The 72,089-nt window shown below is 46.4% G+C and overlaps 2 protein-coding genes, 1 long non-coding RNA gene and 1 pseudogene across 3 annotated transcripts; 2 read left to right on the top strand and 2 right to left on the bottom strand.

Moving 5' to 3' along the window:
- Positions 1-594: 594 nt before the first annotated feature.
- LOC141041168 (uncharacterized) lies at positions 595-4,737 on the bottom strand. The gene has a single exon (XM_073507284.1). The coding sequence runs from the start codon at positions 4,735-4,737 to the stop codon at positions 595-597; it is 4,143 nt and encodes a 1,380-aa protein (XP_073363385.1).
- Positions 4,738-8,973: 4,236 nt separating this feature from the next.
- Positions 8,974-9,911, top strand: LOC123497226 (uncharacterized). Its single transcript, XM_045233565.1, has 2 exons — positions 8,974-9,229; positions 9,322-9,911. The coding sequence occupies exons 1-2, from the start codon at positions 8,974-8,976 to the stop codon at positions 9,909-9,911; spliced, it is 846 nt and encodes a 281-aa protein (XP_045089500.1).
- Positions 9,912-26,297: 16,386 nt separating this feature from the next.
- Positions 26,298-49,013, bottom strand: LOC109747662 (cycloartenol synthase-like; annotated as a pseudogene).
- Positions 49,014-50,119: 1,106 nt separating this feature from the next.
- Positions 50,120-54,690, top strand: LOC120973632 (uncharacterized). The gene is made up of 2 exons (XR_012203166.1): positions 50,120-51,652; positions 52,184-54,690. It is a non-coding gene; the product is annotated as an uncharacterized lncRNA (long non-coding RNA).
- The last annotated feature ends 17,399 nt before the right edge of the window (positions 54,691-72,089 follow it).

The raw sequence follows: 72,089 nt of genomic DNA, 5'->3' as shown, positions 1-72,089 counted from the left end.
GATGATGGTAATATTGCCAATGAAGGGGTTGATGGTAATATCGCCGATGGAGGTGATGATGTCTTGGAGAAGATAAAGTACAAAGATATGATTGAAGATTTTATTTCAAGAAATACTAAACGGATGCTCCTTTTTGGTAGGACATGAGGTCCGTTCATTGCTTTGCAATCCCTTTACCTTCTAGCAATAGTGTTGAAATATGCCTAAATAAGGTAGAAATAAAGCAGACTTGAAATTATATAATAAAGTGATAGTATTCTTTACACATATTAATTATTCCTTTATGTGAATTGTCAAAATTTTGGGCCACGTTTTGGTTTTCGCCCGGGGCCCCGAATTTTTGGAGACGGCCCTGGGTTTTACCTTTTAAGGAGGGCCCGAACCTGGGTAAACATGGTGCCCTTCCTCTCATGTTATCATCGTTCCTAGATCCACAACTTGGAACCCCCTATCCGAGATCTGCCGGTTTTGGTACCGACAATGTTGTTTTACGTGTTGACTCTTCCTACAAATGCAAGTTAAAATACAACCAATTGCTCACGATGGGAATGTGCCAACATTATCTTTTTTTAGGGCAAAGCATAGCTTTATTACTTAACGATGCCGAGGTAAATCACCCGAGGCACATACAGCCACATGGGCTGGAACATCAGACTCAAACTCCACATAGTGGTTCGCTGGGTACATACGGCCAACAATGGCCAGTTCATGTGCAACTGAGTTTGCACTCCGGCGACACACCGCAACGACAAATCTAGAGAACCACATCTTCAGTTGAAACTTGGTGTCCTCAATGATGGCTGCATACGGCGATGAGTCAACCCTCCGGAGATCCAGTGCCTCGGCCAACAGCTGTGAGTCTGTTTCAAATTCAGGTTGAACTACTCCTAGGTCCACGGCGAGTGCAACAGCATTTGACATAGCAATCACTTCAGCTACAAAAGGATCCCCAGCATTCTCCTGTCTGCCCGCTCGAGCAGCGACTAGAACACCTTCAGAGGTGCGAGCGACAACACCCCAACTCACATAGTTTTCACCGGGGATGAACGACCCATCCAGATTGAATTTAAGTACTCCTTCGGCTGGTGGTTTCCACTTCTCAGCAGAAACAGTTTTAGTCTTCGGAAGGTAGGCTTGCATATATTCCAGGACGGAGCTACGTGCTCGGCGAGCCACAACAGCAGGTGCTAGCGGATTCTCTCCCTTCCTAAGCTTATTTCTGTTGCTCCACCACATCCACCAGAAGGTGAACACATGCATACGTTTTCCTTCCTCCAGACCCCAAAGATACTCTAGCATAGCATGCTCGTTCGTGATGCGTTCTAGGTCCATTCTCTGTTGCTCCAGAGCTAACTCTCTCCAAACCTCCTTTACCTTTATACATTTGACAAACAGATGAGCACCATCTTCATCAGATTTGCCACAGAAGAAGCATTTTGTACTTCCCACCTTGAGTCCCCTCCGTTGCATATTAGTCAATAGCGCAAGTGAGTTGTGCTTAATTCTCCAGACAAACATTTGAACATTCCTGGGACACGACAACTTCCAAATCCTCTTCCATGAATTGTCATCACATCTGTTTAGATTGCCTACCGCATGAGAACTTGTGCCCACACCGCCAGTCGTGCTTACTTTCTGCAGCTCAACATGCAGTTTATACGCACTTTTCACCGTGTGTTCTCCCTTGGGCTCGAACTGCCAAGCGATAAAATCCTGAATTCCATCCCTTAGAGGCATCTGCAGGATATGACGCACATCATCTGGCCAAAAGGTATCCCTCACTAGCCTTTCATCCCACTGTCCGGTTGCCGGATCAATAAGCTCATGCACGTATTGGAGAATATTATTCCCGCGAGGGGTTATCACTGTCCGCGACCAAGGCCTTGGAATCCAAGGGTCCGTCCAGATTTTGACAGAAGCTCCATCTCCAATGCGCCAAATATATCCCTCCCTAACAAGATCCAGCCCCTTCAACATGCTCCGCCAGGCATAGGAAAAACCATCCTTAGCTTCTGCTTCCAGCAAGTGGCAGTGAGGAAAGTATCGAGCCTTGAGAACTCGACCACACAGGGTGTTTGGGTTTTGTATTAGCCTCCAAGCTTGCCGCGACAACATGGCCATATTGAAGCTGTACATGTCTCGGAAGCCAAGTCCCCCTTTGGCTTTTGGTTTGATTAATTTCTCCCAGCTAAGCCAGTGAACTGTATTCTCCTTATCTTGTTGACTCCACCAGTAGGTTCCGATAAGTGAACTTAGTTCCTGACAGAAAGTTTTGGTAAGATCAAAACAAGACATGGCAAAGGTGGGTATCGCTTGGGCTACTGTCGTCACTAATGTTTCCTTGCCAACTTTAGCAATGAGTTTCTCTTTCCATCCATACACACGCCCAGCCATAGCTCCTTTGAGATATCCAAAGGCTTTCTTTCTGGATTTACCCACGTGCACCGGAAGGCCCAGGTACTTATCATTCCATGATTCGCTATGGATCTGGAGAGCAGCTTTCACTCCATTTCTTGCATCCACCGAAGTGTTTGGACTAAACATGACCGCAGATTTTTCCAAGTTGATGCACTGACCCGAGCAATTCTCATATAGGTTCAAGATCTCTCTTAACGCTGTGGCCTCCTCTTGGTTTGCTTTCAGCAGCATAACTGAGTCGTCTGCAAACAGCAGATGTGAGATAGCCGGTGCATTCTGACAGATCTTCACCCCACTGATAATTCCATTCCTCTCCGCATGATGCAACAATGCTGACAAACCTTCCGCGCAGATAACAAAGAGATACGGGGACAGAGGGTCACCCTGCCGCAAGCCTCGTGAAGGGGTAAATTGGTCGGTTAGTTCCCCGTTAACCCTGACTTGATATCTAACTGAAGTAACACACTTCATGATGAGTGCGATCCATGCTGTACCAAACCCAAGCCTCTCAAGCATGGCCTGCAAGAAACTCCATTCGACGCGGTCATAGGCTTTACTCATGTAGGCCTTGACGGCCGCAACTCCCTCTTTTCCTTTCCTCTTATTCAACAAGAAGTGTGACAACTCATAAGCGATCAGAACATTATCAGTGATTAGCCTTCCAGGTACAAATGCACTTTGGTTTTCGGAAATAAGCTCCGGAATGATGAGTTTGAGACGGTTCGCTACTACCTTTGATATGAGCTTGTACAAAACATTGCACAGAGAGATTGGACGAAGATCCTTTATTCTGGTTGGGCTCTTAACTTTGGGTATCAACACAACCTGAGTGTCATTCCACCCTGCAGGTATATCACCCCCATTCAACACAGCCAAAACCTCCTCCACGATATGATCACCCATAAAATGCCAATTCTTCTTGTAGACGATGGACGGCATCCCGTCCGGCCCTGGTGCCTTCAAATCTCCTATGTGGTCGAGAGCGGCTTTGATCTCTTCTCTTGTGAATTCTGCATTCAGAACCGCTAGCATGGGACTAGTGACCCGCGGCTCCACTTTGTTTAACAGCTCGGGCACGCGATCGCCTGCACTTGTGGTAAAGAGTTCCTGGAAAAAAGAACACACATAGTTAGTTAGCTCCGGCCCCTCCTTCACCTCCGATCCGTCCTCCTTCTTCAGCATTTTCACCCTATTACGTTTCTTCTTGGCCGCCACCACAGCCATAAAGTAACGAGTACTCCTATTGCCCTTCTTCAACCACGTAATGTGGGATCTCTGCTTTGCCTTTGTATTCTTCTTCTCCTCTAGGTCACGCACTACCCCTCTGAGCTTCGCCTCTTCTCTCACCTTCTGCTCTGAAATTGGTGCTCGCATACACCTTTCGAGCTCTGTGCGTGCTTTCCACAACCTCCCTTCTAACTCCCCAACAACATCCTTATGCCATTTACGAATCCTTCCTGCCACCCTCTTCATAGCTTCTGCTACTCCTCCCTCCCGTTCCAACCAGCTTTCCTCCCACGCACCTTGTATCTCCTCACTGCAACCCTCTTCTTGCAACCACCACGCTTCAAACTGAAACCCCCTGTCGCCCCTTCCGATCGCCGTACTGTCACCTGAAGTATTAACAATTATTGGTCTGTGATCTGAGTGTCGAGGGTTTCCGTTGACCACCTCAAAGTCCGGGAATATTTCGCACCACTTGGCATTGGCAGTTGCACGATCAAGTCTCTCACAAATATATATATCCATCTCCTGACTGTGATTCCTCCAGGTGAACTTATCCCCCGTAAAGCCGATATCACACAGCCCACAACTTTCCAAACTCGCTCTAAAGCTGTCCAAGCAAGCTTGGGACCGAGGAACACCTCCCAACTTCTCATCGTTAGATAGAATTTCGTTGAAATCACCTAAGCATATCCATGGCCTCCCATGCTGATGCTGCTGCCCTAGCAGTTTTATTGTACGCCATGTCTCCTTCTTCCGATCTGCAGCCGACTCTCCATACACCCCTGTCATCCTCCAGATCATCCCATTCTCCTCCTTCACATCAACGTCTATATGCCTCCTACCATACGAGCGTAGGGACAGGTCCAAACCTCTTCTCCAGAATAATGCAATCCCCCTACTCCTCCCAACTGAGTCCCAAGCAAGCATCTGGGTCAGACCCAGCGACCACCTGAATCTGTCTAACTCTTGATGTGTCATTCTCGTTTCAGAAATAAAAAGTACATCGGGCTCCTCCACTCTCCCCATGTCGAGGAGGCTTTGAACTGCCGGGCCATTCCCAAGCCCCCGGCAGTTCCAGCTGACTAGTTTCATTGCTCCCGGCGGGGCTGCTCCTGCAGCCCGGCCGATGTAGTTGCATTGTTGGTCTGCACACCCTTCAACACCTCCTGAACTTCTCCTACGTCCTCAATTACCCCAGTCCTACCCTTCTTAGCTTCCTTCTCTTCATCAGTGGTTAGCTCGCTTCTCTTCTGACCCAGGATCTTCTCACGCTGTATAACTGGGTGTGGATCCCCATGTGTCCTCTCCACCCTCTTATACTTCTTGCCATTAGGGTTTTTGCCATTGATCCTACTCACTGATCCACCCTCCTTGGTATGTTTATCCTTATGCACCTGGGCAACCAAAACTTCCCCCGCCACTGCAGTACCTAGCTTCTCTCCTCTTTCCCCGTCCATTCTCCCTTCTGAACCACTAGCGTCTATACCCTTTTCTTCACCCCCCTTCTCAGGCTCTGAACCAGTGCCGAGCAACAGCCTCCTAGGATTACCTGAGCGATCCAGCGGTTGTTTGTTTTTAGCTGGGCTTGTAACTTCTTCTCCCTTTTCCGTACCTCCTGAACTTGCACCACTTAAACGAGCCCCCTCCTTCCTCCATGACAATCCGTCGCTACCACTTCCCGTCCTCCCGCTTGATCGACTGTACCCGTAGTTCCTCCTACCCTCATAGTCCCTGCTTCCTCTCCTCCACACACCATCATCTCCCGCCCCTCTTCGACTTCCCATATCCGCCTTAAGCCATCTCCCAAACTGTTGGGCCTCCCCTTTCTTAAGCTTGATCTCACAGTCCTTCGCAGTGTGTCCGAGTCTTCCACACGTATAACAAAAGTCCGGAAGGAATTCATACTCGAACCTGCACCACCCATTCTCCTCTTCTTCCTCTGTCATCCTCATCTCCTTCCTTTGTTTCTGCTCGTCCTTGTACTCAAGTGTAAAACCCCTCATGATAGGTTTATCGATCCTCATCCTTATTTTAATCCTCATGAACTTCCCGATCGCATTGCCATCCACCCCCGTATCAGCTTCTACAAACTGGCCAATGATGTTGCCAATGTCCTCCGCTGAATCCACGTTCATCATACCTAACGGAAGGTTATACACCCTGACCCAAACTGGTATGTTGTTGAATTCATAGTCATCCAGCCTCTTGCAGGGGTCAAACTCCTCCACCACCACAAGGTCATTATCAAACATCCATGGCCCGTTCTCAATAGCCTTCCGCTTCCCTGATTCTTGTAAGAACGTGAAGACAAAACGGTTTTCCCCCACCTCCTTACAATCTATTCCCTTGATCGGACACCAAACTTTCCCAAGAGACAGCGAGATGGCATCTGGGTGCGCCAATCTCTCCGAGAAGATCTTGCCAACCGCCTGTGCACCCACACCCTTCCCCTTCTCCTTTGCCGCGCCCCTGATCTTGACTCCTTTCTTCTCCTCCTCCGACAGCTTCAACCCCCTCATCATCCCAGCCACTCCCTCCATGACTCCTTCCCCCCACACACACCCCCTGCCCTCCTCCTAGATTCAGGTGTTTTACGACCACGCACCCTAGGGAAGCGCGCAGAAGGACTATGGTGGAAGGGACTCGGATGTGGATGAAGGAACGCGACCCCGATGGAGACAGAAAGAACTAGGCGGCGGCTGATCACGGCGAACCCTAGGCGGGGAGGACCCGATCGCGATCGCCTTGGCAATCGCCTTCGGAAATCTCGGACAGGACCCCAACCGTCACCCTACGGGACGGACTTGGTATGGAATGTGCCAACATTAGCCATTGAGACACTGGTCCGACCAATAGTTTCAAGGCCGGCGGGTCTTCTAGTCGGCTTCATAAAAAATTGGGCTAGGAGAGCCGATCATGATCAGCCCATCGGAACAGCGGGTCGACTCAAAATTTGTTGCCCCAGGTTACTGTCGTTGCAATGTACATGTCTTTGCAAGGTTGCTACCCTTGTGCTTATATGAAAATTTCAAACTATTAACTCAAGGCTGGTTTTGCAAACGATTCATGGTAGAAAACAGAAACGTAGCTGCAGATGTTTCTTTTCCCTTCGAACAAATAAATTTTAAATATCTTAACTTACTAAAGATGATACAAACCTAGCTGAGTTGTGAGCTTCATAATTAGAGTCTCTTTTCTCATGGAGAAATTACATATGGGTAAAATAAGATCGAAGAGTTGCTATTTCCTTGATGACCGCTTCATGCGCCCCCCCCCCCCCCCCCCAAACACTTCCTTTTTTTGAGAAAATTTCAAAGTTTTTGTGCAATCTAATATTAGAATGGGTTAGATCATGTTGCCCGGTGGGACATGAGGCCACTTGATATTGAACCATTGGGCGGCTTCATGTCCATAAACAGAACAAAGGGGTTGGCTGGGACAGGTCTGGCCGGAGCGGGCGGTCCTGACCAATTGCACGGAATGGTATATTTTGACCGTATAAATGATACAGAGCTTTATGGTTCGGCCGTCATGTTTGGTTAGGTCGGCCCGGCGATCTTGTTTTCGTCCATGTATACATTGTGACGCCGTAATGATCTTGTTTTCGTCATGTTCTGGTGTGTTGGTTCTATGGGACCTTAGCACGACGACTTCCCGACTGTGTACTACAGCAAGGTTTGCCCGGCTCCGGCGAGGGAGGGGCGATGACAGCGGCGCGTCTTCCGCTCGCTTCAGTGCTTGTAGTCGTCGCTAGGTGGTCGACGGATCTGGATGTAATTTTTATTATTTCTAGTGTTCGTTGTACTATCATGATTGAAGATGAATAGATTGAAAGTTTTTCTCGCAAAAAAATAAAACTTTAGAAAAAACTTTGTGAGATTTAAAAAAAATAAGCTCGGAACACTAGCGGAACATCAAAGAAAAAGAAGGGCACCAAACTACGTTCCGGCCCGGCCACGCACGCGCCTTCTCAACAGGCGGGGCATTGAAGCAACCTGCGCACTGTTGACGAGACACAGTACGATTCCCCCGGACCGACCCCGGGTTCAGCACAGTGGCAGCACGACCCGGCGACCGCCGTCCGCCGACGCACAGTAGCAGAGCAATCCTGCGTTGGCAGTCGCAGCCATGCAACCCACGAGGCCGGACGGAGCTCCGAATCCAGGCAAAGCCATCCCCCGCACGCCATAAACACGAACACGGAAAGCACCTGCCTGCCTTGGCATCACGCACGCGGTCCGTCGCGGTCCTCCGACGCTGACCCACCTAACGGGATCTTCCTTTCTTCTCCTCCGCCCTTTCTTTCTTTTGGCCGCGGAAGATAGTGATCTCTCAGGCCAACTCCACCGCGTGACTCTATCATGTCTGGCCCCGTCCGTTTGAAATAAAACGGACGAATAGTGCGGCCCAGCGCGCGGTCTCAAACGGACAAATGTCCGGATTCCGTCCGTTTTCGATCCATCCCGGCCTAAACTTACGCTCGGTTTGAGGTGAAACGGACGCGTGCGGAGGGCCTGGACACACGCCCTTATCCCCCTGGCCCGCCTGTCGGGGACACTAGCAGTCCCTCCGCTCCCAACGCTTCCACCCTCCCTCTCCCGCCCTGCCCCGCCGCCGGCGCCGCCGCTATTCTCCGGCCGCCTCCTCACGCGCAGCCCCCGGCCGTCCCTACCAAACCACGTCTCGACATGGCCGCCACCACGCCCGCGCTTTGGCCGTAGTTTTGGCCGTCGATCGGAGGTTTGGCCGTCGCCGTCTTTGCCGGTCGCAGAGGGGACACGACCGCCGGCGACGTACCACAGCGGCCTCGGCAGCTTCCGACGAGAGCTCCAGAGCAGCCAGTAGCCGGCCGGCAACCACCCCTGCTGCGTCGAGGTGATCATCGCGGCCTCTTCGCCACCACGACCGCAAGGTGTTCGGCATTTTGCCCACAAAGGTATGGACAGTGGAGACGAGTTTTTCTTCCATCACTTCCTTTGTTTATCGGACGATTCGTCGTCGGATGATGAAGATCTTGTGGTGGCTGTACTGGTCGTTCACGACCACATTCAACGGCAGCTTCCTCGGTACAGGGGGTCAGTCCCTGGCCGTGCTCCCAACTTGAACCGCAACAGGGAGAGAGGCCACACCCTGCTCTATGCTGATTACTTTGCCAACACCCCGCTCTTCAAGCCGGATAAATTCCGTCGCCGTTTTCGAATGGCAAGGCATGTGTTCAATCGTATCCGAGAGGGAGTGGTTGCTCATGACCCATACTTCGAGTGAAAGACGGATGCCCTTGGCAAGCTTGGATTCTCCTCTTATTAGAAATGCACCGCGGCCATCCGCATGCTTGCATATGGAATTCCAGGCGATCTGGTGGATGAGTATGTGCGTATGAGTGAGACAACATGTCTGATGTTAATGTACAAGTTTTGCCAGGCTGTGATCGAGGTGTTTGGCCCAGAGTACTTGAGGCAGCCAACTGCCGCTGATACAGAAAGATTGTTGGCGACCAACGCAGCTAGAGGCTTTCCAGGCATGCTTGGCAGCATAGATTGTATGCACTGGGAGTGGAATAACTGTCCATTTGCCGGCAGGGCCAGTATAAGGGGCATGTCAACGGGTGCACCGTCATATTAGAAGCGGTGGCATCGCAGGATCTTTGGATATGGCGTTCTTTCTTCGGCATGGCAGGTTCTCACAATGATATCAACGTGCTGCAGCGTTCTCCAGTCTTCGCGAGGCTTGCAGAAGGCCACTCCCCACCTGTCAACTTTGAGATCAACGGCCAACAGTACAACAAGGGATACTATCTAGCAGATGGTATATATCCTCAGTGGTCAACTTTTGTGAAGACAATCTCAAAACCCCAAGGTGAGAAGAGAAAGAGATTTGCCCAAATGCAAGAGAGTGTTAGAAAGGATGTGGAACGTGCTTTTGGTGTGCTTCAATCCATGTGGGGTATCGTTCGAAACTCTGCACTGTCATGGGATGAAAGGAAGCTTTGGGAGATGATGACTGCTTGTGTGATCATGCACAACATGATCGTCGAGGACGAGCGTGATGAGAGTATCTTCGACCAAGGATTTGATTATCAAGTTGAAAATATTGAGCCCCTGCACCAAGACCCGGCCACATTTGAACAGTTTGCCCAATTCCACCGTGAGATGCGTGATTGGCACACTCATTTGAATCTTCAAAATGACTGGTTGAGCACGTGTGGGATCACATTGGCAACCAATAGATCTATTGGTCCATTTTATGTTCAGTCAAGACAATTTTGATTTGGTTGTAAAACTATTTTATTAAAGACAATTTCAATTGGGTTGTAAAAATATTTTAATTTTCTGACAAATATTTGGGTTGAAAAACTAGTTTTGATGAAAATATGGGCATTTTTGGCCCCGACGGACAGGATGGGGCAAACGGATATGGCCGCGCGCTGGGCGCACGGCCACCGCATTCCAGGACACGCCCGGACACGACCACGTTGCCCTACCCAAACGGACAGAAACTGGATAAAATGGACGTCCGTTTGGGATCGCGCGGTGGAGTTGACCTCATCCTCTCCTACTGCCAGCAGCATTATGCATGCACCACTCGTGCTGCAAATCTAATCCGTGCAGGCGTAGCTAGCTAGTGCTGGTCGTTGGGCTCTCTCTCTATCCAGTTTTATCCATGACAAGATCATCGCCCAAATCCAAATATTTGCGATACGTGATCGGCTGATCATTGATCGGTCGAGGAGACCAGACAGGGGAATCACCGACGCGCGCGTGCGGCCCCCGTAGTCCGCGCGCACCGGCGCTGCCGCATCGCGGTTCCCGGCGACACGGGCTACGCTTGGTTGGTGCATAGAAAAAACACGAGCTGGGAAGCTTCGTGCTGGGAGCCTGGGAGGGCAGCGGCGGGCGCTCGAGAGTCGAGATCACAATGAAGACTGAACGTGGCAACAACCTTTGGTTGGGACGCGACATGCAGTGCATGGAGTACTATTTCGACGGTGCGACTCTAGTCGCGTCGAGTCGAGTCTCGCTCCTCGGTGCTCTGAACCGAAACCCTGTTCCAGGTTTAATATCGTATATCGTCTGGGCCTAGACGGACCAGCAAACAGCGCATGGGTTTGCGAGGCACGTCGAGGAGCCTGTCGGCGTTGCACGGGCCTCGCTGAATAACAAATTCTCGTCTCGAATTTCAAGCCGGCCGGCCGGCCTTTTTTCCTCCGTTTTCATGGTGTCGAGCTACAACATCTCTCGAGCAGTATCTATTATTTTGTGATCTGCTAGTGTTTTGTATTCGGGGCTTTCAGGGGTTGTTTGGATTGTGACTATCATTGTCATATATTGCCATATGATTTTTGTCACACTTGCCACACTTGCCTTAGTTGAGTTGCTTAAATTTTTAGCCACATTTTAACTTGCCTAAGGGAATCTTGCTACATTTTTTTTGTCTATGACATGTGGGGTTCACTGCTTATAAAAAAAATCTTGCCTTACGTGTGGCTAGATCCAAACACCTACATATCTTGGTCAAACTTGCCTAAGGTTAGATGTGGCAAAGTGTGGCAAGGTGTGGATAGGAACCAAACAGCCCCTCAGACTCTCTACTCCTCTAGGCATAAGGTTTGTCAATTATCACGGTAGTAGTGGTACATAGTAGATTGGGAGCAGTAAGAGTGTCGGTCACATCTTGAACACGAGCCTTTTTGTACCACTACGAGTTTTTGCGTAGTACTCTACTACTACTCTTGTACTGTGCGTGCATGGTACCAGCACTGGCATGAAGTCGCCTGGGTGTCAAATTGATGGCAGGTTCGTGCCTTTTCCGTGCATATGCCTGTTCAATCATCAAACGTACAGTACGCCAACAGTGATGCCACGTACGGGAAGGAGTAGCTACCACTCCAGCTTAAGACGACCACACGGGCACTCAATTCGCCACAGTGTCATCCCACTTCTTGGATTGGAAATGACAAGGTCGCGTCATCAGCCGTGGATTGTATCCCTGGTTGGTTAAGCCGTGCATGCACGCGTGCACACTACAGGAATCGGAATCGGAATCGGGCTGCTGCATGTGTCCGGGGGCCGGAGTTGGCACGGGGACACGCGTACACCGCTTTGCCTTGTCTGCGCGGCAGGAATCTTGCACCGGGATGCTGCGGCGTGCTTGCCTCTTGCCGCACGGCCGGATAGGAAATCTTGCCTCTTTGCCTCTGGGATGATCATCGACGACTAATCGGTGAGCAGTCGCAGGAAAAGCAACTTGTTAATTGCAGGCCTGCGAATCAGTCTGGTGTCTATATATGCAGCTCGTGTGGGAACATCCATGGAAAAACATGAAGCGAGGAACAAAGAAAATCGGCATGTTCTCCTTGCTTGAGACATGAGGATCATCAGCGTCAACGTAGAATAGATATGGCTAGAGAGATCAGCACGCACGCAAAGATGTGTCTCGGACCACATTATCCAGGGTGCGGAGGCCCGTCGAATTAGGGATGACAGTTTTGCCCATGGGTACCCTACCCGAAAACAACGGGCATGGGGCAAGACTTGGAGAGATTTTGTACCCACGGATAATGGGTATACATACCCGCAAAATATACGGGTAGGGCATGAGTCTGAAATTATGTCCATGGGAAACCCAATGGATACCCATAAAACATTAACAAATGAAAATAAGTCTTATGTCATGTGAGGTCAACATCCAAATCTTGTGGCCCATCCTAAATCTCGTATTCCTTCAAGCGGCCATAGCTCATAGGCCCATTATCACCTGCTTGCCACTCATCCTAAGTCTTATGCGACTCCTTGAAAAAGACGAAATCTTTACCCTTCGCTACCGAACTGCTGTCCAACTCTCGACCTAGCGATCCCCCATTCCCACCAGCGCCTTCCACTACATTGGGATTCCACCAACGGCTGATTATACTCCTTTGATGCCTCCAAGAGGCCACCAATCAGAGGAGGCCACGTCAGTGCTATACTGCTCGCCCATCGTCACTTGAATTTAACTCATTTCTCCACCTTTACAAAAAAAATGTTATATATTGTACCCACTGGATACCCATTGGGTATAGGATACCCGATGGGTATGGGCATGAGTGCCAATTTATGCCCACGGGTATTGAAGTGGGTGGGTATGTAAATTTTCCATGGGTATGGGTTTGGGCAAGGAGCTTGTACCCGCCCATACCCTACCCATTGCCATCCCTACGTTGAATACCTTTTTTGAGGAGTCCCATCGAATAATTAGTGTCCCGAATTCTAAAAAGGACCAAATAATAAGGATTGTATTTTTGTTGTTGCAAAAAAAACAACAACTAGTGATTGCAAATTTGATTAAGAAACAAGAGTTTTAGTTTGTACGTTGACATGTCTATATGTATATATATCCCTATGGATGTGGAGAACAAGGAAGCACAAAGCGTGGACTTTGGCTCCTACAAACAAAGAAGAACCATGTCATAACGGAGCTAATACTTATTGAGATCCCTAAAAAGAAAAACTCTTGGCATGATCAACTAATTCTCAACACTATAATTCTCTGATTTATGTGAAGATACAAGTGAAATTTCTGGGTTTTCGTTTCTTGGTGCACGTTTCACATCTTTTTATTGGGTTTCCATTTTTCTTTTCGGCGTGCAAATGTAAATGCGCATGTGATCGGCAACGCACAATTACAATTCCATAACCCTGATCAGCGCATACGGAAAATGGAAGTGAAAGAAGAAAAGGAAAAAGGAAATGAAAAAAAGGACAAATGCAAAACGGCTTATGCTGATGTCACTTGAGCGCGATTTAGGTAAACAAAGCAGAGAACATATAAAATACTTACCATGTGATAATTTACAATAGGGATGATCAACATGAACAATTTTCTGAAATGATCAATAATTATTTAAATCATCTGAACATTTAAAATAAGTGGATTTTTCTAGATGCGCATTATTTAAAAAAAAAACTTGTGAACACTCTTAAATTCTGGAAAATTTTCTAAATTCATTAAAATTTTGCAAATTCATGCAATGAATAAATTCTTGAAATTTTATATAAAACTTAATGAATATTTTTAAATTTTCAGAGATATTTTCTAAAACTCATCAGCATTTCCTTTTTAATCTATGAAAAATAAAATAAAATCTTTATATTTCATTTCAATTTTTTTTGAAATGATGAAATTAAAGTTTCAACTAAAAAGGAAAAGGAAAAATCAATGGAAAATTAAGGTAAAAAGAAAAAAAGAAAATAAAAATGGAAAAAACGAAAAAAAGAAGAAAACGAAAAGTGACCGATGGAAGAATGGAAACTATTAAAAAAAGACTAACTTTTTAGCAATATCTTTATCTAAAAACACTCTCTCATTCCTCTTATTTGGCCCGGTCCATGGAGGTCCCATGTGCGAGTCTGCGACATTTCATCGCAGTGAGTGCCTAGAGACCTCCTCTTCGGCGCCTTAGGGCATCTACAACGCCGAGCACTAAGCCTGGGCACTAGGATAAATATCCTGCCCAATCGGCAGTTGGACTACAAAATCCTAGCGTCTAACCTGGCAGCGACGCAAAAGCTGGAGGCGGGCGTTTGCTTTTTTTCCCACAGCCATGCATGTAGCGATCAGTTTTTCTGCTACTCTACCATTAATTAGCGTCCTTCGCTAGCGCTTGCCGTCGGGTTAGAAAGCGGTAAGCTTCTTTCTTATTTTATGAGAATTATCTTTTTATTCATAAGCGTCTACGCAGGCGCCCAGCAATGGAGATGCCCTAATCCCCTAGTGGAATTGAACCACGTGGGTTAATCGAACAAAGCTTAAAGAAATGCCATTTCATATATGGTGGTTGTGTGGGCTAATAAAAATTAAAGATGATCTAATTAAATAGTATAATTAAAGGAATGCAATGAATTCATGTAGATGATGTTCTAATTAAACTCCTTCAGGGCTCATCTGGTAGGCCGGGGAATATTTCCCAGGGAAGCAAATCCCATCGGGGATAGGTGGAGAGATGGGGAAAATTCTCCTGGTGTGCTGAGATCGGGATTTTCTACCTAGGGAAATTAAGCGGATCCCGGGTGGATCTCGACTTACCAAACGAGCCCTCAGTGTAGGAACAAACGTTCGCTGTAGGAATAGTTCGTGTGAGTCGTGAGTCGTGACATCATGTGACTATTGGAAGGGTGAGAAGGTATCGATAAGATAGCAATCCTAATCTTGCCTAACACAAACAAATAGGTTTTGCTTGATGCCGCTGTTAATTCAAGCAAATCCGCTTGACGTTGTTGTTACTTTAAATTTATTGATAGTACTATTTATTTTTTAATTTTTAAAAAAGCACATACCATCAAGTCTAAAACTATTATAATTGTTTTTTCAATTTTACTTTGAAATCTAAGTACGAACTATTAATCGGAACTATAAGTTGACCAGAAAATTGCGAGCACCGGTGTTCAAGTTCAGAACTTGAACTTTTGTGGGTTGAGGATATCACTATCCTCTTAACCAATTCAACCATAGGTTGGTTCACAAATATCGAGTTTGTTAAAAGAGACGAGAAGATATAGGATTGGGTGTGGGTGGGCTCTATGTGACACCCCAAAATTTTGACCTTGTTTTATTAATTAAAATTTTGTCAGGAAATTAAACTTTTCCATTTGTCTGGATTTATCTTTTGATTTCAGAACCCCTCTTCTCTTTTATATTGTGGGTTTTTACCTCAAGTGGAAACTTTCCAAAAGTATTATTGGACTTGTATACTCTCTCTATAAAACAATTCTTTATCAGTGGATTTAATTGCATAATTGCTTTACCTGAGCTTTATTCTTTTAAAATGACTTTTCATAAAATTGGAGCCTCTTTTGCACTGCAACCATTTGATAAATGCATTTAAAAATTTCACCAAAATTTGGGGATGTCATGTGATGTTTCCACATCACTTTTATGCAAAAATATCTTTTGGTTATGCGAGATTTTGAGCTCTACATCAACTTTTCAGATCTGGTCCAGTAGGTATTGTTGCACTACAACCTATTTAAATATTCCTTTAAAAATTCTTCCAAGTGTTTGGAGATGTCAGTAGATGCATATAATTCAACTTTATGCTAAAACCCAGTGACGTTCTTTGAAAAATTTGAGTGAATCAACCTCTTTTTCATTCTGGTCCAGTTTAGTGATTTGTACTGCAACCCTATTTTATTTTGCTCCAGTAACCCTGAGCTTTTTCCTACTCATAAACCACCCTGCAAAGCCCTTAAGTCCAGGAGAGTGGACCCATTGGAGGATTTTAAGTGCATGCAATGAGACCTTTTTCTTTCTGTCCAAAACTGAAGTTTTGCAAAACTTACACTAGCAAGTTTCTGGTTTTGCCCAAATGATCTAGCCATCATCACCTACATCTAAATAGACCCTGATATGGAGATTTTGGCCACTCCAAGAGTTGCCTAGATGCACTTAGCATTCTGTCGAACACTTGGTGTGCATAGTCAGTTTTGACATGAGTTTTAGGTTGCACTGTGTACTTAATCCTCTAACCCAGTAACATTGTCCACTAAGATCCTAGCTACTCCTAACCTAGGTTTGCTAATTGCCAGCCTCACCCAAGCCCTATGGCACGCTTTGGCATTTGGCCGAACAGTTGGCGTGCACGCTCTGGGCGCGCCCAGAGCGCCCGTTTTGCACGCGCGCGCACCGAGCCGCCGCGTCGCACTGCCGCCCTCGCCGCGTCCCGCCCCTGGCCCTTACTCGCCTGCAGAGCCACGCCCTGCCCTCGCCCACTCGCCAGAACCCTCCAAGCCACCCCTGGCGCCCTACAGCGCCGCCGTCAGGGCTCCCTTGGCGGCACGCCGGCGTCGGCAGTGGGCTCCTGCCATGGACGGCGCCGCCCAAGCCACCCGCGCGCGCCAGCTGCCCCCTGGAACAGCCCGAGCTCATCCACAAGCTCGTCGACACACGCTCGTCGCTGCCACGTCGCCCTGCAGCTACAGAACGACGGTCGCCGGCGTTCTTATCCACGGCCGCCGCGGGACTGACCTCGAGCGCCTATATAAGGGGACCACGAGATCAACCTAGCACTCAGGCAACCTCGTTCTATCCCCCTAGTGCCCCCAACACCCAGCAATCGGCGTCGGGAAGCTTTCTTCCCCGTCTCCGGCCAGTTCGGCCGCCGCCACGCTCCGGTTCAATCCGTCGCAGTCATAGCCTTCCTTGGCCATCTAGTACCACCATACCACTCCCCTCGACCTCGCGGAGCCGCCCAGCCTCTCAAACTCGACCAAGGACCACCGTAGCTCGAAACCCCCAAACCACCCGAAGCCCCCTCCGCTGCGGAGCTCGCCGCCGGCGACTCCTTCCACCACCGTCGACCCAACAACCACCGGGAGGACCGCCCCGGTCTGGCGGCTCCATCCCTACCCTTAGGTGCCCTCGAGGAGCCGCCGTTCGCCGGCGTCGATCGCCGGAGTCCCGCCTCCGTTCGGGCAGAGGAAGAGGAGGGAGAAGCGACTGGTCAAACCTGACCAGTGGGCCTCCTGGACCCACTGTCAGCGACCCAGCCCCGCCGACGTGTGTTTTAAGTGGAGGCGTATTTCACAAAACACGTCTTCGCTAAACAGAAAGCGTAAGCCCCTCCGAAACGTTTTCTCTTTCTGTTTTATTTTTAAAACAGAACTTTGACTGGCTATATCTTTTAAAAGAAAACTCCAAATGAGTTGATTCTTTTTCCTACCTCTCTCAAATTTCATCTAGTTTATTTTAAGATTTATTTCAAAAATATTTAGGACAACTTTTTGTACTGTGTTTGAAATATTTGTTATTTGGGTATTTTTTTTCAAAATAGGAAATGGAGAGAGAAGAAAACTTTCAAAAAGTTTTGGAATGCACACTTCCTCTCCACAACCTGAAGGCAAGCATTCTGAACTCTGGCATAATATTTTTGTGTGGTGTTTTGATACGGTTACAACACCACTTGATTTGGATCATACGTCATTTTTATGTGACGATAAAAATCATTCGCATGAGTGCACAATGGAGATTCTTTGCTGTTAGTAATGGATATGCTGGTGATAGTAATCATCCTGGTGAGCTTTTCATGCATACCGGAAGGAAGCCGGGAAAGTCGCTGTCTTGGGTAGACACGAGCTTGTCCCTAGTTCCTCGTCGAGACGAGTGTGTCTGGTATGGCATGGTGAGGTTTGATGAGTGGTGACTTTATCTGTTAATGGAAATATATTTGTCATATGGAGAATACTTGGATCTCCTGAGTCGGCCGTAGGTCGAGTCTTGTTCAGTAACCCCCATACTTGTTTCGTACTACCACTTGTCCCTGCCGCAGGTAGGGTACGGTTCAGTAAGTTGTCAACCCCGTCCTAGCACACACCGTACAGAGAGGCCATGGTGGAAGATACCGGAGGCCTCCGGTAGGCATGCCACCTGGTCCGGGGGCATGGGTGTTTCCGGTTGGGACCGAGAGGGGGGCACCCCTTAGAGCGCGCGATATAAATTTGATCCCATGCTACGTCGAGGTTGTAGCCTCCCCACTTAGAGTTTTGCTTGACAGGTGTCGTGGGTGATTCCAGACACTAGTAAGTTAAGCTGGTGTGTGCAGGTCAGGCGTGTTTTCAATTAAAAGACCGTAGGCGGGATTAGTCCCGATGGACTAAGTAAATCCGTTACTCGTGGGTATAGAGTACACCCTCTGCAGAGGTTAAATCTATTCGGATAGTCATGTCCATGGGAAAGGACTACAGTCTGAGATAGGTATAGTGACGGTCTTCGGATGGAGAAACGGCTAAACTAGATTATTGATTATGACCTGTGACATATGAGGATTATGATTATTATAGTGACGGTCTTCGGATGGAGAAACGGCTAAACTAGATTATTGATTATGACCTGTGACATATGAGGACTATGATTATTATTATTATTATTATTGTGGACTAACCATTCACATTATTTGAATTATTGAGTATCCCTGGGACGGTTCTACCTCCTGGATACTCACTGCGATTATTATTTATAAGCTCTTTATGTGGTGTCGCTCAGACGCCCGACTGCGGCATGTTTGTTATTTATTTATTCCTTATAAGCCCTTTATGTGGTGTCGCATAGACGCCCGACTGTGACATGCTTGTTATTTCTATCATCTATAAGCCCTTTATGTGGTGTCGCATAGACGCCCGACTGTGGCATGCTTGTTTTTTCTTTTATTTATAAGCCCTTTATGTGGTGTCGCTCAGACGCCCGACTGAGGCAGGATTTATTTTATTCTCCTTTCGAGGCGTGGCTTCACACACTCGATCGGTGCATTCTATTTCTACTCCCGTAATGCATCTTACATGAACAACCTGCATGCGTGCATCATAATTTTTTTTGTTTATTTCGTGACTGACGTTATGATCGTAGAATCTTTCGGAGCATGATTATCCACTATTATATTATACCCGTGTTCATAATGTTTGCGAGTACATTCAAAAGTACTCACTGGCTTGTCCCTGGCTATTGTCTTGGTCAGATTTCTCGCATGGAGAGAGCATTGCGATGACAACCCCGGAACCTACGCAATGATGATAGCAGCCTCGCGAAGATAGGAGTTATCCTGGTCAGCTGTTCTTGTGGGAAATGGAGTCCCATAGACGCAGATGAACCACAAACCGCTTCCGCCTTCAACCACTAGAAACCAATTGTTGTACTCATAGGCCACTTTGGTCTTGTACTACACATGTTGTTCTTTGCTTGAAATTTCTATATCAAGTTGGTGCCTCATCAGCTAACAGTAATCCTGGGGCTGGTGAGCACAAGGGCCATTTTCTGGAAAATTAATAATCCCGAAAAGCCGGTCCTGACAGACTTGGTATCAGAGCCAGGCTTACCATTGGCTAATCCTATCTTAGCCAGGTCAATAAACCTAGGTTAAGCAACCCACCAGACCTTAACCTAACCCCGGCCAAGCTTCTTGTATAAGATAGCCACACAGTGACCCGACGCCTTTTTGGCAGTCGGTGCCCAACCTATCAGCCTAGCCTGTCGATCATGCGAAGTGACCGGCGCCTAAATAGTCCTTTTCGCAACCGTGCGAAGGAAGACTCCGTCCCCTTTTTCTATAAAAAGGGCACGCTAGCCTCAACACAGCACATCACAGCCTCTTTCCCAAACCAAGCCACGATGCCTGGCCCCATTGTTCACAATGAGACCACAGTAACCAACCTTGGAGGTTTTGTGATCGTGCTCGCAAATCTCACCCGCCGTGCCTATGCATTAGAAGAGCCCCCAGAATATGTTGTGTACCAAGGACTCATGAGCGGTGAGAGCCGTCAATTCTGGGCCACTGTACACATCTATGGTAGGGGTCTATCACCAGAACGCCCCTACAGGTTCACTGGAAGGACAACTTCCTTTGAGCCACAAGCCATCCAACTGGCAGCTCGAGAAGCTATAGTTCAACTCCGGCACTTGTCGCCCAGAGTTAACTGTCGCTCGTTCTACTACTACCCTAGCCGTGACGGGTATGGTAGGCCGCCCCAGGTTGCCAACGGAGATCACGAGACAGATCCTGCACTATTGCATCTGGTGCGCTATGTAAGCGCACTAGAGCAACTGTTCGATCAAATCACCCTTGATCTGATCGCAGCTCGTGGAGAACTGGTTCGCCGAGCCCCGGCGAGAAGAGAAGATGAGCCCGAAGCCGACAACCCAGTCGTGCTGTTCGGACACCCGATCGAGTCCTTGCGGTCTGCCCCAGCCATCGACCAAAATGCTTTGGTGTCCCCAGAAGCGCTTCGTCGCCTTTTGGGAACACGTTCCAACGGGATTGTGGCCAACAACCCCCGCGATGGTCATCACCACTACCCCGACCCTGCAGCCCCTCAACCTCATCCAGCAAATCCCGACGGTGAAACCCGTGGAGAAACCTCGGCATCCACAAGGCCAGCCCACTTAGACATTAACGAAGTAGACTAAGTCGCTCGAGTAGTACCGAGCCTTAGTATTTCTACGCCTTGTAATTGTGTTATCCTGTATCACCATAATTAATGCTGTCTGCTTGTGCGCCCCTATTTTTTTGAGTAGTAGCCATGCATAAGTACGTCAGCGTACAGATGCATCTTTTAAATTCCGGGCGCAGCTACCAAAACCACACCTGACGACACCCACAGCAATGCGTCACATTTATGAGATATGTGTATCTGTGGCATTGACCCCGACCCCAAACTAGTTACCCTTCACCACGGTAAATAACCCAGCCCCAATGCTATATAAAAGGCCACCTCGTGACCTTGCCAAGTACCCCTCACCTTGTGCACAACACGCACAGCCATTTCGTTGCCATGCCGACCCCCAGTATTTATCTGAGAACTCCAGACGCAACCCCGGGTAGTTTTGTTAAATTATTGTGGGACTTTACCTGCAGTACCATGAGTGCCATCCATCCACCCCAGTACGAGCTGCTCAAATCGAGGATCACCCCATCCACCTCGAAATATTGGGCAGTGGTGCAAATCCCTCCCGCAAACCCAAACCAAGACCCAACGGAAGTCTCCTTCGTGGGGAAATCCATGCCGACTCCGCATATGGCCATTGAAGCTGCCGCGTACGAAGCTTTGCTCGTCTTTGATTCGCGGTACCCTATGCCAGCGAACGAGGATATTATTATTTTCTGAGTCGTGCAGCACCCGGAGAAGTCGTGGACGAATTGAGAGAGATCCAGTACTGGCCAACCTTGCCCAGTACGTTATCGCTCAGGAGCATTTGACTCAGCGGGTAATGGGTTATCTCCAGAGCCTCGCTGATTTAAATCCTCGGATCGCTATTGGCAGACCACTGAGGCCTGACCAGGAAAGACGCGTTCACCGACTGGTCAACCCGCTTCCCCCGATAGAAGAAGAGTGCGCCCCAGTACCAGAGACGTTTTCTCAGGACCCTGTCCGTTTACCTTTTTTATTGTAGACGTCACCGCTGTGTTTATTATCCCGATATTTATTTATGTGTTGTAACTTGTGCGTGGTATCCAAAATTTGTGCGACAGATCAAATATTTGGTTTCAATTATGTGAGCAGTTTTACTGCTGTAAATTTTGTTTTAACTAATTTTTCACTCACGATAAAATTCAAGTGAGATTTCTTTCCCTGAGTTGCTGCAGCGTATCTATCTTCACGACATAGATTTTTATTCGCCCAACACCATAACAGCAGACTCACAACCACAACCACTCGACCTCGTGCGCTAATTACAAATCCTCGTACACATTTTGCACCTAACTGATCACACCCGAGGACCCCACAGTCTCAGTAAGAGAGATTTGTGAGTAATCATTCGGGCGCGAGTTGCCCCAGCACACCGACAACAGTTAGCACTCGATGCCGCACCTAATCCTCGTGATCGCCGCCACCGCGAAGAGCTAACACTCGAGCGGCAGCATCACGACGATCATCCAGGATCATCGCGCACAGGAGCACGGAGAACCCCAGCAACGTCGCCAAACCTCCACACACCAGGACCACGTACCACTCCGGCATCACCTCCGCCATTAGAGCCTCGTCTCGAGCTCCTGCAAACAGCAAGGGAGGAGAAGTGGAAGCGAGGCCAGGTGTGAGGAAGAAGAGAGGAGCACCGCGATCATTTTATAGCTCGAGATCGGTGTACGGTGGGCGAGGTCCACCAGCGCCACTCGTCGCTCGATCGCCGGTGTTCGTAGGCGAGTCCGCGAGCAGTGCCGACAGTGCACTGGCCCGCGAGGTGAGTGCACGCTGCACCGGCAGCTAGCACGCCGCGCACTACCGCAATACGACCTAGATGCCCTACGCGCTAGGCGTCGCCGGTGGAGGAAGCGCGGGAGAGCACGCGAGAGAGAAGAGAGAGCCAGAGGTAGAAGAAGAGGCCGACAGTGGGCCCCGGGTCCACCTGTCAGCCAGAGAGAGCACTGTGCTCTCGGGTACGACCAGCGTATTTTAGTAATTTAGAATTTATTCTAAATTACTGTATCCAACGTAGAAATATCTCATTTTCCCCGACCATGGATTTTTCCACGCAACGCCAGTATACCACACTGTGGTTTTTCACCACTTATTGCCCTCTCACTATAGATACGTTGTTATTGCACAGTAGAATGATTTCTTTTGGTAAGAGCGATGTTTGTTCAAAACAGCTTTTAACAAATCTCGAGGACGACATTTTTCTTAAGGGGGGTAGTGTTGTGACACCCCAAAATTTTGACCTTGTTTTATTATTTAAAATTTTGCCAGGAAATTAAACTTTTCCATTTGTCTGGATTTATCTTTTGATTTCAGAACCCCTCTTCTCTTTTATATTGTGGGTTTTTACCTCAAGTGGAAACTTTCCAAAAGTATTATTGGACTTGTATACTCTCTCTATAAAACAATTCTTTATCAGTGGATTTAATTGCATAATTGCTTTACCTGAGCTTTATTCTTTTAAAATGACTTTTCATAAAATTGGAGCCTCTTTTGCACTGCAACCATTTGATAAATGCATTTAAAAATTTCACCAAAATTTGGGGATGTCATGTGATGTTTCCACATCACTTTTATGCAAAAATATCTTTTGGTTATGGGAGATTTTGAGCTCTACATCACCTTTTCAGATCTGGTCCAGTAGGTATTGTTGCACTACAACCTATTTAAATATTCCTTTAAAAATTCTTCCAAGTGTTTGGAGATGTCAGTAGATGCATATAATTCAACTTTATGCTAAAACCCAGTGATGTTTTTTGAAAAATTTGAGTGAATCAACCTCTTTTTCATTCTGGTCCAGTTTAGTGATTTGTACTGCAACCCTATTTTATTTTGCTCCAGTAACCCTGAGCTTTTTCCTACTCATAAACCACCCTGCAAAACCCTTAAGTTCAGGAGAGTGGACCCATTGGAGGATTTTAAGTGCATGCAATGAGACCTTTTTCTTTCTGTCCAAAACTGAAGTTTTGCAAAACTTGCACTAGCAAGTTTCTGGTTTTGCCCAAATGATCTTGCCATCATCACCTACATCTAAAGAGACCCTGATCTGGAGATTTTGGCCACTCCAAGAGTTGCCTAGATGCACTTAGCATTCTGTCGAACACTTGGTGTGCACAGTCAGTTTTGACATGAGTTTTAGGTTGCACTGTGTACTTAATCCTCTAACCAAGTAACCTTGTCCACTAAGATCCTAGCTACTCCTAACCTAGGTCTGCTAATTGCCAACCTCACCCAAGCCCTATGGCACGCTTTGGCATTTGGCCGAACAGTTGGCGTGCACGCTCTGGGCGCGCCCAGAGCGCACGTTTTGCACGCGCGCGCACCGAGCCGCCGCGTCGCACTGCCGCCCTCGCCGCGTCCCGCCCCTGGCCCTTGCTCGCCTGCAGAGCCACGCCCTGCCCTCGCCCACTCGCCAGAACCCTCCAAGCCACCCCTGGCGCCCTACAGCGCCGCCGTCAGGGCTCCCTTGGCGGCACGCCGGCGTCGGCAGTGGGCTCCTGCCATGGACGGCGCCGCCCAAGCCACCCGCGCGCGCCAGCTGCCCCCTGGAACAGCCCGAGCTCATCCACAAGCTCGTCGGCACGCGCTCGTCGTCGCCACGTCGCCCTGCAGCTACAGAACGACGGTCGCCGGCGTTCTTATCCACGGCCGCCGCGGGACCGACCACGAGCGCCTATATAAGGGGACCACGAGCTCAACCTAGCACTCAGGCAACCTTGTTCTATCCCCCTAGTGCCCCCAACACCCAGCAATCGGCGCCGGGAAGCTTTCTTCCCCGTCTCCGGCCAGTTCGGCCGCCGCCACGCTCCGGTTCAATCCGTCGCAGTCATAGCCTTCCTCGGCCATCTAGTACCACCATACCACTCCCCTCGACCTCGCGGAGCCGCCCAGCCTCTCAAACTCGACCAAGGACCACCGTAGCTCGAAACCCCCAAACCACCCGAAGCCCCCTCCGCCGCGGAGCTCGCCGCCGGCGACTCCTTCCACCACCGTCGACCCAACAACCACCGGGAAGACCACCCCGGTCTGGCGGGTCCATCCCTGCCCTCAGGTGCCCTCGAGGAGCCGCCGTTCACCGGCGTCGATCGCCGGAGTCCCACCTCCGTTCGGGCAGAGGAAGAGGAGGGAGAAGCGACTGGTCAAACCTGACCAGTGGGCCTCCTGGACCCACTGTCAGCGACCCAGCCCCGCCGACGTGTGTTTTAAGTGGAGGCGTATTTCACAAAACACGTCTTCGCTAAACAGAAAGCGTAAGCCCCTCCGAAACGTTTTCTCTTTCTGTTTTATTTTTAAAACAGAACTTTGACTGGCTATATCTTTTAAAATAAAACTCCAAATGAGTTGATTCTTTTTCCTACCTCTCTCAAATTTCATCTAGTTTATTTTAAGATTTATTTCAAAAATATTTAGGACAACTTTTTGTACTGTGTTTGAAATATTTGTTATTTGGGTATTTTTTTTCAAAATAGGAAATGGAGAGAGAAGAAAACTTTCAAAAAGTTTTGGAATGCACACTTCCTCTCCACAACCTGAAGGCAAGCATTCTGAACTCTGGCATAATATTTTTGTGTGGTGTTTTGATACGGTTACAACACCACTTGATTTGGAGCATACGTCATTTTTATGTGACGATAAAAATCATTCGCATGAGTGCACAATGGAGATTCTTTGCTGTTAGTAATGGATATGCTGGTGATAGTAATCATCCTGGTGAGCTTTTCATGCATACCGGAAGGAAGCCGGGAAAGTCGCTGTCTTGGGTAGACACGAGCTTGTCCCTAGTTCCTCGTCGAGACGAGTGTGTCCGGTATGGCATGGTGAGGTTTGATGAGTGGTGACTTTATCTGTTAATGGAAATATATTTGTCATATGGAGAATACTTGGACCTCCTGAGTCGGCCGTAGGTCGAGTCTTGTTCAGTAACCCCCATACTTGTTTCGTACTACCACTTGTCCCTGCCGCAGGTAGGGTACGGTTCAGTAAGTTGTCAACCCCGTCCTAGCACACACCGTACAGAGAGGCCATGGTGGAAGATACCGGAGGCCTCCGGTAGGCATGCCACCTGGTCCGGGGGCATGTGTGTTTCCGGTTGGGACCGAGAGGGGGGCACCCCTTAGAGCGCGCGATATAAATTTGATCCCATGCTACGTCGAGGTTGTAGCCTCCCCACTTAGAGTTTTGCTTGACAGGTGTCGTGGGTGATTCCAGACACTAGTAAGTTAAGCTGGTGTGTGCAGGTCAGGCGTGTTTTCAATTAAAAGACCGTAGGCGGGATTAGTCCCGATGGACTAAGTAAATCCGTTACTCGTGGGTATAGAGTACACCCTCTGCAGAGGTTAAATCTATTCGGATAGTCATGTCCATGGGAAAGGACTACAGTCTGAGATAGGTATAGTGACGGTCTTCGGATGGGGAAACGGCTAAACTAGATTATTGATTATGACCTGTGACATATGAGGATTATGATTATTATAGTGACGGTCTTCGGATGGAGAAACGGCTAAACTAGATTATTGATTATGACCTGTGACATATGAGGACTATGATTATTATTATTATTATTATTGTGGACTAACCATTCACATTATTTGAATTATTGAGTATCCTTGGGACGGTTCTACCTCCTGGATACTCACTGCGATTATTATTTATAAGCTCTTTATGTGGTGTCGCTCAGACGCCCAACTGCGGCATGTTTGTTATTTATTTATTCCTTATAAGCCCTTTATGTGGTGTCGCATAGACGCCCGACTGTGGCATGCTTGTTATTTCTATCATCTATAAGCCCTTTATGTGGTGTCGCATAGACGCCCGACTGTGGCATGCTTGTTTTTTCTTTTATTTATAAGCCCTTTATGTGGTGTCGCTCAGACGCCCGACTGAGGCAGGATTTATTTTATTCTCCTTTTGAGGCGTGGCTTCACACACTCGATCGGTGCATTCTATTTTTACTCCCGTAATGCATCTTACATGAACAACCTGCATGCGTGCATCATAATTTTTTTTTTGTTTATTTCGTGACTGACGTTATGATCGTAGAATCTTTCGGAGCATGATTATCCACTATTATATTATACCCGTGTTCATAATGTTTGCGAGTACATTCAAAAGTACTCACTGGCTTGTCCCTGGCTATTGTCTTGGTCAGATTTCTCGCATGGAGAGAGCATTGCGATGACAACCCCGGAACCTACGCAATGATGATAGCAGCCTCGCGAAGATAGGAGTTATCCTGGTCAGCTGTTCTTGTGGGAAATGGAGTCCCATAGACGCAGATGAACCACAAACCGCTTCCGCCTTCAACCACTAGAAACCAATTGTTGTACTCATAGGCCACTTTGGTCTTGTACTACACATGTTGTTCTTTGCTTGAAATTTCTGTATCAAGTTGGTGCCTCATCAGCTAACAGTAATCCTGGGGCTGGTGAGCACAAGGGCCATTTTCTGGAAAATTAATAATCCCGAAAAGCCGGTTCTAACACTCTATCGGGACTCGTGGCGCACAAAGTGAGCGGTTTACACTTCATTCGATTGAAAACAAATGTTTTCCATAAAATAAAGGTGGAGTAATTAGATGGCATAATTAAAGGAATGCCATTCCATATATGGTGGTTGTGTTGGCTAATGAAAATTAAGGATGAATTAAGTAAATGACATAATTAAAGGAACACAATGCATGTGGATGATGTTCTAATTAAACACCTTGAGTGTGGGAACAAAAGGCCGCTAATGTGCAGTTGTAGGAATAGTTCGCGAGGGTATTTACATCATGCGGCCATTGGAAGGGGAGAAGGTCTCGACAAGATAACAATCCTAATTAATCTTACCTAACACAAACAAATAGAGGTGTCTTGATGCCACTGTTAATTCAGGTTAATCCGCTTGACGTTGTTGTTACTTTAAATTTATTGATAGTGTTATTTATATTTCTTTTATTAAAAAAAACTCTTGCATTCAAGTCTAAAATTGTTATAATTATGTTTTTCTATTTTACTTTGAAATCTTAGTATGAACTAATAAGCGGAACTATAAGTTGACTCAGAACAATATCTCATATTTCAAACTCGCACCCGAAAAGAACCTACCCACAGCTGATCCATTGCTCATCATATTAAAATAAAGGGTGTGCATCTGTGGAGGATCTTGAGCATTATTTATCTTTGTTGCAACACATGGACATGTTTGCTAGTATTGCTCATGTGCGAAACAAGATGTCATGCAAGACAGCTTAAAACTGAATTAATTGTCATTAATCTAGATACTCCCTCCGTTCTGATTTACTCACTAAACCCACGACGAGTAAATCAGAACGGAGGGAGTACATTATTAGAAACTACGAGACCAGCACCTGAACAAAGAGCTACAAGTAGATTCACAATATTTATCCAAGCCTCCTCTTCAAGCGTACCCAACTGGGGTGCAGCCAAATCCTTGCGGTGCTGTCCAGTTGGTGCTCCAGTACTACTCCCTCCGTTCCTAAATATAAGTCTTTTTAGATATTTCAAATGGACTACCACATACGGATGTATGTAGACATATTTTAGAATGTAGATTCACTCATTTTACTCCGTATGTAGTCACTTGTTGAAATCTCTAGAAAGACTTATATTTAGGAACGGAGGGAGTAATTGCCAGGGGCCAAGACTCGGCACCGGTACTCTCCCAGAGCCCAAATTGGAAAGATATTCCTGTACTGGGAGTTACTGATGGTGCAGTTTTTGTTGAACACTCCTATTATCTCCTGTGTAATGCACACAAAAAGTTATTCAACATCTAGAACTTGATTATTAACTAAAGTGCATGGTAGATAATCATGAATTACAAGTTAGTATTGATGTAACTCGAACTTGGTTTAAAAGGAGTGCTTCATCTAAGAACTTGGTTTTAAAGGAGCGCTTCATCCAAAACCAGTTGAAAGAAATTTTTTATCGAAAAAGGGTTTCCCCCGCTTTATAGATAAAGCCATCACCGCATAACAACTTCGAAACTGATACAAACACACACCACCACCACACACAACACACACCCAAGGTAAGATACACAGTGTCGGGTACCCCACGACGAAGCCAGGTCTCCAAGGCGGCGCCTCCAAGAAGGTAATGACCTTAGATGGCGGCCACCGCCCGACCCGTAGATCAAGTTTTCACCCGGAGCAAGACGGAGGGAGGGTGAACGCCGCAATGAAGCCTTCAAGAAGGTTACACCATCCGCGGATGCCGCCCCCGTCGGCCACACCATGGCTGGCCAGGCGATGTACCCCGGTGCCCATGTTGATGCCATCAATGTACCAACCTTGGCTTCACAAGACTAGGTGTGGATAGATCTCATCGGAGCTCCAGCGCCCACAAGGAGGCCACACGCATGAGATGCACTCATGCACATGCAAGGGCCCAACACAGTGAAATGGAGCTCACTAGGCTACATTTAGTGAGGTAGCTCTGTGGTGGATGATTCCACACAGTTAATTCTAGGATTTCACCTCGCAGGTCCCCCACGACCTCAGATCCGTGGCCTCTAAGAAGCAGTGGTGGGCAACATGGATACGCTGCCGAGGCGTGCATAAGAGAAATACCTAGGGGCACTGGGCAGTGACAAACTGACAACAGGGTGGGACGTGCAACCGAGAAAGAGATCCAGAAAAAAGTACTCCCTCCGTCCCACAATATAAGAGCGTTTTTTGCACTGCGTTTTTTACAAAAACGCAGTGCAAAAAACGCTCTTATATTGTGGGACGGAGGGAGTAGATTACAATCCATCAATCAGTACTAAGAGTCTAAGACTGATTTTTTTCTTTCTCAGGAATATATAGTGTATGCCTGAATATTCATACATATATTTTGATTTCGTTTTAAGGGTAAACGTTAAAAAGAGATTTTTTTTAGGAACTTAAAAGGAGAATATTGTATGGAAGAATGAACTAATTTTATTCTTTGGAAAAACTGCAACTTACTTGCTGAGGAAATTCTCCATCCACTGATTGCAAGTTGATCAAAACCTTGGCTGCTCGATGTAGAGGCGATGGATCTCTTGCAGCCTGTACCAACAAGATTTTAGTACATTATGAACGAGCACATTGTATCAAAGTGCCAGAGCCCATAAAGCAAATCATAGAAACAAAGGAGACCTGTCCAGCATCAATTAGGGCCAGCATGGCCCAACTAGTGTTCACTGCATGAGCACGTTTTCCTTCAAGATTGGTGTAAACCTGATTGAATATAAGCCAGAAGATGGTTAGTGCAGTGGTGCTCACAAATTAAGGTCGAGGACGAGCTATTTAAAAAGAAGGGGAGAGACGAGAGAGGTCATGCTGTGCATTCCATACAAAAGGCATCACCAGGGCCACAAGGATCCAGGACAAAGCAGTGACACACGGCTGGCTTGCCTGATGCGCCAAAGTAGTACTCCCTCCGTTCCAAAATACTTGACTTCCATTTGTCCAAAAATGGATGTACCTATATACTAAAACATGTCTAGATACATCTATATTTTGATAAAGGGAAGGCAAGTATTGTGAAACGGAGGGAGTACCAGATAGGCCAAGAACCAGGAGAAAAGAGAGTTGGTTAGTTTATTTCCCTTCCAAAGATCTGGATTGATTAGCCTTTTTCCAGTGAGATTGGTTTGTCAGTGCCAGTTGGTTAAGCAAGAAATAAACTTATCTTCCCTGCCACAATGGTATCCAGTGGGATTTGGCCACTAGCTGATCAACATTTCTGTCAGGTGAAAGCGGGGAAGAACGGACAGAGAACACTTAAGATAAATAATGTAACATTCTGGAATGTGCACGGACAGAATATAAAGAGTTCCTCCCTGAACTTAGTTTTCACTGTATCAGTACATAAATTAGGAATATCAAATCCCAATACAGATAATACTATGAAACCTTGACTGTAGCACACAATGCAGCAAAAAAGACCATAAATATAACCATGATACTGGTAGTGGGGAGGTGGCGGCTTTTTTGAAGAAACTTGTAAAAATTACCTGGTCTTGAGATGATAGATAGCTTTCTCCCCAACCACCGGAAGGAAGCTCTTTTGACAGCAGAAATTCACAAGCCTTTCTGATTGCAGGACTATTCTTGAATGTCCTACCAACAGCAGTTAATCCCTTCACTCCAAACCAAGTGCCGTAGGTGAAACAAACAGCCCAAGAACCATACCTGTTGGAGAAAAATAGAGAACATCGATGTTAATTATATGCATTTAGTAGTGGTATTCTTTTTTCAGAACAGTACAGGAGGACCAACTCAATATGTGAATAAGGATAAATAATATAAAAGTCTTAAAACTGATACGACCAACTAATTAGACTGCAAAATCAGCAAAACCAACCAAGCCAAACGACAAGGTTGGAACGTTCCGTTGGCACTTTCCTTGAGCAGCTCCAAATCAGCTAAAGTAGACCTTTTTTTACCTGTAACTATCTGGATGCACCGTATTATAAAAAGCATGTTTAATGCCCAAATACTAACCATGAACCGTCACTTTTTTGAATAGACTCAATGAAATTAGCAGCTTTGCTGATACAGTTGTCCACCTCTTTCCTGAGGTGCCCAGGGTAGAACTTTCTGAATAATGTCAAAGCTTGGATTGCTGCTGATGTACATTCAACATACCTGCCAATTGAGTGTTGCATTATTCAGTTTGTTTCACACATGACAATTAGCACTAAGGATTGATGATTGAAGAGATATTGTATCTGACGGGTAATCAGTCACAATGTCCCCAAAGGTCTCAGAGGGATTAATAATCTGGATGATTTCAATGAAGTGTCTCAGTATGGAAGTAACATATTCAACATTAGATAAATGAGTTGGAGCTTAAATGAATATTGTTTAGTTCTATTTTTGAACTTTGCAAGAATCTAACTGAAGTGACAAGGAAATTTGTATTCAATTCAACTTGAATAATTAAGAAGTTTACAAGCAACCTGATGGACTTGGCCTTCGGCATTCTACGGTACCAATTACTTCGAAAAGTACAAAAGAGAAGGGTAACTCCCCAGTTTTGATGCTAGCACATCAAAAATTGATTTACAGCACTGCCGTGCTTAGACATGACAAACAAGTAAACAAGGGTCCTGAAAAGAGTTCACGGCTCACCTCCAGCCACGTATAAGCCCTTGTGAGTTCATATGATGCAAAACCGCCATTATCATTCTGTGAAGGTTAACAATTTTTTTTATAATGAATATGCATCAGATATTTCAAACATATATAAATAGAAGAAATGGTGAAATCAAACAGAAACTGCTGGCAACGAAAACTTGATTTCATCCATACCGAATATAAGTGTGTTGCTGCCATTTCAAGGAGACAACTACCATATTCGACATTCTGTGACCATTTCAATAATCAACAGAAGATGAACATACATAGCCGTCATTTTCCATGACATTTTGCTACGTTAGCAGCCCTTGTCTTAAAGGCATGAAGAAACTTAAAAACAGAGGTAACCTATTTGCATTTACCTAACTGCTGTTATGGAAAATATGAAAAGCTTTATTATCCCAGTACTATTATCTATAGGGCTCAGTGAATATTTCCATGATGTATGTAACTGAAGTTTTTAATCTCACAGTTACCATTCTGCCGGGAAAAACTAATTCAGTAGCTACAAATCTACAATTGACAAAAAGTCCAAAGATGCATTACGTTGCTAGTAAGGAATGAAATCCGGGTCCTCTCTATAAAAAAGAAAGTCCAAAGATGCCTACCATCGGCTTTGACTCCCACTTCCCCCTTCACTTCTCCGCCATCGGCATCGCTGGTCATGACGGGACCGGCAGGTGCTGGGAGAGGAGGCCCGAGGCAGGCGGCCTCGGCTCTCTCTCTTTCGGGTGTGGCGGCGGCGCCCGCGCCTTCGGTGGCGTCGGGGGAGGGGGATCTGGGGCAGGCGGCCCTGACTCCTCTTTCCTCGCTGGCGGTCAGGAGGACCGCATCTCCTTCGCCTGTGGCGGCGCCCGCGCCTTTGGTGGCGTTGGGGGAGGGGGGTATGGGGCAGGCGGCCCTGACTCCTCCTTCCTCGTCGGCGGTCAGGAGGTCCGAGCATCCTCCCGGCGTACCCGTTGCTATGGGTCTCGGCTTGGGGCACTTGTCCGAGGGGCATGGGAGCCCGCAATCGCCTCCTCCGGTTTCCTTGGTTGACCCTTCGCGGTCAGCGCGAGGGGTTACTAGGGAAGAGGTCGTTGCTTTTGGCGGGATCCCGGACCCAGCCTCGACGGGGAGGCGGATGAGTGCCCGCATTCAGGAGCTTCCGGAGGTTGATGATATGCAGCAGAGGTGCGCTATGAGGGCAGCCAAGCTTCATGATGCTGCGATCTCTACTGGTATGTCCGTCAACATATCGAATTCTTTATTGCATTTTTCTAATGAGGAAATTATAAATAATGCAAACCAATTAGGAGTTTCACTCGGGGCTACAGATAGTGAGATTTCCAATTTGGTGAATGATTTGTTAGATTTGGAGGTGGAGCGTGCCTTAGAAACTATTCGTAATCTTGCAGCGGTTACACCCATGAATGACAATGAGATTGATGCATTAGGGGTTAGAGTGCTCGATAATATGTGTGTGGATCTAGCACCATCCAATCATGAGTCTGAGGACGATGATATGCCCATAGAGAATGCAGTTGTTTGTTCCGCTGAGCCCGGTTATGAGGATCGGGAGTCAGGACTTAGTAAACCCAAGCGTAAGTGGAAACGGAAAATTTACCCCGCTTCTGCAGTTCGTAGGAGTGCTAGGATTCGGACGACTAAAAAATTTCATGATGAGTGATGAAAGGAATCTTTTGGAATAGCAGAGGTCTGAAAGACTTGGCTAAAAGAAGGTTTCTTGCTGAGGCTTCTCTGGAGCATCGGTTAGATTTTATTGCTCTATCGGAAACTGGTAGAGACAACTTCGCGCCCCAGTTCCTTTCCTCTCTTGCGGGTGGTGTTGATTTTGATTGGCATTGCCTTCCTCCGCGAGGAAGATCGGGTGGTATCTTGCTGGGTGTGAGATGCGATTCGCTTGAAATCCGGAGTGTAGTGATGGGTGACTTCACGGTTAAGTTTCGAGTCAGGTCTAAGGTTGATGGTTTCAACTGGGCGTTGGTGGCAGTTTATGGTGCCGCACAGCCCGAGCTTAAACCGGATTTTTTGGCGGATCTTGTTCGGATTTGTGGGTCCGAACAGCTTCCAATCTTAGTTGGGGGTGATTTCAACATCATTAGGAGGAGAGAGGAGAAGAATAATGATAACTTTGACGGCAGGTGGTCGTTCATGTTCAATACTATTATTGAAAGCTTGGATCTGAGGGAGATAGAGCTTTCTGGTAGAAAGTTTACCTGGGCTAACTCTTTGCCCAACCCGACTTACGAGAAGCTTGATCGCGTTCTGGCGAGTGTGGAGTGGGGCAGAAGTTCCCGCTTGTGACGTTTCAAGCTCTTTCACGGGGTTTTTCCGATCACACACCCCTGTTCGTTGACTCAGGGGAGCCGAACCACGTGGGAAACAAAAACACCTTTTCTTTTGAGATGGCCTGGTTCGAACGCGAAGGGTTCCTAGACCTGATCGCTAGTGAATGGGCGAAGGGTGTAGGCGGTAGGACCGCGGTTGAGCGTTGGCAAAATAAGATTAGGAGTTTGCGAAGCTTCTTACGGGGTTGGGCTAAGCACCTTAGTGGGGTATATAAGATTGAAAAGGACAGGCTCCTCTCTCTTATACAGAATCTGGACGTTAAGGCCGAATCCACGATTTTGATGCCTGCTGAGCTCCAGGTTAAAGCTAAAGCAGAGAAGAGGTTGAAAGAACTCCTTCGCGAAGAAGAATTGAAGTGGGCTTTGCGGGCTAAGGTTCGCAAAGTGGTCCAAGGGGACGCGAATACTCAATTCTTTCATCTGATTGCTAATGGTAAGCACAGAAAGAAGAGAATATTCCAACTTGAACAAGATGAGGGCACTATTGTAGGACAGGATAACCTAAAAACATATATAACCGAGTATTATAGGCAGTTATTTGGACCTCCGGAGGATAATTGTGTATCTCTCGATGAGTCCAGAACTGAGGATGTGCCTCAACTTTCGGCTGCTGAAAATGATATTCTGGTTGCCCCGTTTTCGGAGAAGGAGGTGTTTGATGCTATAGCACAGTTGAAAAATAATAAGGCTCCCGGGCCGGATGGATTTCCGGTGGAGTTCTACAAGAAGTGCTGGCATATTATTAAGGGGGATTTGCTACCTATGTTTCATGATCTGTTCTCTGGACAGCTTCAATTATTTCACTTGAATTTTGGAACTATCACACTGCTTCCTAAGAAGACGGATGTTGTGAGAATTGAGCAGTTCAGGCCGATCTGCCTTCTCAATGTTAGTTTTAAAATATTCACCAAGGTCGGGACTAATAGGCTCACACAGATTGCGCATTCTGTGGTGCAGCACTCCCAAACTGCTTTCATGCCGGACAGAAACATCCTTGAAGGGGTGGTTGTCCTTCATGAAACGCTCCATGAAATCCATTCTAAGAAGTTAGATGGTGTCATTTTTAAGGTGGATTTCGAGAAAGCGTACGATAAGGTTAAATGGCCATTTCTCCAACAGGCATTGCGTATGAAAGGTTTTGATGAAGTCTGGCGACGCCAGGTTGAATCATTTACGCAAAAAGGTAGTGTGGGAATTAAAGTGAATGACGATATTGGTCATTATTTCCAGACACATAAAGGCCTAAGACAAGGAGACCCGATGTCCCCTATCTTGTTTAACATTGTGGTTGATATGTTAGCCATCTTGATAGGAAGGGCTAAGGAGAATGGTCAAGTGGGTGGCTTGGTACCTCATCTGGTTGATGGAGGTGTATCCATCCTTCAGTACGCTGATGATACAATCATCTTTATGGAGCATGACCTAGCCAAGGCGAGAAATATGAAGCTGGTGCTATGCCTTTTCGAACAATTGACCGGGTTAAAGATTAACTTTCATAAGAGCGAGCTGTTCTGCTTTGGTAGAGCCAAAGACGAACAGGAGGCTTATCGGCAATTGTTTGGGTGCGACTTGGGGGATTTACCTTTCTCGTACCTAGGTATTCCAATCCACCATAGAAAGCTGACCAATAGAGAATGGAAATGCATCGAAGACCGGTTTGAGAAGAAACTGAGTTGCTGGAAGGGCAAGCTCATGTCATATGGAGGCCGATTAATTCTGATTAATTCGGTGCTCACGAGTATGCCTATGTTTCTCTTATCGTTCTTTCAAGTCCCAGTTGGTGTTAGGAAAAGACTGGACTTTTATCGATCGCGTTTCTTTTGGCAAGGTGATGATCTCAAAAGAAAATACAGACTTGCAAAATGGGATATCATCTGTCGGCCGAAAGACCAAGGGGGTCTTGGTATTGAGAATCTTGAAGTTAAGAACATATGCCTTCTTAGCAAGTGGCTGTGGAAGCTTTCTTTTGAGACTGATGCCATGTGGGCCCAAATCCTTCGCAGCAAGTACCTACAGACAAAGTCCTTGTCCCAGGTCACAGTCAGGCCAACTGACTCGCCTTTCTGGAAAGGCCTGATGAAAGTCAAACAATCTCTGTTTAATAGGACAAAGGTTGTTATTGGCAACGGCGCTAGTACGCGCTTCTGGGAGGATACTTGGCTCGGCGAGACACCTTTGGCCATTCAATATCCGTCTTTATATCGCATTGTTCAACGACGTGAGGTGTTCGTTGCTACGGTGTTTCAATCCATCCCCCTTAATATTCAATTCAGACGGTCGTTAATGGGCAATCGTTGGGAAGATTGGCTTCGTCTAGTTCGGAGACTAATGGATGTCCAGCTTTCTCAACAACCCGATGAATTATGCTGGAAACTGACTAGGTCTGGAGTATTCATAGTTAAATCAATGTATATTGATGTAATTAATTCAAGCTCCATTCCTACCTCCAAGCATGTTTGGGCTGTCAAAGTTCCTTTGAAAATAAAAGTGTTTATGTGGTTTGTCCATAAACAGGTTATTTTAACCAAGGATAACTTGATTAAGCGTAATTGGACAGGACCTACGAGGTGTAGCTTCTGTGATCGGGACTAGACGATCAAACATCTCTTTTTTGATTGCCCGTTAGCCAGAGTACTTTGGCGGACGGTTCACATTGCTTTTAATATTACTCCACCGAATTCTGTCACTACGTTATTTGGGACATGACTCACTGGAATTGAGCCTGAATTAGCGAGACATATTCGTGTTGGAGTTTGCGCTTTGTTGTGGACTATCTGGACTTGCAGGAATGATTTGGTTTTTAACAGAACATCACGTATTCACTTTTTGCAGGTTATTTTCCGAGCCACGGCCGTGATCCGTTCATGGTCGCTACTCACTCCGATGGAGGCCAGGGAGCATTTGGTTACTGGATCTATCCGCTGGGAGATGGTAGCTCGGGATATCTTCAACCGGTTTGGATGACGGTCATGTAATAGGATAGGCAATTAGTTTACCTTTCTATCTTTAGCCAGCCGGTTGTGGCGTCTTATCTTGGCTAGTCTGTGTGTCCAGCCTCTTTAGCTCTGTGTGAGCTGTCTTTTCACTACTTTTCAGTCGGAGACTTTGGAACCTTGTTGGAACCTTTTATTTCGGTAATAAGATGGCCGTATGCATCATTCTGATGCAGAGGCCGGGGAGATCCCCCTTTTCGAAGAAAAAAAAGATGCCTACCATATAAGACATCAAACAATTGAGAGCATCATAAAGCCTATTATCTTCCAGAGGATCTCCTACAACTTGTGGAGAAATCTTCGCTAACAATAATGAGGCCTGCAGGTAAAAGAAAAGGCAACAATGAAAATATATAAGCAAATAATCATTATGGTGTGCTTAGGCCTATATTCAAGCATACCAGCACATGAATGCCAAAGAACACACTTCAACCTGAGAGAGCTATGTTAGCATAAACCTTGTGTAAGCTTCCTAATAGCTTCCCCTTGTGATGTAAAAAGTTTCCTTAGGATGCAAGTCCCAAGTCTAAATCAAGTCTTTAGCTTAGCAAACAAGCCACTAGCGCTTCTGCCTTGTAATCCTTTCCTATAAATAGAGGAGTAGAACACCAGCAAGCTCTAGCTCAAGCAGCCCCAATATCCACCGTTTGTGCAGAGCGTCAGCCTGTGTGTTTTTCTAACATTTGGTATTCAGAGCATGTGCCAATGCTCCTGGAGACATGCTTGTTCCACTAAGAGGTCCGTCCATGAGTCTCTAAGGCGCAACCGCGTCGCTCCATATCACCGCATCCGCTCCGTGGTTTGCACCGAGACGTCGATGGCTGTGAGGTGCGAGTCAAGCGGGTGATCAAGTAGGTTGGTGGGTTGGCCAAGTACCCGGCGCTCACGCGGATGAACTATGGCGACATGAGCCTGCTCATGAAAGTCATGCTAAAGGCTCGTGGCCTATGGGACGTGGTGGAGCTCGGCAATGCAGACTTCCAAGAAGACTCGCATGGCACTGGAGGCCATCCTCCATGCTGTACCTGTGGACATGATGCCAAAGCTTGCTATCAAGGCGACCGATCTGATGGAAGAGACTAGGCAGCACATTATACGTCAACACTCCCCCTCACGTGTGGCTCCCTCAGGCCTAAACGTGGACCGAAAATGGGCTGCAATTTAATTGCGCCAGCCGGGTCTTGAACTCAAGACCTCTTGGCTCCGATACCATGTAGAAATGCATGCTCTAGCCAATGCAACCAAAAGACCGATCTAATGGAAGAGACTAGGCAGCACATTATACATCAACAACGATAAAGGTGATGGGCGTCAGTGGCGATTATGTCCAGAAGGCCGAGGCGCAGCAGCTGAAGGAGTTCAAGTTGATCTTGTTCTGCGACAAGAAACCATCGATGACTTCGCGCTGCGCCTCTCAGTCGCGCCTCTCACTCTCATCTCATCACCCTATCGCCTATTGGCACGCTCGGAGAAACGATCGAGTCAAAAGTAGTAGGGAAATTTCTGCATGTTGTTCCTTCCAAATACACGCAGATTGCTATAGCTATCGAGACTCTTCTCAACCTCTCGACGCAGTCCATCGAAGAGGTGGTTGGAGGACTAAAGGTGACAAAGGATCGGTCTGCACTGAGGCATGGCATGTTGCGGCTCGCAAAGGAGCAGTGGCTTGCACGCTGCAAGGAGCATCAGGACAAGGAAGGAGGTCCTAAGGCCACCAAGAGCGGTGGCTATGGCTATCAACCAAGGAACAAGGGAGGCGGTGGAGGCAACAATTTGAAGGATGGTGCCTAAATTGTGGCCACTATAGCAACTGGGCCAAGGACTGCCGCCAGCCCAAGCGTGAGTAGGTCAATCTGGCCAAGGAGAAAGACGACGTCCACAGTGCCTACTCTGCTCATGGCATAGGATTGTATGCTCTCCATCACGCCCTACGCTGATCATGGCACAAGATTGTGCGCTCTCCATCACGCCAAAGCCTTCGCAAAGCCAAGTTCACCTCGACGACCGATGCTCGGGTGTTCCTTGGACCACCGATGATGCCCAACGCCTGGAGGGTTGGTACCTCAACATCGGTGCGACAAACCACATGATGGGCCGAGCAGACATCTTCTCTGAGCTTGACTTATCACGGGTCCGTCTGGTTTAGAGATGGATCAATTGTCAGCATCTAAGGGTGCGGGGCGATGCAGGGAGAACACAAGGCGCTCACCGGGGTGTACTACATCCCGTGCTTGAAGAACTCTATCATCTCCGTCGAGCAACTGGACGAGAGCAGCTCCAAGGTGCTAATCGAGGATGGGCTGCTTTTCATCTAGGATCAACAGCGCTGCCTCATGGCTCGATCAGTCGAGGCGTCAATCGCCTGTACATGATGCACCTCCGCTTGGCTCGTTTAATCTACCTGCTCACCACAATGGCGATGCATGGCTTTGGCATGACCACTTCGGCCGCCTGAACTTCGAGGCGCTGCGCCACAGGGCGCGCCAGGACACAGTCTATGGCTTGCTAGAGCTAGAGCACGTTGGATAGTTATATGACGTTTGCATCACTATTAAGCATCGTTGCTGTTCGTCCTTCCCCAAACAAGCGAACTTCCGTGCCAATGATCACGTCGACCTTGTCCACAATGACATTTGCAGCACTATCATGCCGGTGACACCAGGAGGGCAGCGCTTCTTTCTATTGTTGGTTAACAATACCACTAGCTTCCTGTGGGTGATTCTCCTAGCCACAAAGAGCGACACATTAGCTACCACCATGTAGATCAAGGCGGCCGTAGAAAACAGGTCTAGGCAATAGTTGCACGTCTTCCGCACAGACAATGATGACAAATTCACCTCGGCAGAGTTCGCACGCTACTGCGAAGAGAGTGGAGTCCAGCGGCACTTCTCCGTGCTATACTCACCCTAAAAAATGGGATTGTAAAGCTCCGAAACCATACGTGGTCGCCACTTCATGCTCAAGCAGTATTGTCTTCCAGCTGAGTTATGGGGGGAGGAAGTAAACGCGGTGGTGTACCTTCTCAACCGTGCACCCACAAAGAGTCCTACCGGGAAGACACCCTTTGAGGCTTGGCATGGCCGCAAGCCGGCGACTCACTATGTTTGCTCCTTCAGGTGTGGTGTACTTGAATGACGTGCGCCCTAACCTACAGAACCTCAATGACCACATCACTGCCATGGTCTTCATCGTCTATGACGACAACATCAAGGGTTACCATGCGTGCGTGTGCATTTGACCCGTGACGCCATCTTCGACGAAGGCGCCAACTGGGATTGGGCGGCAGAAGCCGGCAATTGCTGCTCCAACCTGCGAATTCATCATCACATAGGCAGTGAACGAAGAGGTACCTGCGGGGATCTCCACCTCCTATCGGTACGGTAGCATCCCCTACGCCCCAACCTTTGATACCTCTCAACGCCCCTTCACCTACAGCAGCACCAGAGTTTGTGTAGGCACCGCTGAATGATGAAGACTATCTCGACGCGCACCGCGCCAACACGCTAGTCCGCTATCGTCAACAACATTCTAGGAGATGCAACTCGTACAGGCCATGCACCGCGAATGTTGGACGACAGCAAACTTCACTTGGCATGTGCTGGCGAGCTAATCTCTTACGCGAAGGAATCCTACGATGATGCTTGGTTGGCATCGAGTGAGGAGATAAACTCAATCGAGAAGAATCGCACTTGGGAGCTCGTTGACCAATCGGCTGATTGGGCTGAACTGGGTCTTCAAGCTGAAGAAGAAAGAGGTGGGCGCGGTGATCAAGCAAAAAGCATGCCACGTCGCCAAGGGATACCTGCAGCAGTCTGGCATTGACTTTGACTAAGTGCTCGCGCCCGGCACGCATCTCGAACGAGATGCGTGCGACTGCTGCTCGCCTGGCTGCCTAGGAGGGGTGGTCCATCCATCACATGAACTTAAGCCAGCGTTCCTCAACGGCATGCTCAAGGATGTGGTATATGTGATTTAGGCTCCCAGATTCGTCGTCGCCGAAGAAGAAGGCAAGTTCTATGCCTCAAGAAGGTATTGTACAAGCATCAATGTTGAATTTTTCGGCACCAAGGACCAGGTCATAGACATCCTACAAAAGGAACTAGGGCGAGTTCCATTCCAGGAGCTTCGTGTAGGAATTGGAATGGTCCAAATCAACTCAAAGTTGTCACACAAGGTTTAGGGGGAGAATTGTCCTGGTTTGGTTCTGAGATTGCGCTGTCTTTCTCCGGGGTGAAAACTCAAGATTGGGCGACGACGGCGCTAGTGCACTGTTCTCTTCCCGGAGGCATCATCTTTGGAGAACCTTTTCGAAGTCCACATGTTGCCATTGGTGGTGGATGTTCCTGCTACAAGGTGTTTTCTATCTCGACATGGCCTTTTTTCTTTCTTTTTTGTTTTTTTGGCTGTGTGCATCCTTAATGTCTAGACTCAGCTCTTGACATTACATTATTGCAAAGGCTGGGTATAATTAGTATCTACTTGATATTAATATATTACCTTTATCGGAAAAAACAGCAAAAGTATTAAAACTACTTCAGGATTTTCTTGAGTGACTTCAGGATTAACTCTTTTAGCATGATGCAAACAGCTATAAGGGACAAGCAGCTCTCGTTCTTCATGGAAGTCTTCATATTGCAGCATGGAAAATGTGGAAGCAAAGAAATATGTATTTTTGGAAATAGATAACCTAATTTTCAGGCATGGAAAAGAGGATTAGGTGATTATCTCCTCATGCAAACTAATAGAATCAAACAAAGTCTGAAACCTGTTTTTTGTTGTCTTCGCTCGATTCTCTTCTATACCTTTTCCTCCTCCCCTATTTCGGTATAGCTTTCGTTTGAAGTTATTTTTTTATTTTGCTTGTATACAGTTTTGGTTTTCCTCTCAGGCATGTTTGCGAGGTTTATGTGTAACGCTCCGGCCATAGCCACCGGTCCTTGACCATTAGGCCTGGTGGAATCTAGACTGACCCCACAGACCAACACTAATTTTTTCTGCGCACTTTGTCCTCCCTCGTGCGCACCTGGGATCAACTTTCCAGTCGGTCACCCATCCTCAAATTGCTCCAAGCCAAACATGCTTAACTTTGAAGTTCTTTGGAGATGGGCTTCCGGAAAAGAAGGTGCACCTTGTTGATATGAGTAGCCTATCATTCCTATTAAGCCAAGATGTCACATTATGGTTCCAGTTTCTAGAGAGAAACCAAGAAATCACACCAATCAAAAACAATTTCTTAAGATAGAATTAGGAACATTTCTTAATTTCTAACCAAAGACCAGAAAAAGGGTTTCTTAGTTTTTCAAAAACTAGAAAATGTTTCCTTGAGAAACCGATTCACTACCAAACGGGAGCGAAATATTGAGTTAGAATAACCCTTATAAGTAATGTTTGGACAAAATTCACCTTTAGTCCTTCTGCAGTGCAGTCCGATATAGGCCAACTGATCAGCCGTAGAGTATGACCATGCACCTTTAGATATGTGCCGGTACCAGTCTTTCTGCTCTCCAGGAGAGTCATCAAGAACCTTCCATACAAAAATTGCCATTTATAAGTACGGAAATTGGCCAAATATTCACCTATAGTTGATAAAAAAAGGAGCATGTACCTGTGAATTCTTAATGTATTCATGTGCTAGTTTAAGGGTGGGCCCAAACTCTTCAATAAGATTGGTAGCTACAATGGCTTGAACAGTGAAAGCTGTGTCCCAAAGTTGGCTGCCATTATAACCCTACACGGACAGACGTTAAGTCTCTTGTTACCAAAGCAAAAGGTATGTTAGTTCTGCAAACTTCTCAAAACTTATGATATGCAAAATATTTTAAATAATTATTTTTCTCGACAACGTTAAGTTTTTCAAGGTAGGGATCGAAAAAACAAGTTTCTCAGGGAGGCATCCCAAAATGGTGAGGCCTGGAACCAAGCCCAGTTGGCCGTCCCCTTCACTGGAGATACTAACAAACCAACCTGCTGCTCGGTTATCATTCGGAAGACTGAATAAATAAAGCAAAAGTAAGGGGTAACCGAGCACAGGGAAACAGTTTGTCAGTTCCATAAATGATCACTCAAGTATATACATTAATAAGTTTGTTACTGGAAAATCCATAGAATGGTAAGAAAAAGATGTGAAAAGAAATGGCCCATAGAAGAAATAGTAGATACCTGCATCTTCATGCCATCTTCAGCAATCCACAAGTAATCATAGACTCGTGGAATATGGAGTTTGAATGCCTCTGAGTTCTGATCTTCAATCCAGCACGCAAGCATATTCATTACCTGCAAAGAATTTCTTTCAGCTATAAGTTCAATCATGTTTAAAGAACCAATTAACAAATATTGCATAAATATAGTAAGATAGATCTACAATTCTATACCAGTTTGCAACCTACAAACATGAAATCAAATCAGCTAGAGATGGAAGCGGGTCAGGATGAGGGTACCCTTTACTCTTTTTAGTTCAACAAAATGAACTAACTTTTCCAATGACATCATCATTTTGAAAAAGTTAGTTCATTTTCTTGAACTAAAGAGAATAACTCCACAAATATACAGATCCTTTCTCCAGTAAAGCAACATGAAGTGGAGAAGAAGTAACTCCACAAAAAGTGACAAGCAGAAAGCCAGAAACACAATGTAGTTCAACATGACCGAGGAACTCAAGATATCAAGATGAAAAACAGATAACATTTCGAGATTATTGGAGAAAAATGAAACTAAATAAAGGGCAATAGTTCGCATGTTCAGCACTATTCAGCAGTCCTCATGGCACAGCAAAATGATTCTTTTACCAATTGGACGCTAGAGCTGACAATATGTAATTATGGTACAAGCAGTGATGGCAAAATTAACAATTCATGAAACATTCTGTTGCAACTTTAATTTAACCGAAAGCTATAGCGGAAATATTTTTAGTCCACAGAGCAAGTAAGGTGGAAAAAAGAAGGGCAGTGAAAACTGCATGCTACAAAGCACCGCAAACATGAGACATAAATAAATGTATATTGAAGTTGCAAGAGAATGGCCTTGTTGTGTAACAAAGTTTTTTATATCAGAAGCAAGGAACAGAGAAAAGAAAATGACTCCTTTCCTTTTGTCAAGATTGAACGTGTCACTCCCCAACGAACCTTGTTTACAGGACCAATGCAAATGTATCGAGTGTTCTCATCTTCATAGTGAATGTGCTTCATGGCAGTTTCCAAAGCTTTCTCCCTCAGTTTGCTCGCAGGCCAATGCATCATAAGTGGTTCAACAAATTTATGGAGAGTGGCCCATAAGATATCTTGAACGAATGGATGCGGATAGTACAAGTCTTCCTGCAGTGCAGTCATATAAGAACTCCAGACAGAACTAAATGGACATCTCACAAACAAAGCGAGATAAATATTATTGTATGAAAGCTTATATAAGCTTCAAGACTGACAACTTTTCAAATAGCATCTATCACCTGTTAATTAGAAGCTCATGTGAACAGAAGGACTTTGACACAAATTTGTGTCAAAGATGTCCCATGATGGTATTTGGCATTACAGATCTGGATCACTCGACCTCATCAATCTACTTACATTTTGACTGAACTAATATTTCCTGCACCAAGCTGTGCCCACGGAGACTTCTAAGCATGGGAATACATGCATGCTAGGAAACCTCTCCAAGATTCTTGGCAGTTTATATCTTCTGAGTATGAGTCAAAGCTATAATTGACCACAGATAATAAATAAGTAAACAATCCATCCCTAGATGTACTTCTGAAACTGTGTTTTTAACACAGACACGGTTAAAATGAGGCTATTTCAGCAACTCAGCATACTATTTTTGGCAGTGGGACTTCTCAAGAACTAGAAGCGACGACCACCTTGGCCAAGATCAACTTGAAAACTAATGGAAAAAAATCTGTGCTCTGTGGCACATCATGCAACGAACTTGTGCCACAGTTTATCCCATATACTAATACCAATAGGTAAGATTAAGCATAAAAGTTAATGAACCTTAGCACATTGATTGCGAGTCTTGTCCCAATCAATCTCATTATAGGGGCCTTTGTAAAGTTCCTTTCTCAATTCCAAAACAAGTGGCGTAACTTGTCCGACAAATCTCTTTCCATAAATGTAACACATTGGCAAATACACCATTCGACAGTGACACCACATTCGCCCTGCAAGGTGTTGTAAAGCGTAATAGCTATCAGCAAGGAACAACATAGCAACCTAGAAAAGAATGCAGATTAATATGCAGTAATTAAAGTTGATTGTTGGCCATTAAATGAAGTAAAATTGATATATGGATGAAGAATTTTATTGTGTGAGATTAATGGCAATTAGAACATACAAACAAGTCATGGTACTAAAGATACAATCGAACTCTATGTGGTAAGTTAACATAGGACAAAATCATGCGCCGATGCTCACACCTGTAAGACAGAGGGTCGAAATATCTATTGTTTAATAAAAAAAACTGGGCCAGTAGGGGAAAGACTTCCCCCACGGTATTCTCAATAAGAAAAGCTCAAACGGAGCCCGACCTAGAAAGCTCATCAAAGCTGCCCACACCCAAATGGGGAGTCCGCCCCATGTGGTTTGAGGCCTAGCCCCATACATGAGGGCCCTCCCACCACACAGGTCGGTTCGACTCATGCCAACCAGGGGAGCCAGCAAGTGACCTTTTTAAGGAGACCTGAAATTCGCTCTTATGGGGAGGCCAACCCAGGGCCTGGAGGTCTAAAGCATCACAACCACTACTCTGAGCTTGTTTGCTATCTATTGTTTAATATTTAATGCAAATTCTATATGAACCCATAGCATATAAACTATGTCATTGTTTCATTAAAGTCAGCGGCCAGGGCAAACTTGTATCTCAAATATTTTATGCCCTGGACACTTGTAAAAGAGTACACACTTGGCAATGTTTGTCATCTGAGTGCTAGCATACACTCCTTCTGTCCCAAAATGAGTGTCGTAAATATGTTTAGATATGGATGTATATAGAAAAACTAAGTCTAGATACATCCATATCTAGACAAATCTGAGACACTTATTTTGGGACGGAGGAAGTATAACATTGTGTAAAGTTATGGATGATTAAAGAAAGAAACCAGAACCTGGATGAAATGGCAGGCAATATGGTAGCAACCATGCTTCTGGTGGCACTGGGTTGTTACCAGACCAATCAAATACACCAAGTACCTTAAATAGTTGGGGAGTTAGATTAATTCAATCCCACCAAAGAAGGAATCGACTAAGAAACAAACAAAGAAATGTTAATTCCCTACCGAGAGCCGAAATTTTCCCCATGATGTTACAAACGTTGCTCCTCCATGGTCTAGAATCCAATTTCGACCTTTCTCCATAGCTCCATATCCACTATCTGTTCGCTCTCCAAGCAATCTCAAACTGACATAGGTCAAGGCTGAACCAAACATGGTGCTTGGTCCCTCAATGTGCAAACCCCAGCCTCCATCTCCGTTCTATGCTTCCAGTAAAAAAAAAAGTGTAATTTTTACCCAAATTATGGGTGACAAAATTTAGAACTGAAACCTTGCCTGATGATTATAGAGATACCGGCGGATCTCAATCTGATGTTCTGATGATAAGACAGTGTTCAGTGCTCCAGTCACATACAAGGTTATAATCTGAAGGGGAAAAGACAATGAGTAGCTTTCATTTAGGACAAGAAACGTGGAAAATATGTTTCCACATAATCCAAAGATGATATTCCTGTCACAGTTTCCATTTTAGAAAGAATCCATATTCGTGCTTACACACAAATACGAGACAAGTAAGACAATTTCCTATAAAGCATATGACAAGATTAGACACAGAATGCGGTTGAGCAATGTGTATCCAAATAAAGACCTTTTACGGTACATCAAAATAATATGAGCCGTCCATTTCAAGTCATTTAATGGACTAGATCCACTGATACTACTAGAAAGAATGAGTAGTATATTTTGTTTAAGGGGTAAAATTGGAAGACTTACAAAGTAAATACCAAAACTCTACACGCATTGAGAAATCCGTGTGTTTTCTTCTCGGGGGTCCGTCTCAATACTTTCCGGCGGATCCTTGCCGGACGGTATTTTTGCCAAGGAAATAACCATGCACAAAAGTTGATTGATCAGTGTCATGAGGCACTAGTACGTCGATGATTAGCTGATTGTTTTCCCGCAATCAAGAGGCGGCTGCGGCCGCTGCACGCAAGCGAAGCAGGCACTAGTATGTCGATGATTAGCTGATTGTTTTTTCGGTGATTAAGCGGCGCCTGCGGCCGCTGCACGCAAGCGAAGCAGGCACAAATGCGACGACGGCGCCACTACTCAGGACGCTACAGCGGCGGCTCCGCGGCCTGCTGGTTGATTCGATGCCCGGCCGGCGACTTGGATCTCCAACTTAATGGCATGGAGGCTAGCTCTTCTGATCGATTGTTGGACATGCGCGTTGATGACCGGCGATGGCAACGACTAGGCCTCAGGAGGATGGTCACCGACACCGCGTGGAATTTTACTAATTAAGAAAAAAAAAGACAAAACTACCCCGCTAATCAACGGTTGAGATGATTCAATACTACTCGGTTTCATAGGTAGTATGATGCACCGTAAAAAATCTCTCCAAATAAAGCAAGCAAGTTTGACATTTTACTGTTATGTTCAAGGAAGTACCAAGCCTGGCATAAGGAACATTGGACCACCATAATCCCCCGGCCAGTGTCCATCATGTGCCTGGAGAGTAGAAAGGCGACTGATGGCCCTTTTCAAAGTAGTAGATACAACTTCCTCAGTAACATCTTCATGCTCTTCCAGCTTGACAGCAGGAAGGTCCAGCTCAAGAGGATTTGCTTTAGCAAACTGCAGTATACAAGAGAATAAACATTTTAAGTGATTGGAGATAATATGCCATGGTAAAGAAGATTTCGATGCATGTGTTTGGTCAGTAACAGTACGTATCATGCAAAAAACCCTCAGTGCTCAACTTTGTAACCATTTTTCAGGGGCTCAGTGAATTTGACATGGAAGTAGGATAAATTAGTAAAAGAAGAACACGTTGACATCAAGTCATCAAGCATCGCACGCTTGACAAACGTGTGCTGTGTGATGGACTGATGGTAAACTATGGTTTGAAAGATGGAATTGAAGCACTGCGCACGTTTTAACACACAACAGTAACGGAAGAAGAATAATGCCACAATTTTGCAGCCATCTGCTAATCTGACAGATGAAGGCTGAAGCTCTGCAACCAGTGAGAGCCTATCCCGGCTCACACACCGTACCGATCATTAAAATAAACTAGCCATAATCCCACAATATCACAAGTTCAGTTCACCCATCGCTAATTGAAAGCAATGGTGGTTAAGGGCTGGTTCACGGGAGACGGGACCTCCTCTAGAATCTGCCAAAGTGATGCTACTACCGCTTGTTCCAGTCGAACGCATGATGCCACATTGCCACTGATCGATGGATTGATCGACTAACACGCAGCTCGCGCCAGCCAGGCAAGGCAAGGAGACGCATCAGGGCATCGGCGACGAACCAGGACAGCCGGGAACCATTACCTGGTTTCGCATGACGAGGTCGGCGCTGTGCTTGAGCTGGTGCCTCCGCGCGACGAACCCCTGGCGCGCGGCCTCAACGGCGTCGACCTCCTCGGGGTCGGGCTCCACGGCGGCGTCGAACTCCCACACCTGGCGGCCCAAGTAGCCGTTGGTCGTGCGCAGCCACGGCCTGTGTTTTGATTTTCGGTTTGAGATTTTTTTTGCCCGAGGCTGAGATGGCCGAATTTCGGCCATTTTCAAAAATTTCGGCCGAAATTTGACCAAAAGTTGACTGAATATTGACTCAAATTCGACCAAAATTTGTCAAATTTGACCAATTTCGGCCAAGGATAGATTTCGCCCCAGGCCGAGATGGCCGAAATTCGGCCGAAATCCGTTTTTTTCGGCCGAAATTCAAAACCCACGGCTCGTCCCCGCCCTCCGCGATCCTCAGCCGCCACATCTCCTCCTCCGGTTCTCCTGCTCCTCCCTCGCAAGGATCCCACCACCACTGCGGAATCCGCAGGCGATGCAGCGACGGCGTCGAGATTCGGCTCGCGTCGCGCAGGTGGGCGTGGGCGTCTCGTTAGTACAGTATGAGCGAGATTGCGAGAGGGAATGACTGCCTGCAACTGCAACTCTATAGCAGGAGGGTTTGTTTTGAAATTGGAATTTGGGTTATCAAGACTGTCCGTGTGCATTAAGATTGTGATAGGGGGTTGGTGAGCTAGAAAAAAGACTGGGTAGGTGAGATAATTGTGGAGTAGGTGGATAGTTAAATGTTACTATATCTCTACCACTATAAAGAGATAGATTTGGTATATACTAGCATTTAACAGCTCACCTTCCTCTTCATACCCATTTATTGGGTTTTTTAGAGCTAGCTTTACAATCAAAGGCACGAATGAATTGTTCATGTGAAACAAACATTTTTTTCTCTCGTCCTGGTGGCGATTGACCTGACGATTTAGGTTGGTGCGTCGCCACCGCCCAGAACATATCCAGTGAAACGGGTCAACTCATGCACCAGGTGCACCACAAGGTTCTAGACCATTAGATTTAAAAGCTACGGACGAGATGCAGATATGAGAGAGGCTGAGGGTAAATTTGCGAAACGGACCTTGAAGTGCACCTGAATTCTGTACCCATCATCTTCTCCTCCGTTCGCCGTCTTCTATCGTGTGCCGCCGCTCAAATCGCCCATGTGACTGCCGTATCTTTTCTTCTCCTCCCTCTCCTGTACGTAGGCAGGGATCCCCATCCCGCCCCTTTATTCTACCTGGGGTGGTTGTCCGCCATAGAAGATTAAGGGCCTGTTTGGTAACGTCCCACGGCCACCAACTCCTCAAATCCTCAGCCAACAGCCAGCTCCCAACCCTGCGTACAAATAACTGGAAGTTGTGTTTCGTTCGTCACGGCAGCTTCCAACTCTTGTGCGTCTTTTCCAGCTCAAGCCCATTTATTGTTTTGTGGCCCAGTGGACAGCAGTTGTTGGGCTGCTAGCTGAAGGAATGGTAACGAGCTCAAGCGCAGAAAGGGACCGGGAGGGAATTAGATAGCGAACCGGTATGCTAGCCTTCACTTGGCGGTGGCAAGGGGCTTGTAATTTGTATGAACTCCAGCTTCCCTGATTTTGGAGAGATGGAAAAGTCCAGCTCCTCAACACCAGCAAAATTACACGCAGGTGGGCTGCCAGCTTCTCCTTCTCAGCTTCTTGGAGTTGCCCCGTTTGGCTCGGCTCTAGCCACGGAGTTGGAGAAGCTGGCAGCTGGAGAGCTGCCAAACAGGCCCTAAGCGCCCCTCGTTCCTCTGAAGCTACTTTGCATATCGAGGTATTGGGAGTGATGGCTCGTCGACGTTGAATCTTTAGAGGAACATGAATTGACAGTTTGATGCAGTTCAAGGATCAAAGGTATGGTTTCTCTAGTTTCCTTCCCTTGACCATCAGTCATACTGTATTTTGTTCTTCCAAATTGCGCATAATTTTCACTAATTCATTTCAAATCAACTGTATTGGGATACGGAAATTATGTGAAACGAATTGATGTATGATCTGCAATTATAAGGGTTAAGTTTACCCACAGCTGGAGCGGTAAGATTTGAAAATAGACAAACGATGTCCTCACTTTTCTGACCTTTCATGATTATAAACACTTTCCATGTTTGCCAAGTGAAAAGAAGTTTCCACATGACTGCTACTACTTGATATGAAGAAATTAGTACATGGGAATTATGGTATAGGTCAGTAAGTACATTATTTGGTACACATTCTTGTGAGGTACCTTTTTTATGTCCAACTGAGGAAGCCCTCACTAATTTTCATGTCTCAGATTTTGCTCTGAAGACTCTGAAGGTATCATACTTGTTGTATACTGCTTGTGAGTCATCCAAACCTTAAATCGTTTTTTCATGAAAAGTTGGCTCAAAAAAATTATAAAATGAAAACACTACAAGAAACCTGCTTATCTGTGACGGATTTCTGATGACAGTCTGGGATTCTATCACAGACTATGACGGCCCTTCGCACACAGTCATGGAAAACGTCACCGGTTAGCAAGCCGCGGATGGGCCTACGAAGGGCTACAACTCGATGACGGCCGTGCAGGAACTGTCACACAAATCGTTAAGGATTGAACAACGGGGCCGAATCGGGCTTAGTATTTATTTTATATAGAATAGACATACCGTCATGGATTACCGCTGATGTGGCGTGCCTCGCCTTGTTTGACCCACATGTCAGTTGCATTAGTCAAACACGACTTAAGAAAAAAAGATCTTATAGTATTCTTCAAGCCGCCGAAACAAAAAAAACACCCGCTCAATCGATCCCCTCGCTGGTCGCCGCCGCCGTCGATTTCCCGGGCGAGGGTGCTTAGATCCGGCGAGTTGGTAATTGTGGCGCCATCTTCTAGATCCCGTCGGAGTCGTCGCTGCCTGGGGTTTCCGTGCCCAACTGTCGACGAGCCGGCCGCCGGCCCCCATTGCCGCGGCGACGAGCCGACGGCCGCCCACCATTGTTGTGCGTACGAGCCAGCCACCGCCCGCAATTTCTTCAGCAGTCACTCCCCGTTGTTCCCCGACTCAACGCCGGCCGGCAGCTAGGTACGTCTCAGGCAAAAAGAATTGAATCTGTTCTGTTTTTGAATGCTTGAGCATACAGATTTCTAATCCTTAGTATTGTTATTCCATTGTAGTTGAATTGGTTGAGCTGAATGTCTTTTTGGGTACTACAGATTCAAGTGGTGCCATTAAAAAACAATTTCCAGTGGTTCGGTGTGTTCCTGGTATTGGACCTCTGAACCTGTAGGTGATGCACCTGGTAGTAGACTCATAAACATGTCGATTTAGCTATACGTTTGTGTTGTGATTTTTCTATACGTTATGCAAGTGATGCACCTGGTAGTAGACTCATAAACATGTCAATTTTGCTATATGTTTGTGTTGTGATTTTGTACATTATGTAACAGTATAAGTGGACTTGCTTTTTCTGCTGTGTGCAAGTTGTTTTTGTAGGTCATGTATCTTGCAGGGAATTGATGTTTTGCACAGCATGTTTCCTGGGAAATGCTAGTAAACATGTTTCCTCAATGATTATTTACCTTTGATTAAGTTGGTCTTTTTTCTGCAATGCAGATGGATAGACGTTGGATTTGTGGCACACTGTTCTCTCGGGAGTACATCGATGGTGTCAAAGAGTGTATGAACTTCATTCAAGCAAAATTCAGCGAGGATGAAGAAATACTCTGCCCATGTAGACAATGCCTTAATCACAAATACTGGCATCAGGCCATTGTGAACAAGCACATATTGACGAATGGCATGGAAAGTACATATACCCGCTGGATATATCATGGAGAAGACTTCAATGCAGATGTTATGAACATCCTGTTGATGTGCATGACTCCGAGGATGGTAACAATTGTGCTGATGACCGATTTGAAGAGATGTTTGGAGACCTATGCACAGCACTAGAACAAGATCAGAATGAAAATGAAAATGAAGATGGTAACAATGATGCAAACCCTTCTGAGAATGAGTCCTTTCTGGAGAATGTGAGGAAAGAGGCACCTTTATCATGGTTGTACCAAGTTTTGAAAGTTCTCATTTGTGGTAAAGCTTCTTCATTTGAAGTCATGCCATAGGATCACAAATAGTGCATTTACTGATATTTTGAAGCTGTTGGCTGAAGCATTCCCTTAACCCAATACACTCCCAAAATCGTATGCCGAAGCAAAGAATCTTCTAAAGGAATTAGGCCTTGGGTATGAGTCTATACATGTGTGCATCAATAATTCTGTTTTGTTTAGAAAGCAATATGCCAAGCATGACAATTGCCCAGTTTGTGGCATGTCAAGGTGGAAAGACCCTGCTAGAAAGAAGATACCACAGAAAGTTTTGAGACATTTTCCATTGGTGCCTAGGCTGAAGAGGATGTTTCTTTCCAAAAAATCATCAGAAGAAGCACAGTGGCACAAGCTAAATAGGGAGCCCGGTGAGAAGGAAATGAGTCATCCAGCTGACGGTGATGCGTGGCAACACTTTGATAAAAATATAAGAAATTTGCTAAGGATGCCAGAAACATCAGGCTTGGCATCGCCACCGATGGGTTCAAACCTTTCGGAAACTTTAACACAAACTATAGTATGTGACCTGTATTTGTTGTGCCATACAACCTTCCACCTTGGGCATGCATGGATCAGTCAAATTTCATGGTGGCTCTATTAATTCCAGGTCCTAAATCACCAGGCAAGCACTTTGATGTCTTTCTACAGCCACTTGTAGAAGATTTAATTGAGCTTTGGAACGGTGTGTGTACATATGATGCTGGTGAAGGAAAAATGTTTGATCTTCATGCTGCAGTTCTATGGTGCATTCATGATTACCCACCTCTAAGCGCACTTTCAGGGTGTACCACAAGAGGCTATGCTGCATGTATTCATTGTGACAAACACCCTCTTTCGTACAACCTAAGGAACAAAATTGGTTATATTGGGCATTATCGTTTCCTTCCAAAGGGACATCGTTTGCGAAGAAACAATGAATTTGTTGGTCTTCATGAACGCAATGATGAGCCGGGTAAATTCTCCAAGGAAGAGCTGCAAGCAGAACTGGAGAATTTGAAGCTGAGACATAATCTTGATTTCATGCACATCGAGAAAAATATATGTGAAAATCTCATTGGGACAATTCTGAACATGGAGGGGAAGACGAAGGACACACTTAACGCAAGGCTTGATCTCCAAGATCTGAATATTAAAGAGGAGTTGCATTTGAGGAAGGATGGAAACTCATATATGATGCCTCCGGCCCGGTATACCTTGTCTAAAGAACGAGTGATTGCATTTTGTCAATTTTTACGAGAGTTAAAGTTTCTAGATGGGTTTGCTTCCAATGTATCAAGATGTACAAGTGTTGATGGAACCAAGATCCAAGGCCTAAAAACACATGATTGTCACATTCTTTTGCAAAGAATCTTACCTGCTGGCATGAGAGGATTTCTGGACAATGATGTATATGAAGCAATAGCTGAGTTAGGCAAGTTTTTCAGGGAACTTTGCAGCAAAACTCTTAACAGGCAGTGGCGGAGCTTGAGCTGAAATCATGGGGGGGGGGGGCAAACATAATTTCTTTTGAATGATTTTTGGTGGATAAATAGGCCTAATACTAAGGTATATACAAAAAAATTCATATGAGCTGGGGGGCCATGGCCCAGGTTGGCCCCCACCAAGCTCCGCCACTGTTAACAGGGATGTGTTGGCTGAAATGAAGAAAGAAATCCCTGTAATTTTGTGTAAGCTAGAGAAAAATTCCCCCCTGCTTTCTTTGATGTGATGGTGCACCTTGCCGTACATTTACCCGAAGAGGCATTGCTCCGAGGTCCCGTACAATATTGGTGGATGTACCCAGTTGAAAGGAGGTTGTATACTTTGAAGCGATACGTGAGGAATAGGGCAAGACCAGAAGGTTCAATTTGCCGATGAATGCCTCACATTTTGTTCCAAGTACATGGATGATTTCGAAACCATATCTAATCATACACCGAGAAATGTAGGTTATTCCGATATGGTGTTGATGTTTTTGGGCATGGAGTAAATTTTACTTCAGAATATGAATATAAATACGTAGATGAGAAAAAAGAATATGATCAAATGGTGTGGTATGTGTTGAACAATTGTGGCCAAGATCAGAAATATATCGCATATGTTCTCACTTCTGAACTTATGTATGTTGCATTTGTCTTGTACATATGTGATCTATTGACTAATATGTTTTATCTTATTTCACAGAATGTTCAGAGATGAGTTCAAGAGAAAACGGGTGCCAAACATTGAAAAAGAGCTTCAGAAAGAATTTCACACATGGTTCAAGAACTACGCTAGTACACGTCTTAACACTAAACCAGTAAAATTGGAGATCTCATGCTAATGAAAGGCTCAAATTGAAAGAAAAATGGTTAGACATCGAAGTTGCATACAATGCACTATCGATTAAATATACATTGATATAGAAGTATGTAGCTACTTCAGAAGTGGAAAATATGATAGTTTGGCTTAGGAAGTTTGACTTCTACCTGAGTGTGTTTCGGTTTACATGATTATGGGAAAGTCCACGTGACCAAAGAAAGTCTCACTCCACCGCCAAATATATACTTCAACATTATCTTCTGATAATGAAATAAATGTCAAACAATGTGACATTAACGATTTGCAAAAGAACACACGATTCTGGGAAATAACACTTATATGATAAGAAGTTATGATGAGTAACAAATGCAACTAGATTATTTGTACTCTAGTGCAAGTGGGAGACTGTTGGAGATATGCTCTAGCGGCAAATAATAAAGCGTGTTTATTATCGTATCTCATTAGTTCATAATAAGTTTTATGTCGTGCTATAATTTTTTTGAGTAACTCACCGGGGGGAGTTCCCCCACCTGAATATATTGCTCAAAGTGTAACGCGGCCGCAACCGATTACAAGGAGTTATAATTACATGAGGGAAGGGGTTACATTGGGATACTGGCGCGTGAGAAAAGGAATGCCTGCCAAAGGAGGGCACAGTCCTTGTCGCCAGCCTTGTGAAGACAATGTATCCAGAGGTCTAGGTCGGCGATCATTAATCAGATTGTTGATGAAGAGTGGGTATCAATGTCGTGGAAGGTCATGGGATTTATGACTGCCCAGATTTTCCAGAGAATCATCAGGATGACAAGTGGTGTAGATGTTGCGGGAGCCCAGGTGTCTTCGTCTCCCAGACAGTGGCGATGGACAGCGGCGTGGGTAGTCCCAGCCAGTTCCAAACCCTGATCGCTAGGGGACAGTCCAGGAAGACGTGCCCCGTGTCTTCCAGGGGTGCATTGCATCTTGGGCAGGTGGAACTGTCGGAGATGTTCTTGTGGAAGAGGTTGGCCCTGCAATTGAGTCTTCCGTTGAATAGGAGCCAAGCAAAGATCTTGACCTTGGTGGGGACGCGAGTTTCCAAGATGAGCTTGGCGTTGAGGTCCTCTTCGTCCTCGCATGCAAGGATGACATATGCATTCCTTGTTGAGAAGGCCTTCCCACCGTGGAGGAACCGGAGTTCTTGGTCGGCCGAGGGCATGAAATCTTGCAAAATCATCGATAGAGAAACCAACTCTTGCGAAGCCACGGAGGTAAGGTGATCCTGTAGATTAGATTCCAAATCATCACATAGAATAGTTGCCACTCGCATGTGCTGTAGGGTGGAGTGTTGAAAGGATCGATATAGTTGACTAGAGCGGGGGGGGGGGGGGGGTGAATAGGCAACTAACAATTTTTAGCTTTTCTTTACCAATTTAAACTTTGCATCAAAGTAGGTTGTCTAGATATGCAACTAGGTGAGCAACCTATATGATGCAACAACAATAAGCACACACGCAAGCAAGAGATAAAGCACAAATAAGCTTGCATAAGTAAAGGCATGAGATAACCAAGAGTGGAGCCGGTGAAGACGAGGATGTGTTACCGAAGTTCCTTCCCTTTGAGAGGAAGTACGTCTCCGTAGGAGCGGTGTGGAGGCACAATGCTCCCCAAGAAGCCACTAGGGCCACCGTATTCTCCTCACGCCCTCACACAATGCGAGATGCTGTGATTCCACTATTGGTGCCCTTGGACGCGGCGACCGAACCTTTACAAACAAGGTTGGGGCAATCTCCACAACTTAATTGGAGGCTCCCAATGATACCACGAAGCTTCACCACAATGGACTATGGCTCCGCGGTGACCTCAACCGTCTAGGGTGCTCAAACACCCAAGAGTAACAAGATCCACAAGGGATTAGTGGGGGGATTCAAATTTCTCTTGGTGGAAGTGTAGATCGGGGCCTTCTCAACCAATCCCTAGAGAATCAACAAGTTTGATTGGCTAGGGAAGGAGATCGGGCGAAAATGGAGCTTGGAGCAACAATGGAGCTTGGAGGTGGAAGAGATAGTCAACTAGAGGAGGAAGACACCCCTTATATAGTGGAAGAACAAATCCAACCGTTATCCACCAACTCAACCTGCGCAACGCGGTACTACCGTACCTGAGGCGCGGTACTACCGCAGGGCCCCGCGGTACTACCGCCCACGCAGCAGAGACCAGAACAGCCTAAAATGCACTAAAGCAGAGGGCGGTAGTACTGCTGGCGCGGTACTACCGCTCCCCCTTGCGGTACTACCGCAAGGCAGAGGCTGTCCAGAGATGGGAAGGCACGGATTTAAAAAATTACATCTGTGGCTACTTCCGCAGAGTTGGATTCGATGCAAAAACCCGACGCGGTAGTACCGTAAGCCAGCAGCGTTACTACCGTGCGAGGCGCGGATGTAAAAAATTACATCCACCCCTTACTGCCGCGTACTTGCGGAACTAAGTCAGATACCACGGTACTACCGCTTACTAGAAGCGGTACTACCGTGGGCCCTTGCGGTACTACCGCACCAGTGGCCGGTACTACCGCAAGGTCCTGCGGTACCTAAGGAGCAGTACTACGGCACGCCCTAGTTCAGCAAGCAAGAGCAATATTTGCATAGACAAGGAAAACATAGGATACTCCAAAGGCTAGAGGAAAGGAGGTGCAAAGGAAGATGTGTACGTGAAGGATCCACCCAACCTTTCCAACGCGGACCCCCTCTTAATAGTACGGCTTCCCTACGACTCAATACCACCAAAAAGAAACAAAGAGAAACACCGTCTTCCATAGCCTTCAAGGGGAACCAAATCATATTGTGCCTAGTCAATATATCTGAAATATTCGATGCACATGATTAGTCCGCAAAAGCATTGTCATCAATCACCAAAACTAACTAAGGGATAAAAATGCCCTTACAATCTCCCCCTTTTTGGTGGATTGATGACAACACGGGATTTGCACGAGGGTATAACGCAAAGAGCAAGGGCAAACCCCAAGTCTCTAAAATATAGACGGGCTCCCCCTAGATGTGTGCTATCTCGATGAGTGCTTTGGACTGCACGGCACACATACTAGGATCAACACTCCCCCTATATTTTATAGACATGGCAAATCTTGCAATAAGGCTAAAGCTAAGCAAGATAGACAGGAGCATAATGTAATAAGCACAAGATAGAATAAGCTCACTACGGTACGATAGAGTGCATATGTCTTACACCATATGATAGTAGGTCTCATGAGCACAAACCAAAGCAAACCAAAGCAAACGAAATAAACGAATTTCAACTGACCCAAACACGACACAACTCGAAAATCCTACACTCTCTCCCCCTTTGGCATCGAGACGCCAAAAAGGCAGAGAGGACACCTACAGCAATAGTGGTGGCTCAAGCGGAGTAGTCACTTGCACTCTCCCCGTCAGACTCTGCAGCTGGGACGGACTCCTCCTCAGACTCGGTCGACCGATAACCCTGCTTGCGCATCCATTCTGCCTCTGGGGTGATGTGCACCTCTGACCCGCTAGATATGTTCTCGCCAAAGGTCCTGAAAATCCGCTTGTCGCGGCGGCGAGTCTCCTTGGAAGCCACATGGGTCTGGTACTGCCCCTTTGCCTGCATACAGAACAAAACCTTCATCTTGTTCTTCAGTCGCTTGGCCCAAGAAGGCTCAAAGGTGGGAGGGATGTAACCCTTAGAGCTGTCCTCGTCTGCTGCCTCCTCCTCATCTTCATTTGCATCCACGTCCATGGCAGCCGCAGTATCAGCACGAGAGGTAGTGTTGGCCCACTAAGGCTTGATACGGAGGTTGATGGGCTCATGCCGGATCCAACCAGGGGCCTCAAACTCATCGTGAGGGTAGACCCACTCCCAAGTAGCCGAGATCAACTGAAACAGATAAGGTCCATAGATGGGGACCTTGCGGTTGTAGACCGCAAACCGAAGCTCATGCCACATGATATGTGAGACATCAAGTGGTAGTGTCTGAGAGTTGCGAGCATCTTCACACAGGAGCATCATATCCACAAGATAGGCATGCACCTTGTCCTTGTCCCCAATGCGTGGGAAGAGAGTGTTGCGGAAGATCCGGTGCATGATGTCAAGAAAGGAGTTGAGTACCCAAGATGACTTGCCATTGGAGAGCTTCTTCTCCACATAGAAGGGCATAAGCTTGTTCTTGTTGGCAGACTCGGGATTGGCATGAGGGCGAACACCTTGGGGTGTGGCGAGCCCCTCATCCGGAACCCCAAGTAAAGTCATGAATTCCTTCCAAGTAGCAGTCAGCTGCCGACCATTGGTCATCCAAGTCATGGTCCTTTCCTCATTGGGATGAAAATGCACTGAGGCAAAGAACTGAGCAAGGATCTCAGGATCATAGTCTTTGTGGAATGAGATGATATGCTCAATGCCAAATTGCTCCACTAGGTCTAAAGCCTCACCAAAGTATTCCCGGTGCGCCTCTTTCCGCATGTGATGCATGTTGATCCACTTCACCTCCACATAGGTGTTTTGCTTGGCCTTGATGACATCCAGATAAATGAGATTCTGCTGCTTGGTCCAGAATAGCTCATTCCCTCGAAAGTTGGCACGAGGATTTCCATATGGATTGATCTTCCTCCGAGAGATGAACTCAGCAAGCGGTATCTCATCCATACCCTTGGCGGGTTCCTTCTCTTTGGTGGCGGTGGTCTTGGTTCTGCGTTGGGGGGGCATTGGAGCCCTCTGTTGCCTCTGTGTTGTGCATACGCTTGGATCCCATGTCACGGCTTGGATTGGAGCGGCGAGCCGGAGCACCTGAGCCACCACCTAAAACACACACCACAAAACAAACACGCACGAAACGCGAGAAGGATCAATGCAAAGCAGGTGAAACAAGTAGACATGGCACGTGAGAAGTGCCACAAGAGGGATTTGAGACAACGGTAGTATCGTGTGTTGCGCCATGAGCGGTAGTACAGCTCCAAGGAGCGGTAGTACCGTAGACGCGGTAGTACCGCACCAGCAGGGCGGTAGTATTGGACGTGCGGTAGTACCGCACCTAAAGAGCGGTAGTTCCGCACGGTTGCAGATCTGAAACGGCCACGGAGATCTGAGCACAACCGTGTCAACACGCGGTACTACGGTCGATCAAATCCATCACGGGACAACTATAGCAAGTACCATAACTACACAATACTACTCTCCTACGTCCTACTCTTGCATAGATTTGGCCTAAAATCTCAAGAACAACTTGCATCTCCCCAAAACCTAAAAGCAACAAGACGAACAAGAAAAATGGAGGGATTGGGGAGAAACCTTGTTCCATGGCAAGAGGGAGTGGTGGGGAACAATCCCACCGGTACGAATCCGAGGAGAGTGGTCGGAGATGGAGATCCAGCGAGGACCTCCGGCGCCGTTCTTGAGCGAGAGAGGGAGAGAGACGGAGTGGGGAGAGAGACGAATGGGTATGGGGGAGTTAGAACTCCCCCTGCCCGTGTTTAACCCCCCACGCGCCCTCGACCGCACGGTAGTACCGCACGTCATCGCGGTACTACCGCCAAGGGCGGAAGTACCGCTCCCCCAGGCGGCAGTAAAAAATTACTGCCGCGCTGGGTGCGGAAGTACCGTGTTCTCCTCACGCGGTAGTACCGCACGTCATTGCGGTAGTACCGCCCGGGCGGAAGTACCGCACCGAGGCCTTAGTACCGCTCCCCCAGGCAGCAGTAAAAACTTACTTCCGTGCTGAGTGCGGAAGTACCGCGCGTCCCCCCCTTTGCGGTAGTACCATGGCAGGCCGCGGTAGTACCGTGAGCTCAAGAAAAGACAGTTTCAACCAAAAGAGAGAACATCGAAGCACGGAACCTTCAAGCGAGAGACCACACCAAAGAGCTAACACACTGGACACCATAATCACAAGCTCGGCACGAAGGAAGAGAGGCAAGAGACAACACAGACCAAAAACGAGACACAAACTCTCCAAGGAGAGGGCGGTGGCCGGAGCCACCTATGTGTTGGAAATATGCCCTAGAGGCAATAATAAATAGGTTATTATTATATTTCCTTGTTCATGATAATCGTTTATTATCCATGCTAGAATTGTATTGATAGGAAACTCAGATGCATGTGTGGATACATAGACAACACCATGTCCCTAGTAAGCCTCTAGGAGACTAGCTCGTTGATCAATAGATGGTTACGATTTCCTGACCATGGACATTGGATGTCGTTGATAACGGGATCACATCATTAGGAGAATGATGTGATGGACAAGACCCAATCCTAAGCCTAGCACAAGATCGTGTAGTTCGTTTACTCAGAGCTTTTCTAATGTCAAGTATCAGTTCCTTAGACCATGAGATTGTGCAACTCCCGGATACCGTAGGAATGCTTTGGGTGTACCAAACGTCACAACGTAACTGGGTGGCTATAAAGGTACACTACAGGTATCTCCGAAAGTGTCTGTTGGGTTGGCACGAATCGAGACTGGGATTTGTCACTCCGTGTAAACGGAGAGGTATCTCTGGGCCCACTCGGTAGGACATCATCATAATGTGCACATTGTGACCAAGGAGTTGATCACGGGATGATGTGAGTTACGGAACGAGTAAAGAGACTTGCCGGTAACGAGATTGAACAAGGTATAGGGATACCGACGATCGAATCTCGGGCAAGTAACATATCGATAGACAAAGGGAATTGCATACGGGATTGATTGAATCCCCGACATCGTGGTTCATCCGATGAGATCATCGTGGAACATGTGGGAGCCAACATGGGTATCCAGATCCCGCTGTTGGTTATTGACCGGAGAACGTCTCGGTCATGTCTGCATGGTTCCCGAACCCGTAGGGTCTACACACTTAAGGTTCGGTGACGCTAGGGTTATAGAGATATTAGTATGCGGTAACCCGAAAGTTGTTCGGAGTCCCGGATGAGATCCCGGACGTCACGAGGAGTTCTGGAATGGTCCGGAGGTAAAGATTTATATATGGGAAGTCTTATTTTGGTCGCCGGAAAAGTTTCGCACTTTATCGGTATTGTACCGGGAGTGCCGAAAGGGGTCCGGGGGTCCACCAAGGGGGTCCACCAGCCCCGGGGGGCCACATGAGCTGTAGGGGGTGCGCCTTGGCCTATATGGGCCAAGGGAACCAGCCCCAAGAGGCCCATGCGCCAAGAGATAAGAAAAAGGGATAGTCCTAAAAGGGGAAGGCACCTCCGAGGTGCCTTGGGGAGGAAGGACTCCTCCCTGGCCGCACCCTTCCTTGGAGGAAGGGCCAAGGCTGCGCCCCCCTCTCCCTTGGCCCTATATATAGTGGGGGGAGGGAGGGCAGCAAGATCTAAGCCCTGGCGCCTCCCTCTCCCTCCCGTGACACCTCTTCCTCCCCGCTTGCGCTTGGCGAAGCCCTGCCGGGATCCCGCTACTTCCACCACCACGCCGTCGTGCTGCTGGATCTCCATCAACCTCTCCTCCCCCTTGCTGGATCAAGAAGGAGGAGACGTCGCTGCTCCGTACGTGTGTTGAACGCGGAGGTGCCGTCCGTTCGGCGCTAGGATCATCGGTGATTTGGATCACGACGAGTACGAGTCCATCAACCCCGTTCTCTTGAACGCTTCCGCTCGCGATCTACAATGGTATGTAGATGCACTCCCCTTCCCCTCGTTGATAGATTACTCCATAGATTGATCTTGGTGATGCGTAGAAAATTTTGAATTTCTGCTACGTTCCCCAACAGTGGCATCATGAGCTAGGTCTATGCGTAGTTTCTATGCACGAGTAGAACACAAAGCAGTTGTGGGCGTAGATGTTGCCAATTCTTCTTGCTGCTACTAGTCTTATCTTGTTTCGGCGGCATTGTGGGATGAAGCGGCCCGGACCGACCTTACACGTACGCTTACGTGAGACAGGTTCCACCGACTGACATGCACTAGTTGCATAAGGTGGCTAGCGGGTGTCTGTCTCTCCCACTTTAGTCGGAACGGATTCGATGAAAAGGGTCCTTATGAAGGGTAAATAGAAATTGGCATATCACGTTGTGGTTTTACGTAGGTAAGAAACGTTCTTGCTAGAAACCTATACAAGCCACGTAAAAACTTGCAACAACAATTAGAGGACGTCTAACTTGTTTTTGCAGCATGTGCTATGTGATGTGATATGGCCAGAAGATATGATGAATGATATATGTGATGTATGAGATTGATCATATTCTTGTAATAGGGATCACGACTTGCATGTCGATGAGTATGACAACCGGCAGGAGCCATAGGAGTTGTCTTTATTTTTGTATGACCTGCGTGTCATTGAATAACGCCATGTAAATTACTTTACTTTATTGCTAAGCGCGTTAGCCATAGAAGTAGAAGTAATCGTCGGCGTGACAACTTCATAAAGACACAATGATGGAGATCATGATGATGGAGATCATGGTGTCATGCCGGTGACAAAGATGATCTTGGTGCCCCGAAGATGGAGATCAAAGGAGCAAGATGATATTGGCCATATCATGTCACTATTTGATTGCATGTGATGTTTATCATGTTATGCATCTTATTTGCTTAGAACGACGGTAGCATAAATAAGATGACCCCTCACTAAAATTTCAAGAGACGTGTTCCCCCTAACTGTGCACCATTGCGAAGGTTCGTTGTTTCGAAGCACCACGTGATGATCGGGTGTGATAGATTCTAACGTTCGAATACAACGGGTGTTGACGAGCCTAGCATGTACAGACATGGCCTCGGAACACATGCGAAACACTTAGGTTGACTTGACGAGCCTAGCATGTACAGACATGGCCTCGGAACACAAGAGACCGAAAGGTCGAACATGAGTCGTATAGTAGATACGATCAACATGGAGATGTTCACCGATGATGACTAGTCCGTCTGACGTGATGATCGGACACGGCCTAGTTTGACTCGGATCATGTATCACTTAGATGACTAGAGGGATGTCTATCTGAGTGGGAGTTCATTAATCAGATGAACTCAATTATCATGAACATAGTCAAAAGGTCTTTGCAAATTATGTCATAGCTTGCGCTTTAGTTCTACTGTTTAAGATATGTTCCTAGAGAAAATTTAGTTGAAAGTTGGTAGTAGCAATTATGCGGACAGGGTCCGTAAACTGAGGATTGTCCTCATTGCTGCACAGAAGGCTTATGTCCTTAATGCACCGCTCGGTGTGCTGAACCTCAGCGTTGTCTGTAGATGTTACGAAACATCTGACATACACGTTTTGATGACTACGTGATAGTTCAGTGCGTATTGCTAACGGTTTAGAATTGTGGCACCAAAGACGTTTTTGAAACGTCGCAGAACATATGAGATGTTCCGAAGACTGAAATTGGGATTTCAGACTAGTGCCCACGTTAAGAGGTATGAGACCTCTGACAAATTTCTTAAGCCTGCGAACTAAGGGAGAAAAACTCAATCGTTGAGCATGTGCTCAGATTGTCTGAGTACTACAATCACTTGAATCGAGTGGGAGTTGATCTTCCAGATGAGATAGTGATGGTTCTCCATAGTCACTGCCACCAAGCTATTAGAGCTTCGTGATGAACTATAACATATCAGGGATAGACATGATGATCCTTGAGCAACTCGCGATGTTTGACACCGCGAAAGTAGAAATCAAGAAGGAGCATCAATTGTTGATGGTTAGTAAAACCACTAGTTTCAAGAAGGGCAAGGGAAGAAGGGATACTTCATGAAACAACAAATCAGTTGCTGCTCTAGTGAAGAATCCCAAGGTTGAACCCAAACCCGAGACTGAGTGCTTCTGTAATGAGGGAAACGGTCACTAAAGCAGAGCTACCCTAGATACTTGGTAGATGAGAAGGCAGGCAAGGTCGACAAAGTATATTGGATATACATTATATGAATGTGTGCTTTACTAGTACTCCTAGCAGCACCAGGGTATTAGATACCGGTTCGGTTTCTAAGTGTTAGTAACTCGAAATAAAAGCTGCGGAATAAACGGAGACTAGCTAAAGGTGAGATGACGATATGTGTTGGAAGTGTTTCCAAGGTTGATGTGATCAAGCATCGCATGCTCCCTCTACCATCGAGATTTGGTGTTTGCGTTGAGCATGATTGGATTATGTTTGTCACAATACGGTTATTCATTTAAGGAGAATAATGGTTACTCTGTTTATTTGAATAATACCTTCAATGGTCTTGCACCTAAAATGAATCTCGATCGTAGTGATACACATGTTCGTGCCAAAAGATATAAAATAGTAATGATAGTACCACATACTTATGGCACTGCCATTTGAGTCATATTGGTATAGAACGCATGAAGAAGCTCCATGTAGAAGGATCTTTGGACTCACTCGTTTTTGAAAAGATTGAGACATGCGTACCATGTCTATTGGTATATATGCATGAAGAAACTCCATGCAGATGGATCGTTTGGACTCACTTGATTTTGAATCACTTGAGACATGCAAATCATACCACATGGGCAAGATGACTGAAAGGCCTCATTTTTCAGTAAGATGGAACAAGAGAGCAACTTATTGGAAGTCACACATTTTGATGTATGCAGTCCAATGAGTGCTAAGGCATGCAGTGGATATCGTTATGTTCTTACTTCACAGATGATTTGAGTAGATGCTGAGTGTATTTACTTGATGAAACACAAGTCTGAATTATTGAAAGGTTCAAGTAATTTCAGAGTGAAGTTGAAGATCGTCGTGACAAGAGGATAAAATGTCTGTGATATGATCATAGAGATGAGTATCTGAGTTACGAGTTTGGCACACAATTAAGACATTGTGGAAAGTGTTTCACAATTAATACCGCCTGGAACACCATAGTGTGATGGTGTGTCCGGACATCATAGCTGCACCCTATTGGATATGGTGCATACCATGATGTCTCTTATCAAATTACCACTATCGTTTATGGGTTAGGCATTAGAGACAACCGCATTCACTTTAAAAGGGGCACCACGCAATTCCGTTGAGACGACACCGTTTAGAGAAACCTAAGTTGTCGTTTCTTAAAATTTTGGGGCTGCGATGCTTATGTGAAAAAGTTTCAGGCTGATAAGCTCGAACCCAAAGCGGATATATGCATCTTCATAGAATACCCAAAACAGTTGGGTGTACCTCCTATTTCAGATCTGGAAGCAAAAGTAATTACTTCTAGAAACGAGTCCTTTCTCGAGGAAAAGTTTCTCTCGAAAGAATTGAGTGGGAGGATGGTGGAGACTTGATAAGGTTATTGAACCGTCACTTCAACTAGTGTGTAACAGGGCACAGGAAGTTGTTCCTGTGGCACCTACACCAATTGAAGTGGAAGCTTATGATAGTGATCATGAAACTTCGGATCAAGTCACTACCAAACCTCGTAGGACGACGAGGATGCGTGCTACTTCAGAGTGGTACGTGATCCTGTCTTGAAAGTCATGTTGTTAGACAACAATGAACCTACGAGCTATGGAGAAGCGATGGTGGGCCCATATTCTGACAAATGGTTAGAAGCCATGAAATCCGAGATAAATGGAGAAGAAGACGGACGTGGACGGTAATGTTACCGTCTATGAAGCTCGACTTGTGGCAAAGAGTATTTCCACAAGTTCAAGGAGTTGACTACGATGAGATTTTCTCATCCGTAGCGATGCTTAAGTCTGTCGGAATCATGTTAGCATTAGCTGCATTTGTGAAATCTGGCAGATGGATGTCAAAACAAAGTTTCCTTACCAGTTTTCGTAAGGAAAGGTTGTATGTGATACAATCAGAAAGGTTTTGTCGATCCTAAGGATGCTAAAAGGTATGCTAGCTCCAGCGATCCTTCCATGGACTAGAGCAAGCATCTCGGAGTCAGAATATACGCTTTGATGGAGTGATCAAAGTTTTTGGGTTTATACAAAGTTTGTTAGAAACTTGTATTTACAATAAAGTGAGTGGGAGCGCTACAACATTTCTGATAAGTATATGTGAATGACATATTGTTGATCCGAAATGATGTGAAATTTCTGGAAAGCATAAAGGGTTGTTTGAAAGGAGTTTTTCAAAGGAAGACCTGGATAAAGCTGCTTACGTATTGGGCATCAAGATCTATAGAGATAGATCAAGACGCCTGATGATACTTTCAAAGAACGCACACCTTGACATGATTTTGAAAGAGTTCAAAATAGATCAGCAAAGAAGGAGTTCTTGGCTGTGTTACAAGGTGTGAGTATTGAGTAAGACTCAAGACCTGACCACAGCAGAAGAGAGAGAAAGGACGAAGGTCGTCCCCTATGCTTTAGATGTAGGCTGTACAGTATGCTATGCTGTGTACCGCACATGAAGTGTGCCTTGCCATGAGTTGGTCAAGGGGTACAATAGTGATCCGGGAATGGATCACATGACAGCGGTCGAACTTATGCTTAGTATCTAGTGGACTAAGGAATTTTCTCGATTATGGAGGTGAAAAGGAGTTCATCGTAAAGGGTTACGTCGATGCGAACTTTGACACTAATCCGGATGACTCTGAGTAGTAAACCGGATTCGTATAGTAGAGCAATTATTTGAAATGGCTCCAAATAGCGCGTGGTAGCATCCACAAGATGACATAGATATTCGTAAAGCACACACGGATCTGAAAGGTTCAGACCCGTTGACTAATAACCTCTCTCACAAGCATAACATGATCAAACCAGAACTCATTGAGTGTTAATCACATAGTGATGTGAACTAGATTGTTGACTCTAGTAAACTCTTTAGATGTTGGTCACATGGTGATGTGACCTGTCAGTGTTAATCACATGGTGATGTGAACTAGATTATTGACTCTAGTGCAAGTGGGAGACTGTTGGAAATATGCCCTAGAGGCAATAATAAATAGGTTATTATTATATTTCCTTGTTCATGATAATCGTTTATTATCCATGCTAGAATTGTATTGATAGGAAACTCAGATGCATGTGTGGATACATAGACAACACCATGTCCCTAGTAAGCCTCTAGGAGACTAGCTCGTTGATCAATAGATGGTTACGGTTTCCTGACCATGGACATTGGATGTCGTTGATAACGGGATCACATCATTAGGAGAATGATGTGATGGACAAGACCCAATCCTAAGCCTAGCACAAGATCGTGTAGTTCGTTTACTCAGAGCTTTTCTAATGTCAAGTATCAGTTCCTTAGACCATGAGATTGTGCAACTCCCGGATACCGTAGGAATGCTTTGGGTGTACCAAACGTCACAACGTAACTGGGTGGCTATAAAGGTACACTACAGGTATCTCCGAAAGTGTCTGTTGGGTTGGCACGAATCGAGACTGGGATTTGTCACTCCGTGTAAACGGAGAGGTATCTCTGGGCCCACTCGGTAGGACATCATCATAATGTGCACATTGTGACCAAGGAGTTGATCACGGGATGATGTGAGTTACGGAACGAGTAAAGAGACTTGCCGGTAACGAGATTGAACAAGGTATAGGGATACCGACGATCGAATCTCGGGCAAGTAACATATCGATAGACAAAGGGAATTGCATACGGGATTGATTGAATCCCCGACATCGTGGTTCATCCGATGAGATCATCGTGGAACATGTGGGAGCCAACATGGGTATCCAGATCCCGCTGTTGGTTATTGACTGGAGAACGTCTCGGTCATGTCTGCATGGTTCCCGAACCCGTAGGGTCTACACACTTAAGGTTCGGTGACGCTAGGGTTATAGAGATATTAGTATGCGGTAACCCAAAAGTTGTTCGGAGTCCCGGATGAGATCCCGGACGTCACGAGGAGTTCCGGAATGGTCCGGAGGTAAAGATTTATATATGGGAAGTCTTATTTTGGTCGCCGGAAAAGTTTCGCACTTTATCGGTATTGTACCGGGAGTGCCGAAAGGGGTCCGGGGGTCCACCAAGGGGGTCCACCAGCCCCGGGGGGCACATGGGCTGTAGGGGGTGCGCCTTGGCCTATATGGGCCAAGGGCACCAGCCCCAAGAGGCCCATGCGCCAAGAGATAAGAAAAAGGGAGAGTCCTAAAAGGGGAAGGCACCTCCGAGGTGCCTTGGGGAGGAAGGACTCCTCCCTGGCCGCACCCTTCCTTGGAGGAAGGTCCAAGGCTGCCCCCCTCTCCCTTGGCCCTATATATAGTGCGGGGGGGGGGGGGGGGGGGGGAGGGAGGGCAGCAAGATCTAAGCCCTGGCGCCTCCCTCTCCCTCCCGTGACACCTCTTCCTCCCCGCTTGCGCTTGGCGAAGCCCTGCCGGGATCCCGCTACTTCCACCACCACGCCGTCGTGCTGCTGGATCTCCATCAACCTCTCCTCCCCCTTGCTGGATCAAGAAGGAGGAGACGTCGCTGCTCCGTACGTGTGTTGAACGCGGAGGTGCCGTCCGTTCGGCGCTAGGATCATCGGTGATTTGGATCACGACGAGTACGACTCCATCAACCCCGTTCTCTTGAACGCTTCCGCTCGCGATCTACAATGGTATGTAGATGCACTCCCCTTCCCCTCGTTGATAGATTACTCCATAGATTGATCTTGGTGATGCGTAGAAAATTTTGAATTTCTGCTACATTCCCCAACACTATGTTTGAGTCAATTGGTATGGCACCATGAAGAATTATCCTTGGGCCCATGACCAAAACTCGTCTTTGAAGCACAAGTACCATAAAAAATGGCTAATGTGAAAGAGTTGATCACTTTATGCATAATGGGGGGAGGGAGAGTTCATTGAGAGAACAACACTCCCCCTATGTCCATACCTACACCTAGATTAGACAATAAGTTGAGTGTGGTGGGGTGTGCAAGGGTTCAAGCAACATTGCTCGAATCAATGATATTTAGCTCATGCCTTAACTCGCGAAATCTTGCTTCATCCAAAGGCTTCGTGAAAATATCTGTAAGGTTATCATGGGTGTTGACGTAGTTGAGCTCGATCTCCCCTCGCCTAATGTGATCTCGGATGAAGTGATATCGAATCTCAATATGCTTCGTCTTGAAGTGTTGCACGGGGTTGAGAGAAATCTTGATGGCACTTTCATTATCACACCAAAGAGGCACTTTGTCACAAATGACACCGTAATCCTTTAAAGTTTGCCTCATCCATAAGAGTTGTGCACAGCAACTGCCCGCCGCCACATACTCCGCTTCGGTGGATGAGAGAGACACACAACTTTGCTTTTTAGAAGACCAACTTACCAAAGAGCAACCAAGGAATTGGCACCCTTCGGAAGTGGACTTCCTATCCACTTTGTCTCCCGCCCAATCGGAGTCCGAATACCCTACAAGCTTGAAGTTTGCTCCTCTTGGGTACCATAAGCCAAAGTTTGGGGTATGAGCCAAATATCGAAAGATTCGCTTGACTGCCACAAAGTGGCTTTCCTTAGGTGCGGCTTGAAACCGTGCACAAATTCCCACACTCAACATGATATCCGGTCTAGATGCACAAAGGTAAATCAAGGAACCAATCATGGGGCGATATACCTTTTGATCCACCGCTTTACCATTGGGATCGATGTCAAGTTGGCACTTGGTGGGCATTGGAGTGGACGCCGGCTTGACATCACTTAGCTTGAATCTCTTGAGCATGTCTTGAGTGTATTTGGCTTGGTTGATGAAGGTTCCTTCTCTTCTTTGCTTTACTTCGAAACCGAGAAAGAACTTCAACTCTCCCATGGAAGACATCTTGAACTTTGAGGTCATGAGTGCGGCAAATTCCTCATTGAAAGCTTTGTTAGGGGAACCAAAGATAATGTCATCAACATATAGTTGGCACACAAACAACTCCCCTTTGACCTTCTTAGTAAAAAGAGTGGGGTCGATTAGCCCAACTTCATACCCACGATCTTGTAACAACTCGGTAAGGTGGTCATACCACGCACGTGGGGCTTGTTTAAGGCCATAGAGTGCCTTATCGAGTTGATACACATGATCGGGAAAGTAGGGATCCTTGAACCCGGGGGGTTGTTTGACATAAACCAACTCATTAATAGGACCATTAAGAAAAGCACTCTTCACATCCATTTGTTGCAACTTAAAGTTGTGATGAGAAGCATAAGCAATCAACAAACGAATAGATTCAAGGCGAGCAACGGGAGCAAAGGTTTCACTGTAGTCGATACCCTCGACTTGGGAGTAGCCTTGTGCCACCAATCGTGCCTTGTTGCGGATGATGGTCCCATGAGCATCTTGCTTGTTCTTGAATATCCACTTGGTTCCAATGACATTGTGGTTCCCCGTTGGCCTTGGCACTAATCTCCACACCTTGTTGTACTCGAAGTTGTTGAGTTCTTCATGCATGGCATTAAGCCAATCCGGATCTTCGAGTGCTTCATATACCTTTTGGGGTTCAACACAAGAGACAAACACGTGATGTTCACAATAGTTTGCCAATTGTCTACGAGTGCTTACCCCCTTTTGAATGCTTCCAAGCACATTCTTCATGAGATGACCCTTGGTGGAGAGCTTGGATGCAATCTTGGCGGCACGACGCTCCAATTACTCCTCGGTGGTGAGTTGAGGAGCGGTCACTTGATCATCTTGAGCGCCGTCTTGAGCTTGTTCTTGATCTTGAACTTGCTCGGAGGAGAGAACTTGACCTTGGGCATCACTTGGTGTGTCAGCACCGTCTTGAGCATCATCTTGCCCTTGGTCTTGTTCATGAGGTTGAGGGCCTTCACTTTGTTCTTCGAAAGCGTGTGGGCCTTGGGTTGGTGATGGCTCCACTTGAGTGGAGCATTGTCCTTCTCCTTCGGCCACAAGGGGTTCCTCAATGGGTAGGATAAAACCAACACCCATTCTTCTTATGGCTTGAGGAGGAATTTCATCACCTACATCACAAGTGCCACTTTGCTCCACTTGGGAGCCGTTATTCTCATCAAACTCCACGTTACACGTCTCCTCAATAAGTCCCGTGGATTTATTGAGGACACGGTAAGCATGAGAGTTTGTAGCGTAACCAACAAATATGCCCTCATAAGCTCTAGCCTCAAATTTTTACAACCGAACACCTTTCTTGAGAATGAAACACTTACACCTGAACACCCGAAAGTACTTGAGGTTGGGCTTGTTACCGGTGAGTATCTCATATGGAGTCTTGTTCAAGCCCTTGCGGAGGTAGAGCCGATTGGATGCATGACACGCGGTGTTGATGGCTTTGGCCCAAAAGTTGTATGGAGACTTGAACTCCGCCATCATGGTCC

The sequence above is a fragment of the Aegilops tauschii genome, chromosome 2, assembly GCF_002575655.3.
Source record: "Aegilops tauschii subsp. strangulata cultivar AL8/78 chromosome 2, Aet v6.0, whole genome shotgun sequence".
NCBI classification, from domain to species: Eukaryota; Viridiplantae; Streptophyta; class Magnoliopsida; order Poales; family Poaceae; genus Aegilops; species Aegilops tauschii.
Note: the sequence above shows the minus strand (reverse complement) of the source record. Positions and strands in the feature narration are given on the sequence as shown.

Bases quoted from the DNA above. Each gene is read 5' to 3' on its own strand.
- LOC123497226 (XM_045233565.1), top strand. From the start codon at position 8,974: ATGCTTGCATATGGAATTCCAGGCGATCTGGTGGATGAGTATGTGCGT. The intron at 9,230-9,321 runs GTATAAGGGGCA...TCGGCATGGCAG, and splicing joins TCCATTTGCCGGCAGGGCCA to GTTCTCACAATGATATCAAC.
- LOC141041168 (XM_073507284.1), bottom strand. From the start codon at position 4,737: ATGAAACTAGTCAGCTGGAACTGCCGGGGGCTTGGGAATGGCCCGGCA.